We start from the raw sequence: 64,784 nt of genomic DNA, 5'->3' as shown, positions 1-64,784 counted from the left end.
GTGTTGTTCAAGTTAAAGTAATTTGTGTCCACTTCCAATAATGAATAGAATGGAGCAAGATCCGTAATAAGATCTTGGACATAGGTGGTGTCTTGATAATTTATAAAAGAAGAAGAATTGGTGTTTGTTGGCGGATAAAGGAGCTGGTGGTTATCATTATCATTGACTTGTTGGAAAGGAAACATTGAGTGGAAATTATCCCTCTGTACTTCCACTAACTATTTGTCTTTCACTCATTCCTGGGTAACATCATGAAAGTGGCTTGCCCACTTCATTAATTTTTAATTAAAAAAAAAAAAAATCCACTAACTATTTGTCTTTCACTCATTTCGGTAACATCATGGAAGTGGCTTGCCCACTTCATTTATTTCTAATTAACTACATATTGATGCCAACTTTTACGTGAGACCACTAAATAGTGGGTTGTCCATTTACATATCAAATGTCTTCCTACACACATCAATTGCCTTTTCACCGATGTAATATATCATTAGTCCTCGCATTACTTCACTCTATTCATCATCTCATATAAACTATAACATGTATTAAAATTATATAAATAAATACAATATAGTCCCATACCCTTTTCGTAGTTTTAAAGTGCTAAACGACAAAACGGGTCGTTACACAATCCCATCAAACGAATCAATAACCGAGATACTCTCATAAGCGCTTGGCAACTTCATCCCCTTGCTTGCTTGGAAAGTCACCTCTTCATTATTCACTCGGAACTTAATTTCATTCTTTTCAAAGTCCATAAGCGCTCTACCCGTAGCAAGGAACGGTCTTCCCAAGATGATGGGAATATCTCTATCCACCGCACAATCCAAAATTACAAAATCAAGAAAGTAACATGAACTTACCCACTTGCACCAACACATCATCTATAACCCCAACTGGCTTCTTGATAGATCTGTCGCCATCTGTAATCGCATAGAAGTCGGTCTAGAGTCCCCAACCGGATTGTTTGAAAACAGCAAGGGCATCAAGTTGATACTCGCCCATTATCACACGAGCACGGGCGAATGCATGAAGCCCAATATTGTAATTTTAATGGTAAGCGCTCAGATCTCCCTTCTTCTGAACTGTGGTGGAAGCAATAATTGAATTCACACAATGAGTTAAATTCACTGTCTCATGTTGAACAGACCTTTTCTTCGCAAGTAGGGCTTTCACAAACTTAGCAAATCCGGCATCTCTTTGACAAGATCTAAGAATGGAAAATTCGTTAACCTTCTTGTCGATCATAGAACTTCGACACTTAGCATCATCATTCTTCTTTGCCAACCTCTGAGGAAAGGGAGTTTTTTCTTTGTACATCTGAGTTAAACGTGTGTTTCCCTGTATCAGCAGCAACTTCTGGAATATCAGCAACCTTTTCTTCACCACGGACTTCCTTATCAATAATAGGCACATCAGAATACACCTCTTCTTCCTCAATAATCAGATCTAGATCAACCACCTTTTTGTCAGCACCTTGAAGTATTTTACCACTCTTCGTGCTAATAGCAAAAGTACGTTCCACGCCCCCACCATTCTTCGGGTTTGGAATAGTATCACTAGGAAGCCCTCCTTTTCTAGCGCCAGGATGCGTTCGAAAGATCACGCATCCTCGTTCCCGGATTCCGAATAGGTCGAACGAGAAACCGCCATCTCTCGATAGCCCGTATAATGTCTTTTCGTTGTTTGTCGACTTGCCAACACTTTCTCAAGCATTGACTCCAACCTCGAACTACCTTGATCATTAGGACCCTCTTTGGTGGAATGTAAGGGTTGGAACTTCTGTTCCCAAAATTACCATTGTTGTTGTTGTATCTCCCTTGGTTCGGTCCACTATAGTTGTTATTGTTGTTCCCTTGGTTGTTGTTGTAGTTCCCTTGATTGTATGACCCCTACCCTTGTTGGGATCTCCAATATCTCTGAATTGGCCCAGGAATATCCCCCTTCGCTATGTAATCTGCATATTGAACATTCTCAATTGGCGGAGGGGGCCCCTCTTGATACGGACCCTCTGGGACTTGGTACATTCCAAGAGGCATGCCTGAGATATCTTCACAAACGTTCACCTTCTTCGCTTTCTCATCAAGCCTCTTTGTCGGTAAAGAGAGACTAGTGTGCCAATTGTGCCAACGTCTCGCCGCGTTTCGGTTATCTTTCACAATATTTTGAATCAACGGTGTTCCAAGTGATAGCCTATCAGAATTACTTGCATGTCATGCTTGGCTGTGTGTAGTCAATCGATCAAGTATATCAGTAATAGTAGCATAGGACTCATTCATTAAACACCCGCTGGCAGCATTATTGGCTATAGCTTGGGTCATAGGATCCAACCCTCTATAGAACTTCTCCTTCAAATTCTGATTTGGAAAACCATGGTTTGGACTCTTATCCAAATATTCTTTGTACCTCTCCCAAGCTTCAAAAAGTTGTTCCCCATTACATTGTTTGAACTCGTAAATCTGATCACGAATTTCAGCTCTTTTACTCGGAGGATACCACTTCCTGAGAAACATTCTGACTATCTCTTCCCATGTAGCAATAGAGTTTCGGGGCTGACTTTGTGAACCATTTTTCTCGCTTCTCCGCTAACGAATATTTGAAGAGTTTCACCGAACCGCTTCTCGAGTCACATCCCTTGGATATCTTGAGAGAGCACACATCCAGAAAGTTTGTTATGTGTTGGTGAGGGTCATCATCGAATGCATTCCTAAAGTATCCCTCTTGTTTGAGCATATGATAGAGGGAATTATCAAACTTGATAGTAGTAGCATTACCCTCGGATGAATGATTGCGGATGCAAAGTCTTCATCGCTTTTCGGATTCATCGAAAAAACATTCTCGACTCGGAAGTTCGTTGCGGCCATGATCACCTGGTTTACAAGGTAGAAAACAAGGTGTGTTGGAATATGACAAAGACTTTAAGAAGAGTAAACACTATTTAGTAATTTCAAAACCGTATTCCCTGGCAACGGCGCCAAAATTTGATACGCTCAAATTTACACTTTTAATAGCGTAAAGCGGACGATGTCAAATATAGTAACCCAACGAGGTTGGGGTCGAATCCCACAGAGAATATGGTGTGAAAAGTTTACTAAATAAGTATTATACTAATCTTACGGTCCTGGTGTGTTCCTTTTATTGTTTTGATTGGTGGACTAATTTAAAGTGACTGGAAATTTAAAGTTGTAAATATATGGGTAAAAAGAACCAAGGTTGTGTCCCCGTCAGATAAAGTGTATGATCATGAGTATCGATCGTGATATACTTCTAATGGACTGTTTGTATGGATGCACTTAACCTCTATGTGAATCAACTATTTCCCAATAAGAAAAGATTATTTCTTTCTATGCTTTTTCCAAAGATAAGAAAGTATGCATGAAGAACGGTTAATTATGCCAAGTAAATTCCTCTTATTCCTAAGTGAATTTATTAAACAAGGTTTAAAGTCCTGAGTTCTTGTTATTTGTTCTTACCTAACCCTAGCTATTTTCCCAAATAAACTAAAGTTTATGGCGTTAGCTAATGTTTGCAACCACTAACTGTATGATGAAAACGAAGAACAAATAAACCCTAATAATCCATTATGAGTATATCTTTCACGATCCCCAATCACAACACACCCATCCTTGGGTTCACAACCTTAGTAAAGGTGTTTAGCTACTCATGGCAATAAGAAAACAATAAAAGATTGAAGATTGCATAATTGAATTTTGTATTGAACTTACGAATATAACTTGAAAGTAATGAATGTAATTGTCTGGAAAGTCTTCAAAAGCAATAACAACTCAAAAGTAATTACTACAAGTCTAAAATTCCAGATGTCTGAAAAAAACCTAAATAGGTATTTATACAAGTCAAACTCGGAATAATCAATCCCAGTCCTGTTCCAGCTCGGCTTGCACTTTGACGGGTCGTCGTTGCACTTCGATGGTCGTCGATATGTTCGACGACCATAATGACGATCTGAGTATTCTTTTTCACTCTGCAGGAACTCCACCGTCGAAGTGCGATTGTCGATCATGTCGACGGTGCAAGTCGACGATCTGATGATGCTCTGATGATTTGTCACTTTGCAGAAACTTATCGACGAGGCAACTCGACGGACCGTCGAGCATGTTGACGGTCCGTCCTTATGCTTATCAGAACAGATTGCTTACTTTCCTCGTTTTTTCGCTTTCCGAGCATTCTAACTTCGAAATACCTGCACAACACACAAAACACATCAAACTAACACAAACTTGCTCGAAAACAAGTAAAACTTAGAGTTAAAAAGCATTAGATGTGCCATAATTTCACCGCACATCACCACCACCACGCCACCATCTCCACCTTTACTCCCTCTGCCTACATCAACCTTAATTAATTTTCCGGCCATGTTGAATCTACTTCCGCTTCCCATTCTTCTGAACTTGTTTCCGCTGCTACTTCTTTTCGTACCATAAATTCAAAATCTCTTTTCTTGCACTTCTCAAACTCATATTCTTAACTATTTTTAATGTCAATTCCTACGGAACTAGTTCTGTCATATTTAGAGTTATCTCTTTGCCATTCTTTTCAGCCATAGCTCAAATCCATTTGATGAATAGGTCCACCCAACTTCGAAGAAGTAATTTGCTTTTTAGAATTTTCTACGAAGAAATGTTTATGATGGTATAACGTTAACGTAGACTTGTTTTAAAGGCTTTGAACAATTTGTGTGATGAAGTATGATGGTATATATATTTGCTTTTCTTTTTTGGTTGTTGAAGAGAGAGCGAGTTGATTTTCACGGAAACGATTTGCCGATGAAATCGGATGTGGCGTTGTTGAAAACGCCAATTCAAGCAACCCACTTTCTTTTCAAGTAAATTGTTCACATGGTGGAACCACTGGAACTAATTTAACAACATATATAAAATTTAAAAAATGTTTTCTTGTCTGGTCTCTGAAACTCTTCGCCGGAATCATTTTCCAGTTGAGATAGTGGTGTGGTGGTGCTAGTAGTGGTAGTGGTTGTATAGAGGGGTAGAAGATACCCAATTTGGATCATTGGAGACTTTAATCTAATTTTTTTTAAGTAAAATGGAAACTATAAGAGCTTTCAAATGTTTGATTTTTTTAAATCTAATATATAAACTAAGAAAAATGTTTTCTTTTAATATTTAGGTACGTTTTTGCACTTTAATATTTTACAAGTCTGTCAAAGTATCAGATTGATGTTACAAAAACAAAGAAGCAAAAGCAGAAAAATTTAAAAGACATCTATAATTAAAATTTTAACGCCAGTTAGGGTCCGGGCTTAGCACAGGCCAAATGAGACCAGTATATATGAATATGTGTGAGGTACTTTTTTTGTACAAATAGTTCTGTCACCGTCACTCTCTCCCCCACCGCACCCCCTGAATCTTAGAAAAATGGTACTTGGCCACAGAAGTACAATCATACTACCACTTTCTCATCATAAACTGGGAAATGGAAAATTTGGTTCATCCAGTAAGACTCATAATTTTGATCACTACAAGAAGATTTTATGATTCAATTCTTTTGTAACAATGCCCTAATTTCAGTTTTTAATTTTTTTTCTTGTCTCATTGTTTGAAGAACATGCAATTTGCCAGAGACCATGCAGAGTAAGATGCAGCCACAATATTGCTGAATCAATGGTAAGATGGTCGCTTTTGGGGGTTCAATATAGTTAGTGGTTTAAAGTCAAATTAATCTAGATGAAAGTTTAGATAATTTTTTAAGAGAAACTTTGTATATATTTTTATTGGGCAAAGGGTCAAATTTGCTTATGAACTATGCGAAATGAAGCAAATTCTGCTCTTCGTTAATACTTGTGGTCAAATTATATGCTCTCAGTGTTACTAAAATAGGCTAAGTTTTTCCTCATTTGCAAACAGACGAAGCTTAGCGCCCAGTTATATGCCACATATTCTGCAATTAATGATCATTTTCTTAAAACGGGGATGAACTTTTTGCATGGTTCAGGATCAAATTTGATCCTTTTTCCTATTTTGAGTTTTTAAATATTTTTTGTTCCTCCTTTCTCTCTCCCTGCTACTATCTCTATCACCGATCACTCTTTCTTCCTACTGGCATTGCTTCTTTGTTGCAAGATTGTGTCAAAGAGGCAAAGGAAAGAATAAGGGAAACTTTTAGGAAAGTAGAGTTATCTCCTTCTTCTTATGACACAGCATGGGTAGCCATGGTCCCTTCAAGGCATTCTCTAAAACAACCATGTTTTCCTCAGTGTTTGGATTGGATTCTTGAAAATCAAAGAGAAGATGGATCTTGGGGACTAAATCCTAGCCATCCATTGCTTGTCAAGGACTCACTTTCTTCAACTCTAGCATGTTTGCTTGCACTAGGCAAATGGAGAGTTGGAGATAGGCAAGTCCAAAGAGGTAAAAGGCACAAATGCAAAAATATCTTACATCCATTTAACCATTAGTTTATAAAAAGTTAAAAAGATTGTGTCTGGTCGAATCAAGTCATGGGTTGTTTATTGAACTAGGGTTTTTTTATAAGTTCTAAAATAATTTTTTTAAATTTGAAAAGAAACTTTTCAGCCAACTTTCACCAAAAAATGGTCAAAATGACTTTTTATGAGAGTTAGTGAGAGTTGAATAATGTGATTGCTAAAAATATTAGTTAAATAATTTTTCTACAGTAATACTACTTTAAGTTCGATGACCTTTTGCGTAATTAACTCGAAGAAGCTGCCTATTCATTAATTAAGTTCTTAAAGAGTTCATTTTCTTTCAGGTCTTGGCTTTATTGAAACACATAGTTGGGCAGTTGATAACAAGGATCAGATTTCACCTGTAGGATTTGAAATTATATTTTCCAATATGATCAAATATGCAGAAAAACGGAATTTGAATCTGCCTTTGAACCCCGACCTTGTAAATCTAGCAAAAGCACAAAGGTACGCTTTAAATAATGTTTATAGAGATTATTATATGTGTACTAGTACTCCCTTAGTTTCTAAATAAATGGTGTTTTAGGCTTTTCGTTTTATTTCAAAATAAGTGGTGCTTTAAGATTTGAAGAAAAAACTGATCTTATTCTTTCAAAATTACCCTTATTTACTTAGAGGGTGTTTAGATTGACTTATTTTAAGTGCTTATTGGCTTTTAAGCCCTTTTCTACTTTTTGTGGTGTTTAGAAAAGATAAAAAATGCTTTATACACTTATTTTTAGATAAAAAAAGTGCAAAATAAGTCAAAAGTTAAAAGCTGGGTATTCCGACTTATGGCTTCTAGCTTTTGGCTTATAAGTTACTTTTAAAAAGTCAATCCAACCATCCTCATAATCAGGAATCATAAGTAACTTTTTTTTTTTTGATGCATTAAATTAGGGGCAAGCTAGTAAAAACACTCATAATTTTCTAAGAGTGAGCACCTTTTTAAGGAGTGTGCATAAGTTAAAAAATCACTTATTATTAACGGAGAGAGTAATAATATTCATTGAATTATTTTGTGGGTCCGCTTTTTTATATTTTTGCATGTTTGGTTCATCACCTTACAGAAAAGATACTGTTTATAGTATGTGAACATTACAATTTTATCCTTATTGTTAAAGTTAATCCCTGTATAACGGTATTCCTTATTGGATCAGGTACAATTTCGGTATAATATTGCACCGTATTGCTTATACAATTATGCCAAAAACATTCCAACCAAACGTGATATAATATAATATTAATTCAATATCACAATTATTTTCAGATCCCAATAATTGAATGACACTTAAGAGTTCAACTCTCTCTCTCTCGGTCTTCTAACTCTTTCCCTGGTGAAGATTTTGTAGTTTTATCTTATCAAATAAAGAAAAAAAATCAAATTCATTCTAAAACATTTTAGATAAGAAATACAAGTAGTAAAAACACAGTTTGTGACGTGGGTTAGGCACATGTCACGATTTCGAACTCTGTCGTAAGCAAAAGCTCTTAGTTATTAAGCTGGAGAAGAATAGAATTATAAGCTCATTATTCACCGAGCTTTGAACTGTGCTCCACAGACCCTCGAAGATTTTTCGGTTATAAGAAAAAAATCGCCATTTGCAGAAAGTCAAAATTTTATATTTTGGTATAACACTACACTTTTACCTTTATTTTGGACAACATAACAATGTGATGTTTGAAAATATACCCGTTTAATTACTTTTATAGAGTCTATATATCTTGGAAATGGAAAATGTCATTGAAATAATGGCAAAGCGAAGAGCGATCTCTAAATGTATAAAGTGCAAAACTCTACTTATAGTAATGTGACTCAATATGGTTCTTATGTATTCTAAATTTATCTTGATCAATTACGTCATACAAAATATTTTCTTACTTTTCTAATACTGACAATTTCTACAAACTATTAGAGCGTTAAAGAATGATTTCAAGGGGAATATAGCAAATCTTGAATATATGGCTGAAGGAATTGGTGAATTATGTGAGTGGAAGGAAATAATGGTACATCAAAGACACAATAGTTCACTACTGCAGCTGCCTTAATTTACCATCACCATGATGAAAAATGCTTTGAATATTTGAATTCAAGCTTGAAAGTTCACAAAAACAGGGGTAAGAAAATACTTCTTTTTATTTTTCTTCTTGGAATTGGAGGATAAAATTAATTTCAATACTTGCAGCTTTGTATCGTTAGCAGATTGTAAATAGCTGATAAGCTTTTAAATAGTGAATTTATTTGAAATAAAGCTGATAAGCTTTCAAATAGTGAATTTATTTGAAACAAACAATCATGTGTTTGGATAAAATATTAAAACATCTTTAAATTCTTACAAAAAATATTTAAATGTATTCTTGAAAAGAAAAGGAGAAAATTACAAATTGAAGAGGAAATGAGGGATTTTGTTTTGGAAAAGTATTTTGAGAATTAAAAATACAATAGTAAGATATTTCACTAATTTTGGCTTATATCCACTTTGAATATTTACCAAACATGTTGATAAGACAAAAAGTACTTATAGACTAATTAATTTGACGCTCAGCTTACAAACGTAGTCAAGCACAATGATATGATTATGTCATCAATTAGTTGATCGAAACAAGATTGTTGTAAAAAATTAAAACATTCAATCAAATTGAAAAGTGGAGTGTGTAAATAAAAAACTTCTTATGTATGTCAATGGTATAATATAATTGCGAGCTATTACACAGGAGTTGGGTTTACCTTGTGCACATCCGAAGGATAGCAACTGCGGATTCTCATGTCATCAAAAAAAAAAAAAAAATACACACACACACACACACACACACACACACACACACACACACACACATATATATATATATATATATATATATATATATACACTAGCAATACATGCCCTTGCACCGAACATGTCTATTCACTTTAATTAGCCAGTCTTTAAGGGTTTGCATTTTGAAAATAACTTTTAAAAATATTCGAATTGTTATTATATGTAGCAACATATACAAATGTGTTTTATGTACCATCACTTTAGTTATAATTAAAAAAATGGAGTTGATGGAATTAAGTCTTTGAGGTGGAAAAGTCGGACTTTTTTCTCATTATCATGACAATGAAAGTTGTTCATTGATGTAAATGTCTGTTGTTTATCTATTATGCATTCTGGTAATATTCTAAAAGTCATGTTTGATGGTGGAAAGAATACTAGATTATGTTTAGTTCCAAATTGTATTCCTTCTAGGGCATTGCGTTCTAATGAAGATATAGGTCTAAAATGAAGATTACATAATACCGTTTGTCTGTAAGTGTCTGGGGTTGAGGCTTGTATGCCTTTTCCCTTGTCTAATTTGTCGGAACTTGAGGGTCTCATCTTTGTTCAAATAGTAAATCATATTATTAGTTAGCGTAATTTTTAATCTACTTAATTGGTGCGCTAGGTTATTATGTTTTCCTTTTATATGTTCAAACTTTAGGTTATAAATTGAAATAGTATCTATAAAATTTACCAATCTCCGCCTACTACTATTTTTATCATTTATTTTTTGATAGAATTTAAATATAGCTTCACAGTCTGTTCTAACTAATATTTCTGGTTTGTTTAAGATATATAGTCTAAAACTATTTAATCCATATATTACAGCTAAAATTTCGCATCTATACTACTCATATTTCCTTTTTCTCTGTACTTACCACTTTGATAAGCACATATTTTTTCCTCACTTTTATTACTATATTTATTTGGTCTTGTTTTTAATACTGCTCCCCATCCGTCAAAACTACCATCTGTTTCTATAATTAAATAATCTATTTCTAGTGGCATATTTAAGTCAGGAATATTTTTTATTTTTTATTTAATTTTTTGTACTAATTTAATTTCTTCAGTATCAAAATGTTTTTGACCATTAGATCCTGTCTTTGAATACAATGGTCATGCTATTTTTCCTAAGTCTTTTATAAAATTTCTAGCATAATTTACTATTCCTAAGAATTTTTGTAATTCTTTAACATTATCTAGCTTGTCTGGCATTTCTAAAGCTTTTTTAGCTATATGAGGTTGTAATTTTATCTTACCATCTCCTAGTACTACTCCTAAAAAATTTATATAATTTTTACATAATTTCATCTTTTTCTTACTAATTATTATTCCATTTTCTACAAATAGTCTAAATACCGTTTGTAGGTGTCCTAGATGTTCTTTAATATCTCTACTAAATACTAATATGTAGTCTACATATACTAACACAAACCTTTTATATTCTCCAAATATACTATTCATTTTTGGTTGAAAAATCGGTGGAGCTGTCTTTAATTCAAATGGCATTACTAACCATTCAAAATATACTTCAGGACAGGTAAATGCAGTCCATTCTATACTTTCTTCATGCATTCGTACCTGTCAATATCCTGATTTACAATCAAATTTACTAAATATTTTCTTGCCTTGTATTCTATTTATTAATTCTGTCTTATCTGGTAATTTATATCCATCAGTTCTAGTGTTATCATTAAGTCTTTTATAATTTATTACCATTCTGGCTTTTCCTCTTACTATCTCACTATGATTTCTTACCATAAATGCTGCAGATCTATGTTTAGAAGTGGATCTCCTTATTGCTCCTAGACTTAGTAATTCTTTTATTTGTACCTTAAAGTCTTCTACGTCTTGATTAGTTGCTTCTATAGAGGTTGTTTTAATTACATATTCTGGATTTATTATATCTAATTTACATACAATCTTGTTATTCTTCCAATGTTTTAAAGGTTTTTCTCCTATGATTTCTATTTCATCTAGTATTTTTATTATATTATCTAGATCTTTTTGATTTTTTATTACTCCTATTCTTTCTATCCCTGTTTTAAAATTATATAATTCTGTTTCTATATCTATTAAAGTATAATTTTTTTCTATTAGATCTTCGTCTTCTAGTATTTCTTCTTCTAAAATTAAATTCTTTGTTTCTATCTTGCTTTTACAGCATGTATTATTTTCTTGACAGTCTTTACAACAACTATCTTCTTTCTTTTGCAGGTTTATTTGGTCTGTGGTAGGGATCTTCTTATGGCGGATTCTAGTTTCGATCTTAAGAGCTTGCACTGGTGTATGAGTAATATTTTTTAAGAAAATTACTCCATCTCTTGTAATCGTATAACTACCAATATTATGTAGCATAAAGTCTAAACCTATGACAAAATCTACATTTATATTAAGGTCTCTTACCCATATTTTATTCATTTTATAACTAGGCTTGTAAAATTCCGAACATGTATTTATAAAGCTAATGTATGCTTTATGAACATAATGTCTATATATGTTATGAGTTCCATCCATTTGCATGGCTGTATTTGGTTTGTCTAGGGCTTTTATTAAGTTTGGTGGGACTACTCTTTTATTTATTATACACTTTGTGCACCCTGAATCTACTAATGCTAATGTCTCTATTTCATAATCATCTATTTTAATTCTTGCAAGTATCTTTATTGTTCCTAATTTTTTGTCTTCATTACATACTAGTGCTTCATGATCTTCTACACTCATTAGTTCTTGAGAATCTTCTGGTATTGTTCTTAAAGGTCTAATTATTGGTTGTATATTAGATAAACTTATTCCTTCATTTTCACTATCCTCCTCTCTTTGTTTTCCTTTCTCTAATTTATATACTTGTCTCTAATTCATTAATTCACTACTAAAAAAAGGGGAAAAACCGACGACGAAAATCGACGGACCGCGTCGGTTTTTTTAATGAAACCGACGGGAAACCGACCCTTTACGGTCCGTCAGTTTTCATAGCCTCGTGATGAGTCGTGAAATTACGCGATATTCGACGCTAATTCCTTAAGCTTTTGTGACTCCTTAAGCACTTTTGTTGTTACTTTTTGTGTTTTTATGTTGTTTGTAGAAAAAGATGCCGGATATATAACGGAGCAAAACGGATCAAAACGGACCAAACTAGAGCAAAAATAGAACAAATCAACGTTTCTGGCACCACATGCTAATAGCATGTGGTGCAGCATGTTGAACATGCTAGCAGCATCTGCTGTCAGTGAAAATGGCACCATATGCTACTCGCAGAGTGTAGCATATGGCGCAGATGTACACATGCGAAAATGTGGTGCGGCATGTGGTGACAGAGAAATTATCACCAGATGCTACTGTTTTGGCACAACATGCGATTAGCATGTTGAACATGCGAATAGTATGTTGTGCAGCATGTTGTGCAAGAGGGTATTATGGTCCAGATTTTGTTCCCGTTTTTGGAATAATATAAATACTCTTTTAGGGTTTGTAATAGATATCTTTATAAGCTTTTTCATCAAGTTTGGAGACTAGTTTTTACACCACACTTTGGGGTTGAAGATTTGAAGATTTGGTTGAGTATTTCTTAAACCTTTAATTCATTTCTTCAATTCCTTGCTTTGTATTGTATATCTAAGTGTGTAGTTTCTATTCCATAACTTGAATCTCGTTTATGAAAGTATTCTTGATTAAAGTTTGGTTTGAAACTCTTGTTGTGCTTATGTATTGAATGATTCTTATTCTATTGAAGTGGGTCTTTGTTGATTTAATTAATCTCGTTCTTGAATGTTTCCAAAGGGATTAGCTAACCCTAGACTCACCCATTTACTTAGATTGAGCTCGGAAGAGGAAATCTAGGTTGGGAAAGATTAATTAACAAGAATTTGGGTCATTAAACTCATCTAATAACTTGAGCTCGGAAGAGGATAGTTACTTGAGGTTAAATTGATTGTGCCTAATATCACACTCTAAGGCTTGGAAAAGCTTAGAGTGAAATTCATTGATTTGGTTGGAAGACTTTCAATGAGATTTTAGATATCATTATCTATCAACACAAACCCGCTCTTAGTTGTAAAATCGTAAAATACGTTGGATCGTTACTTGAGTGTAATCTCCTATTATCCATGCTTGTGGCCATTGATCATTTTACTCGCTTTCTAGGTTAGTTTACATTTCCGCATTAGTTATAATTTTCTCAAAAACCCAAAATATTTTCTATCGTTTGGCTTTAGCTTAGTTGGTGAAAATTTCATACTTTTCTTAATCGCCTAGCATATTGTTCCCTGTGGGATTCGACCCCGACTCATAGTTGGGTAAATATATTGCATACGACCGTGTACACTTTCTCTTTGAGGAGTGTATTTGGACGTTATCAAAAATGGCGCCGTTGCCGGGGAACAATTTGGCGTATTTAGGTTAGTTTGGGATTTAAGCTTGCTTGCTTTGGTCCAAACTTGTGAATATTAGTGTAGTTGTTTTCTTTGCTTGATTTTATTGTTATAAAAAAAAAAAAAAAAACAATGGCATCTTGGAATGAAAATGGGTTTGATGGTTGCAATCCATATTTTGATGACCCATGTCCATATTGTGAAGGACCCCACTTTTGGCAAGATTGTGAATATGCTCCGGGAGAGAGATGTGTGCACCGTCTCAATCCTATGATGAGAGTATTTGTAATATATGTGGTGGTCAAGGTGGACATTGGGGTGATTGTCCCAATTATTTTGCTTCCCCTCCCCAAGTTGTTCTAACGAAAATGCTAGCTGTGCTTTTGAGAGCTTGACGGGGACAATGACATGGCAAATGAAGGACAAAGTGCCGGATATGAAGGCATCATGGCAATGCTCCAAACATACTTAGATCGAGAAGCTAAAATGGAGGAAGAGCGAAAACTCGTCAACAAACCATTTTAGAAAATGGAGATGCTATGAAAAGAACGAATGATCCATTTGAGGATGCCAATTCCTCAATTGTCATGGAAGTGTCGACTCCTCAAAATGAAATGATTGAAGAAGAGATTTCAAGTTTACAAGATGAATCCGAAAATTCTTATGACCACGACGAAAGTTGTGAAATTGAAGAAATGGTTCAACTTGAAGAAGAAGAAGAGCATAATCTTGAAGAAGAAATCTCTAATTCTCAAAAAGAAGAAGTTGAGGAAATTTTGAAAAGCATAATGGGGAGGAATGAACAATATGGGCAAGTCTTGACCAAATTGTGGGAAGAGAGGTGTGGTTCAACGAGGAGATGATGAAACTATCCAAAAGGTATATGTCACCATGGATGGATTTTTACAAGAGTTGGACGACTCTCACAATGAAGAAAATCTTGACAAAATGAAAATTTTGAGCCAAGATTGGCTAATGAATCAAGCTCAACAACTTGAAGCCTATGGAAATCACCGTGAAGGCATTTCATGGATGATGGAAGAATTTCTAAAAATACATGTTGAGCAAAGTCAAGAAGTGAAGCTACTTGAAATTACTATCCAAAAATTAGAGGCCGAATTGAATGCAAGGATTGAGGCATGTGATGCTCAATATCAAAGGGCCATGGATTGTAGTTTTGAGTTGGTTTCCAATGAAGAAGAGGTCAAGATTGATTTTCATGAGCTAATGGTAAATTGCCAACCTACCAACCCAAAAATAGTGAATGATGCCGAGATTGAAGAAATGATACTAGAGTTGCATAAAAAAGTTCATGAAATGGTTTTTGAAGACTCTAGTTCATTTTTGGGTGAGGATGTCAAAATTCATGCAAATTTGGAATTTGAGCGCGTTGGACCTCATTCCAACCATTTTTCAACATTATGCTTGGTTAGTGAAATGTAAGTTGAACTAACCGAGCCTATGGAGAATTTTGGAGATGAAGATCAAAGCGTTTTCATTTTGAAGTTTGCTATGCCAAGAAGACAAAATGGCATGCCTCACTTACGGGCCAAGAAGTGCAAAATGCGATACCCTATAGTTGGCCTTCTCACTTTTCTACCACCGCCCCATGAGCGTCATCATAATCTTGATTCAAAGTTGGGGCGCAAATTCATATCCTCCAAGTGGAGGGAAAAGTGGTAAAGGTAACCGTCGTGCCGCGACGTTAAATCAAGCACTTGGTGGGAGGTAACCCATCATTTTAAAATTTCTAAATCATTTTTGAAATTTTATTTTTTAGAATAGTTTAGTTTGTGGTTTTTGACTAATCTACAAAGTTTCATAATTTTTGAAAGTGTTTTGAGCATGTCGGATATCCGGACAGCCCCCAAAACCAGTAAAAGCTGCAAATTTTTTTTCCTGGTGTCATAACATGCGATTCGCATGTCATACATGCGAATCGCATGTCTCGTCGCATGTCATGCCAGAGAGAAAAAAAAATATTTCTTCAGGTGACATCACCTGCGACTCGCATGTCATACATGCGAATCGCATGTGGGGACGCAGGTGGTGTCAACACAAAAAAAAAAAAATCCTTTCTATTTTTATGTTTTGTTTTGATTATGTGCAGCGAGGACACTGCAATGTTTATAGTTGGGGGTGGCACGTCGTAGCGCATTATATTTTGAAACTTGCTCAAAATTTTTGAAAATTTTGTTCTTTTGACATGTTGTGGATTAGTCACTCTTATTATTTTATTTTCTTTGAGGAAAAATGTGAAAACTTTTGGCTTGTTTGGTACTAATAGATTTAGTCTCTTGCATGTGAAATTGAAATACGAATACCCCTCTAAATTGTTTTGTGAAAGTAAAAAAAAACAAGGTGCATAGGAAAGAACGATCTTTGTGACAACTTTTTGGCTCATTTGGTGACTCTTTACCTACTAGTTGTGTTTACTTTGGATTATGAGATATTGCACTAGTTGTTCTTGCTTGGAAGTGAAATTGATCCATCTTGACTAGTTCATATGCCATGTGTATGAGTGTTTGTTGAATAATTCTTGTGTTTACTTTTATCATCTAGAACTTGCCCGGTTAGTCGTTCAATGCTAATTTTGATTATGTTGGTTGGAGAGATGACCTTGAGCTATCTTTGTGATTTTTGAAAAAGCCTCTTTAGCCTTTCTAGCCTACCATTGCATAAATAATATCACTAGTAACCCCATTTGAGCTTATGACCTTTTCTTTGATTGCCACATTACAAGCCTTTTGTTTGACGAAATGTCTCTCTTTTGAACCTTTCCTCCTTGAACATGAAATTGTAAATTTGAGGCAAAAACCTAAGTTGGGGGTGTTAGTGTTGCTTGAGAATGGTGAAGGTTGGTGTTGTGGAAAAGTCAAAAGAAAGGAAGAAAATTTGAAAAATACAAAAAGGTTGCAAACTTTTTGTGAAAAAAAAATGTATCTTTGAAAAAAAAAAAAAAAAAAAAAGTTGGAATAATTGGGGAAACTAGTATGCAAAGGAAGGAGTGATGTTTTGAAATGAAGAGGAAAGTGGACAAAAAGTATGTGTAGTGTTCAAGGAGGGCGTAGTCACTTGTATCCCAAATACTTATCCTACCCTTCCCTAAGCCTACATTATGAGCTTAAAAAGTCCCGATGTGATCTCCAACTGAATGATCTTGAGTTAGTGATGATTGAAAATAAGGGCAAGCTTATGGTGTGATATTTGTTAGCACTAGAATTTCTTTGATGAGTGTGAGTGACTTTGTGTATTTGTCCTTGTGTTGTTGTTGTGAATATAGTGATTTGGGGACTTTCTTTCTTGTGAGGGCATATGGATTACGATAGATTGGTGATGTTGAAAATTCAAAGTTGAGTCAACCGAGCATATCTAGTAAGCTAGTAGTTTTGAGTCACTTAGTGAGGCTTGAGTGTTGTTGCTTGATTGTTTTAAATCTCTAATGCATTCTTGAAATTGTATTTTGAAACGAGGGAGTTATTTCGTTGAATCTTCACATGCTTGTAGCCTAATTATTGGTACCAACCAAAGTCATGTTTTTGTGCTTAAAATGGATCCTCATTGAGATTTTTGTTTTAGTTTGCTTGAGGACAAGCAAAGACTTTAAGTTGGGGGTGTTGATGAGTCGTGAAATTACGCGATATTCGACGCTAATTCCTTAAGCTTTTGTGACTCCTTAAGCACTTTTGTTGTTACTTTTTGTGTTTTTATGTTGTTTTGTAGGAAAAGATGCCCGGAGAGCATAACGGAGCAAAACGGATCAAAACGGACCAAACTAGAGCAAAATAGAACAAATCAACGTTTCTGGCACCACATGCTAATAGCATGTGGTGCAGCATGTTGAACATGCTAGCAGCATCTGCTGCAGCATCTGCTGTCAGTGAAAATGGCACCATATGCTACTCGCAGAGTGTAGCATATGGCGCAGCATGTTGCACATGCGAAAGAAGTGGTGCGGCATGTGGTGACGTAGAGAAAATGTCACCACATGCTACGGTTTTGGCACCACATGCGATTAGCATGTTGAACATGCGAATAGCATGTGGTGCGACATGTTGTGCAAGAGGGTATTTTGGTCCGCATTTTGTTCCCGTTTTTTGGAATGATATAAATACTCTTTTAGGGTTTGTAATAGATATCTTTGGCAGTTTTTCATCAAGTTTGGAGACTAGTTTTTACACCACACTTTGGGGTTGAAGATTTGAAGATTTGGTTGAGTATTTCTTAAACCTTTAATTCATTTCTTCAATTCCTTGCTTTGTATTGTATATCTAAGTGTGTAGTTGTCTATTCCATAACTTGAATCTCGTTTATGAAAGTATTCTTGATTAAAGTTTGGTTTGAAACTCTTGTTGTGCTTATGTATTGAATGATTCTTATTGCTATTGAAGTGGTCTTTGTTGATTTAATTAATCTCGTTCTTGAATGTTTCCAAAGGGATTAGCTAACCCTAGGACTCACCCATTTACTTAGATTGAGCTCGGAAGAGAAAATCTAGGTTGGGAAAGATTAATTAACAAGAATTTGGGTCATTAAACTCATCTAATAACTTGAGCTCGGAAGAGGATAGTTACTTGAGGTTAAATTGATTGTGTCTAATATCACGCTCTAAGGCTTGGAAAAGCTTAGAGTGAAATTCATTGATTTGGTTGGAAGACTTTCAATGAGATTTTAGATATCATTATCTATCAACACAAACCCGCTCTTAGTTGTAAAATCGTAAAATACGTTGATCGTTACTTGAGTGTAATCTCCTATTATCCATGCTTGTGGCCATTGATCATTTTATCGCTTTCTAGGTTAGTTTACATTTCCGCATTAGTTATAATATTTTCCAAAAACCAAAATATTTTCTATCGTTTGGCTTTAGCTTAGTTGGTGAAAATTTCATACTTTTCTTAATCGCCTAGCATATTGTTCCCTGTGGGATTCGACCCCGACTCATAGTTGGGTAAATATATTGCATACGACCGTGTACACTTTCTCTTTGAGGAGTGTATTTGGACGTTATCACCTCGCTTTTTGGAAACCGACGGACCACGTCGGTTTTTTCCGACGGACCACGTCGGTTTTTTCCGACGGACTGCGTCGGGTTTTATTCAATAATTTTAAAAATTAAAAAAAATTAAAAAACCGATTTGACCGAGTCGGTTTTTTTAATTCTCGATTTTTTATCTTATATAAAAATAATATATATTTTATGAAAAAACCGACGCGTTTTTATTTAAATTTTTTTATTTTAAATAAAAAACCGACACAGTGCGTCGATTTTTTCATAAAATTTAAGAATTAATTTCCAGAAAACCGACGGACTGAGTCGATTTTCCGGAAAATTTGCAAAATTAATTTCCAGAAAACCGACGGACTGCGTCGGTTTTCCGTCGGTTTCTGGAAAATTTCTTGCATGCAAATCATGCATTTTCTGCAACCACACTCGCACGTAAAACCAAAGACGTAAACTAGTACCAAAAGCTGCTCCATTAAAATGCTCCAAATCAATTCTAAAAGAGCTACAACACATAAAATCACCCTAAGTAATAATAAAACACATCAAACACTATCTAAACACATCAAATACGATCTAAATAGACCTTCAAAGTTCAAAAATATTTAAATGGCCAACCAAAAGTACCATTAACTAGTTTTAACATAAGTCCATTATTAAATCCAAATCACATAACCGATCATCCAAGTGTCCAAGCTACGTAATCACCGTCATCATCATCTTCCGGGCGGGTGGGGGAGAAGGGGCACACTAAATTGCCCACATGCAATGTGGCTTTTAACTTGTGCCATTAGCGATTCAAGGCTCGCTTTCATGGTGTTACTTTCCTCAACTCTTTTTGCCTCAGTCTCAGCTAATTTCTTATCATATTGGACATGACTATATTCTTGCGACACACTACTTTCACCGACAACCATATTGTAAAATATACCATTGACCCCATCAGTCTCTCCATGATCAGTCCAAACATAATATTTCTGCTTAAACCCAAGACTATATAAATGAACCCTAACCGCTTCCGGTTTCAAATACTTCATACACCGGCAATGAGAATAAGGACACCTAATTACCCCTTCATTTTGAAAAGGGTGAAGTGTCATTGCATGTATGATAAACCCATCAACACCTTCAACAAATTCATCATGTACACCCACACGATTACTATTATTCATATTATACATCCACATACGATCCATCTACAAAAATATACCCACAAATTATTGAGGTTATAGAAATATATTATGACTTAAGAATTCTAACTTAAAATATAACTTAAGAAACACAATCCCAACCACTTCTAACTTTGAATTCTCAATAACAATTCTAACTTTAATAATTTATAAATTCTAACTTTAATATAATTTTGAAAAGCACAATCCCAACTAATTCTAACTTTGAATTCTCAATAAAAATTCTAACTTTAATAACTTATGGATTCTAACTTTAATTCTAAAAATTGAAAAGTAAATCTAGTCAAATAAAGTCTACATTTTAGTTTTGAGGTTATAGAAATAGTATAACTTAATAATTCTAACATAACTTAATAATTCTAACTTTGAAAAACACAATTCCAACCAATTCTAAAAATTGAAAAGTAAATCTAGAGAAATAAAATCTACATTTTAGTATTGAGGTTATAGAAATACTATAACTTAACAATTCTAACTTTGAAAAGCAGAATCTCAACTAATTCTAATTTGGAATGATCAATAACAATTCTAATAACTTATGGAATTCTAACAAAAAGCACAATCCAACAACAACAACAACAACAAGAAAAAAAAGTCAAATAATTAAAGTATACATTTTTGCACATATTCAACATCAATAATATTACAAAGAATGATAACTAAGCTAACACAAATACATTGACAAAGAATATGAAATATAGCACAATCTCAAGCCAAAAAAAAAAAAATATATGACAACTAAACTAGTCAAATAAAGTTTACATTTTTTTCACAAATTCAACATTAATAACATTGCAAATGATGTTTAACAAAGCTAAATAGATTAGCATTAGGCCTAAAATCTACAAATAAAACTAAAATTGAAAGAATTTTAAAAGCCCTAATTTAAGAGAAACTAACCTCAATTAATTAACTTCAAAACGGGTCTGGGGTTGGTGGGGAAGGGCTGCGCAGGCGGCGGCGCTGGGCGGCGGGGAAATGGCCGGCGGGGGGCGGAGGGGAGGGGGCGGCGGGTAGCTAGGGTTTGAGGGTAATGGGAGTTTAATTGGGAAGAGAGAGCAACGGGTATGAAAACCCGTCCGGAATGGTTTTAAAGAAAAACCAACGGACAACACCGACCCTGTCCGTCGGTTTTTCCTGCACATTTGACTAGATTTGACCCAAAAATTTTAAAAAAAAAGAAGGAAACCAACCCTGTCCGTCGGTTTCCTAAAAAAAATTATTTATTATTTAAAAAAAATAATTGAATTTCATATTATTTAAAAAAAAATTAAAAATAAAACCGACGTCGTCCGTCGGTTTTATATTAATTTTTTTTTAATAAAACCGACGTGGGACGTCTGTTTTTTTTTGCGGATATATATTTTCAAAAATTAAAAAAAAACCGACGTCGTCCGTCGGTTTTCTAATTAAGATAATTAAAAAAAATTAGAAATGTAAAAAACCGACGCAGGAGCTTCCGTTTTCCGTTTTTTAAACCGACGCATCCATCGATTTTTGCGTTTTTTAGTAGTGATTCTTGTTTCTAATGTTATTATTCTTAAATTAATAATAGGGTCTTCTATTTTCTTATGTTTTTCTTCTTTATTTATGTTATTTCAAATTCTTTTTCTATACACATTATACATCCTTCTATATAATAGTTTTTACATTTAGCTCTTTTTTCTCTACTAGGGTACCATTTACAAAAGAAACATGCATTAGTGTCTAATCCTTTATTTCTTTCGAACTCATGATTACAGTCTTCAGATATATTTGCTAGATTATCTACTTGAATTGATTCTAAATCTAATTTTTCTAGTCCTATTTCATTAATTAATTCTTCTGCTTCTGAATCTAATGAGTCTGTTTTGACTTTTTCCTCAGTATCTACACTTACTATGGAATATATACTTTCTGTGTCTGACATGTATTCATCTACATTTATTAACTTTTCTTGAAAATCTTCAATCAGCTATGAATTTCTTGTCTTATTATTTATTCTTTTTGGACATGTATTTGCTAAGTGTTCTATACTTCCACAAGTAAAACATTCCAGTCTATTTTTATAATTTCTTTCGGTTCTATATTTTCTTACATGTCTATTTCTATCTAAATAAGGCTTTCTAGCTGCTGACTTTCTAAGATAATATTTCTTTCTATTATATTGAGGATAATTTCTATTATATTGAGTTCTATGCTTTCTATACTTTTTCTTTTTATAATTGTCTTTATCATAGCCCTGTGTAGTGTATACCACACTTTTACAAAAATTCATTTCATTTTGTTTTAATTGTTTTTGTATTTGTATATGTGTACATTTTTCTTGTAGTATATCCATTATACGTTGTATTATGTGTCCTATTGACCATTTTAAATTAGGATTTTGTACTACTCCATCTCTTTTATTCCATCTGTGTTCTATTTCTCTTCCTAAGGCTCCCGGTAATTTATTAAATAATTTTTTTACCTAACTCTTGATCAAAAGCATTTCCGCTAATAGTACAATAGTAAAAATAGTCATTCAAATTTTTTTTAATATGAAACCAACTACTTATACTTAATTGTTCTAGTTTTATTACTGCATTTCTTTGTAATACTAGTAATCCACTATTTGGGTCTTCACCTTTAATTAAAGTATGTATTTTATTAGTAAAGTTATGGATTTGCTCCCATGGATACTAAGTGTTGAAATTCCATTGGGAAATTCTCTTTGTATGCTTCCCATAAAGCCTTAGTTGATTCTCCTAAAAATGTCTCTAGATATTTATACATTGTTTGATTAATTTGCTAATATAATTCTTTTTTCTTTCTCTTAGTTCCCACAATCTACCCAACGAAGATATATTCATTGCTTTGCTTGGTTGATACCCTTCAAATTTTCGGAGTATATCGGCATTCCAAAGCAGAAATAAGAAAAGTTCTAGATGAAACATACAAGTATATGTATTTGATCACAATTAGGAGTGTTCATGATTCAATTCGGATTGATTATATATATGTATGTATAATCAATCGGTATATGTATGTATGTATATATATATATATATATATATATATATATATATATATATATATATATATATATATATATATATATATATATATATATATATATATATATTCCCATTGTTTGATTAATTTGCTAATATAGTTCTTTTTTCTTTCTCTTAGTTCCCACAATCTACCCAACGAAGATATATTCATTGCTTTGCTTGGTTGATACCCTTCAAAGTTTCGGAATAGATCGGCATTCCAAAGCAGAAATAAGAAAAGTTCTAGATGAAACATACAGGTATATATATTGGATCACAATTAGGAGTGTTCATGATTCAGTTCGGATTGATTTTGCTCTAAAAGTTAATCAAATCAATTAAATAGATTTTTAAATGTGTGAACCAAATAAAAAAACATAAATCAGTTCTTCATCGCTTCAGTTTATATCACTTTTTCGGTTAATTCACTTTTTGTCTTTTTTTCTTAGATATATGACAATATACTATATTAGATTAACTATATTTCAGTATAACATTACCAAATCAATTATTCTTTAAGAAAAAAGAAGAAGATATATATATATATATATAATCTAGTTTCAAATGATATAAAAATCTTTCAATATTTGAAGGATATTTTGGTCAACCAACATTTATATTTATGCTTTTAAAATAGTATAGATAGATATGTAGCTTCCTCTAAAAAAAATGTATGCATTGTCCAAAAATTTAATCATTTCAAAGAAACATAACAAAATTATTTGTCAGTTTCTAGAAAAGTCAAAACCAAACCAAATAAAAGAAATGTCGATTTTTTTTCTTTGATTTGGTTCGATTTTTCAATTTTCCATAAACACCTCTATGACAATGATATGTATGTACAATTCTTTTTCTTTTTAAACATCTCGTAATAATACATGTCAACTATTTATAGGCTTTGGCAACAAAAGAACGAAGAATTTTTTTCAAACGTTGCCCATTGTGCCATGGCGTTTCGACTTTTACGGACGAGTAACTATGATGTCTCCTCAGGTTTGCTCATTTTATATATCTTAACTTAAACAATGAAAAAAGAGTATGCCCTATATTTCTTTTGATTTATTAAGTTTGAAATTTATGCTCCCCTTAAAAAAACATTAATTAAGTGTTTATTTTATTAAGTTGTCCTTATTAATTATGTTCTGTAAATGTAATTTTGATTACTCCCCACTTGTGGATTATATTGGGTATATTGTTGTAATTCTGACTAGTACTAGTATTTTAATAAATTTGAGAAATAATTACTTAATGATAAAGGTAAAATTAGAAAAACTTAATTTATGCTCTCTTGATTTGCTAATGGCAGGTAAAATAGGAAATCTATAATTAGTATTGGACAAGTAAAAGGGAACAAATGAAGTACTTTATAACCGCGTGGTCTTACGTAAAAATACCATTTGGATTTTATGATTTTAAACATGCCATGTTAGTTCTATAAGGGAGTGTCATTAAGGACAAAATAGAAATGCTGGAACGAAAAATTACTAACAGAGCAATGTCGCGTTCTTTTTTAAGCAAACTTAAAAAATAAGTCAGACATAAATTGAAACAACGAAATTATTAAAAACTTGGCAACAAAGTACGTAGTTCTCCATAATAAATCAATTCGATACTTCTTCATTTTTTTTTTTTTTTTTTTTGCAGAAGTTCCAGTAGAATTTGTCGATGAAGACATTTCTTTTCAACAAATGGGAAATTTACTAGTCATGTTACTATTCTTGAGCTCCACAAAGCTTCACGGGTGGCTTTTCATGAGAAAGATCACATTTTGGATACAATTAGCAATTGGACAGGAACTTTTATGGAGCAAATACTCTTAAAAAATGAATTCATCGATAGGATGTCAAAGGAGGTATTACTTGTAGAATACTCTGCAAATTAATTTGTTATAAGAAAAATTTCAAGAAAATACTTGTTTTACGGTGTTCGGTTATAACCAGAAAATATTATCTTTAAGATTTCTATATAATCTAGACAACACTATAGTAGTAGAGTGGGGTAGGAAGGAATCAGCGTGCAATTCCACATGTATGGAACTTGCTTAATTTTCTCAACTCTCATTAGAGAAGTTATTTTCTGATCTTTCATGAACTCACTTTTCTAGCAACAATATTTTTCAAAACATCTTGACCAACTAAATATGATAAAAAGAAGAAATACTTTCATGCAGACCAAAACACACCCTTAGCGTAATTGTTCCCTCCTTTTAAGCTTTAATTTTATGAAATTCCATTACTAATGTAAGAAATTTTAGGTTGAACTGGCTTTGAGGAAGTTCTATGCCACAAATGATCGAGTGGAAAATCGACGATACATCGAGGCATATGAGATGACCAATTTTAAAATCTTAAAAGCTGCTTACAGGTAATTATTCTAGCACAATATATGACTTACTGTATTTATTTTTATCTATTTTTATTTGTTGATGCATTTAATAACAAATGTCTGAACATTCTTATGTCTAACCACTAGGTAATATAAAAGCCGATCTTCTAAAGTTCTTAATTTTTCTCTATTATTAGGTCACCCAACATTAACAACAGAGATTTCCTTGGGTTCTCAGTGCACGATTTTAACTTGTGCCAAGCCCAACAACAACAAGAACTTCAACAACTCAAGAGGTATCTTCACTTGTTTGCTTCATTAGACCTAGCATAAATTGTACATTAATAACATTCTTTTCTTAATAATATGAATGCAGGTGATTCGACGATAGGAAGAGCAAGTGGGATTGTCACAACATTATTTATATACTACTTATTTCCTGATTGCTGCCTTACTCTTCGAACCTGAATTCTCTGACGCTCGTCTTGCATGTGCAAAGAGTAGCATGCTTGCAACTTTAGTGGATGATTTTTTTGATAGCCACGTTTGCGAAGATGAATTGCTCAAGATCTTTGAATTAGTCGAAAGGTATTGTTTTCTGATTTTCCTTTTTATCATATTTCGACAAACCCATTCTATATCCATGTACTATATCTTTTTCTTTTTTTTTGGTACTAATATCGCGGACTAGTTATTTTTCATTCCTGTAATCTATGTATCTATAAAAGCAGGATATAGGCCCGCTGATGTGGCGTAACACAAAATCAGAATCTACATTTATCTTTTTTCTCCTTTTTTTGAATTTTCCTCCCATTTAAATTATTTATCTCATTAATTATTCATAAAACACAAATGTCTAATTGAAAGGGCACCTCCTCACTTATTAATATTTCCAAAATAACTGTTCCTTCTTTATTAGAGTCCAGGAACCAAAATGACCCCAAAAAAATCTTTTGAACCAAAATACCCCAACAAAAAAAAAAAAAGGTTACATAACTACCTTTAGCGCAAGAAAATATCGCGCTAAAAGCACTTAACCGGAGCCGTTAAGTGCTTTATACCGCGCTAAGCAATATTTTCTCTCTCCTATAGCGCAAGTAAAATGCCGCGCTTATATCATCCAACAAAAAAACCCATCGGGTTCCACCACTGGTCCCTCCAGTAGTGAATTTTTTTTTCAAAAACGCCATTGGAGGCGATTTCAAGGTGGTCCCCACATCAAAATACGTCGTTTTCTATTAATTTTCGTCGGGAAAGTTTAGATTCTTGGTATATTCAAGTCAAGGAGCAAGATCATAAGCTCTAATTGTGGGAAAAAGCGGCGTACAATTCGATTAACACAACTCTACAAAAAATCTTCGATTAAGGTTTTCTACTATGAACTTTTGTTATATACATTATATTGTTCGCATGTTTAACATTTAATCGTCCTTAATTTTCAAATTTTTTTTTTTTTTTGGTTGATCGGACTGGGCAGTGGCTTTTGCCACTGTTCCGATTTTTTTTGTTTTTTGTTTAATTCATTATTTGTTAAATGTTTATGAATTGTTAATTTGTTAAATGTTTATGAATTGTTAATTTGTTATATGTTTATGAGTTGTTAATTTGTTAATTGTTAATTGTTAATGAATTATTATTTTGTTAATTGATTATTTGTTAAATATTGATTACGAATTAATTAGTTGTTAAATATTGGTTATGAATTGAAAGAAGTTGATTGGTAATGAATTATTATTTTGTTAACACTTTGTTTGGATGATTGTTATGTATTGTTTCATAATGTATCGTATTGTGTTGTCTTGTATAGGACCAAATCAGTCGTTACATAAAATAGGACCTTTCGTCGTTACATAACGATGGATTTAACGATACGTTACAATAAAATTAAAGTAACAATCAAAGCAAACATTGTATTTAAACTAACAACACAATATAATACAATAGGTAACAACCATCCAAACAAGTTGTAAATGATTATGAATTGTTAATCTATATTATTTTAAGAGCATGAATATATATGTTAAATGAAAAAAGATTATCTAAAAAAGAAAAGTTAAAGTTCTTCTTTTCATAAATACATAAGTTAACGATAAAAATGTAAAGTTTGTAGGAAAATATGTGGTCGACGAATATACTCTTTTAGTCTAATTTTATCATAGTTGTGTTGGCTATTTGGTCAACTAAGAATATATCACATATTCAATATAGAGTTCTAAACAAATATTATTTGAATTTCGATTCCCAAACTAATTAACTTAAAAGTCTTTGCCATCACATAATTCAAAACTAATTAACTTAAAAGTCTTTGCCATCACATATGTGTCCTTACTATCACATATTAAATTTATTGCACATTTAATATGACGAAAGTTATGTTGAAAATAATTATTTTTATTCTAAGTATATTTATAACGACTAAATTCTTTTTATGTTAATTATGCCGTTAAAAAATAATTTTTAGTTCAATATTAACGAGGGGACAATATCCGGTCCTTAAAAAACATAATATCCGGTCGTTCCCCATTAAAGAAATAAAATAAGGCGCTAATTTTTCCCCCTTTTTTTTTTTCCCAACCCCACCCTCCCCATCATCCGCATTCCCACCATTTTTCCTCAACCCCACTCCCCTTCATACGCAACAATCACCCCTTAAAAGAAAAAAAACTGCTTCTTAATTTATAATGCTTAGATATACATTAATTACTTATTTTTCTGTATGCAAATTTTTTAAAGGAGACTCACACCAACTTAATCAGCTAGAAAGAATGGTGACTATCAGAATCTAAAGAGATAATTGAGTAAAACTCCACCAGAAGGAGTTTGCAACGGCTGCTACACATACGGCTAATTATCAAGTCTTAGCAAGCGGCTCAATTTCAGGAATTCCGCAACAAATTCTTTGGATAAACACCAAATTTTGTAGTGAACAAACTGATTCGAAGATAGGATTGAAAGGTAAAACAAATTTGTTGAGATTTTGGGGAAAGTAAATCCCGTTCTTCGCACTGAAATTTCAATTTGGATAACAACCAAAATTTGTGGTTTGGGTGTTATGCTCCATTTCCCAGCCCAACCCATATAAAAACCTAATTATTTCTCTCTATTTTGATTACACAAACAGTTTGGTACAACTTAGTGAAAAGAACCAGCTTTCGAGAAAGAAGCTTATCTCAACAATTTTACAATTTCCTTCTCCTTCACATCAAGGTAAATATCTGTCAATTTACTAAATATTTTAATTATTGATTATGAAATTGGGTATTCCTTTTCTGTTCGTATGAGTTCTCTGTTCGATTATATTTTTTCGATTGTATTGATTAATTGGTTTAGTGATACATTTTACTGTTAAATTGGACAAACATGGATTGCTGGTATTTTGTGCTTGAAGATTTTTTCCTGGATATCAATAATTTGTCTTGAAAGCCTTTTTCTGATTTATAATGAGCTGAACCCTATATTTGTTTTCTCTCTGCCTTCGGATGATATTCTTTTTATTGGTCGTCATTCTACTAATAATGAAGGAATCGAGTCTTTGCTTTATTTACTGAAGTTTTACCTTATTTTAATCAATTAAAAAAATAGTACAGAACTTTGAAAATTTTCAGAAATACACTAAATGCATGCCTGAGTAATGTTTATACATTGTTTTATATTACATTTCAAATGGTGAAAGATTAACTATTGAAGACGATTTAAAAAATATTCTGTAACCAACAGTTACAACACATAGTTAAAACATATCCACTAGCAATGTGTCTTTGGGCATAAACAAAAAATCGGACCGAACCGAATTAATTCAATTTTTCGGTTTCGGTGTTTCGGTTCGGTTTCAATTTTTTTGTTTATAACAAATCCGATGTTCGGTTCCGGGTCAATGGTTCTTCGGTATTTCGATTTAACCGAAGAATTACCGAATACAATTTTTTTTTATAATTTTTTTTGTCTATGATTCTCATGACATGAGAAATTTTGGAGAACATGTTATGGGCTTATGAACTTGTTTCAGTGTGGATATAAACTGGTGCTTTTATTGAACTATATGGTGCCACGTGATAGATGGTTTTAAACCAAATTGGTTGCCGGTTTATCGAAAAAAGCTTGGTTGGTTTTAAACAAGTGATATGGTGTTTCTAGAATTATTGATAGTTGAAAGTTTGTTTTGGCTAGTTTAGAATAGTAGTTAAAAATAGATGGACTGCCTCTTTGATAATAACAATTGTTGGAAACTTGGAATTATCAATTTTCCATGGTGCTTAACAAACGAAAATGTGTTGATTGATACAACAATGAACATTGAACACACGGTTGAAGTTTCAATCTTGGTTGGTTATATGGAGTAGTAAGTTTTGAAAATGGTCTTCGTGAACCATTGCCACTTCTTCTTGTAGTGCTTCATTAACATAGAAGTCAATATTTTGGTGATAATGTTTACTTATCAATATGAAATGAAACAATTAATAAGCATTCAATTAGCAAACCACCAAATTAAAATTGACTTACTCGATAAAATGATTATTTGGATAAAAATGCCCACCTCTTATTTTACAAGTAGAAATTAGCTCCTTTCAGTGCCCATTGTGGTCATGAATTAGAAAAACCAAACTTTAAAAAACTAAACCGAACCGAACCTTCGGTTCGGTGAGTCCACTTTCTCTTGAAACCGAAAGATGAAACTGAACTTTAAAAAAAACGAACCGAAAAACCGAACGCCCACCCCTACTTTACACTTGCTAAAATTAAGAACTTAGTTGTCCCTATGGTTGAGTCCTAAAGCATTATCCGGAAATAGAGATATCCATCCGTCTTAGAGTTTTGTGTATAAAGTCATTGTCAGTGCTTTGTCTTTGTTGCTCAAATCCCATGCCAAGAAGGTTGGCAAAACAAATATAGTAGAAAGAGTAGGTGAAGGCTGAAAAAAAAAATGCTGAAAATTTTGCTTGAATGTTGTTGAAAGAATGAATAACATATTTGAAATGGCAAATTTCTTTTTTTTTTTTAATCTATTCGATTGGAAATGACAAATGTCAATTTGTTCTTCTTTGAGGGTGAAGTATTTATCTATTCTTCTCGTTGTGTCATCATCCTGAAATTTACCCTCATGTGGATAACTCTTGAAGAGAATCTGGGCTATCTTTCGATTCTAAGTCATATTCCATTTTTTAGAACTTGTGTTTAGTTTATTGTCTTTTGAATCTTGAATTTTGTTGCCTCAAGCAAAAAATCATTTAACTAAAGTTTGAAATTTAAAAAAAAAAAAAAAATTGAAGAGAGATTCGGTGGATTCATCATATTCTAGAATTTTAGTTTTTCTTTAAAGTTCCTAAAGGAATACAAAAATAGCAAACTTAACATTTTGAAGTCTCAAAAGTAGCAAACCAAGGCTGGTTTTCCATCTTCATCCCTCTCAAGGTTCATTCAATGGTTTTCTGAAAGTGTTTGCAGGGTGATCTTGAGCTTGCCACCTTGATTTTAGCAACCTACTTTCCACTAGGATCTTTAATTTTGTGATATGTAGATCTTTCAACATTTTTGTAAGCTTCCTCAGCACATATCTTGCAAAGATTTCTTATTTTCATGTTGCATCAGTGAGATAGTATCATACATAGTCCTAAAGGACCAATATGCTGAAGTTTCTTCATTAGCCCAATGTCATAGCTATTATCTCTACCTCTTTTTTTGAATTTTCCTTCATAAAACACTCTTTAAGTGTCCTTTATTTTTTAAAATTGTCTACCGGAAAAAATTATCATTTTATACCTATAAAAAAGTTCATCGTTTTTCAGTACAACGAAATTTATGTATTTTGTGATGTTGCACGTTTTCGGAGACGAGTATAACTATATGTATCTATTTCTCATTAATCCATAACTCTAGAATAAATGTTTAACTCTTACTCCTTAGTTGTTGTACTAATTTATTTTTATATCTATTTTACATGAACCAAGATTATGGCACCAAATAAGCAATGGATGGAACTTATTAATGATCGACTTGCTGGTGCTTACGTAGATGGGGTGGAAAGTTTTTTAGATTATGCTTTTACAAGATTGGGAGAACCACAATTGATACGTTGTCCCTGCATCAAATGTGGTAATGCAACTTCTAGAACACGTGTTGTGGTCAGGTCACATTTGATAGTACATGGGATAATACCGGGTTATACTCTTTGGTATCACCATGGGGAGAGGTCAGGTGAAGCACAATCAGATTCTGAATTTATATATGATAATGACATTGAAGAGGGTGATGGTGAGGATGAAATACATGGGATTTTGAGAGATTTGTATTATAATGGAGATAATATGAACAATAGTGGTGATGATTTTGTTGAGGAGGAACCAAATCCTGAAGCAAAACGATTTTATAAGCTACTGGAGGATTTTGAGCTACCTTTATATGAAAGTGCAAAAGTTTCTAAACTTTCTACTTTGGTTAAATTTCTTCACATTAAAAGTATTGGTCATTGGAGTAATGAGTCATTTACGATGTTATTAAAGTTTTTGAAAGAAGATTTATTGCTTGATGGAACAAACTTGCCGAATTCATATTACGAGGCAAAGAAGGTTATTCGAGATCTTGGTCTTTCTTATAAGAAGATTGATGCGTGTAAGAATGATTGCATGTTATATTGGAAGGATGATAATTGTCTTGAATCTTGCAAAGTTTGTGGGGCATCCAGATGGAAGGAGGATAAACATAGTGGGGAAACCAAATTTAAAAGTGGAAAAAAGATACCATACAAGATTTTACGTTATTTTCCTCTAAAGCCCAGACTTCAAAGATTATTTATGTGTTCAAAGACATCTCCTCTTATATCATGGCATCATGATAAAAGAGTTGATGATGGGATTATGAGACACCCAGCTGATTCAATGGTATGGAAAAACTTTGATGAACTTCACCCATCTTTTGCTGCTGAGCCTCGTAATGTAAGACTTGGGCTTGCTAGTGATGGATTTCAACCATTTGGAATGTCCAGAACTCCATACAGCATTTGGCCCGTGGTACTTATTCCTTATAATTTACCACCTTGGCTTTGCATGAAGCAAGAGAATTTTATTTTGTCAATGCTTATACCTGGTCCTGAGAGTCCTGGGGATGCAATTGATGTCTATCTTCAACCTTTGATAGAGGAGTTGAATGAATTATGGGAAACTGGAGTGGAGACCTTTGATGCGTCAACTAAAAAGAATTTTACATTACATGCATCTTTGTTATGGACCATCAACGACTTTCCAGCATATGCAAATTTGTCTGGATGGAGTACAAAAGGAAAATTGGCTTGCCCATGTTGCAATAAAGGAACTGTTTCCACAAGGCTAAAAAATTGTAAAAAACAGTGTTATATGGGCCACAGACGCTTTCTTCCTCTTGATCACAAATGGAGGAATGATAAAGCGTCATTTGATGGCACTAAGGAGACGAGACTACCACCAGAAATGTTGTCCAGTGATGATATACTTGATCAAGTTGCTGATTTAGATGGGTTACCACTAACAAAGGATCCAAAGAAGAAGAATAAGATATCACATGAAAGTAGGGGTGATAATTGGAATAAGAAGAGTATATTCTTTGATCTTCCTTATTGGAAAACTTTGTTGTTGCGACATAATCTAGATGTGATGCACATTGAGAAAAATATCTGTGATAATATATTGGGGACAATCTTAAATGTCAAAGGAAAAACCAAAGACACCTTGAATACTCGGTTGGATTTACAAGCAATGAACATACGAAAAGATTTGCATCCAATAAAAAATGGGGATAAATATGAGTTACCACCAGCATGTTACACATTATCTCCTGAAGAGAAGCAAAAGTTTTTCAATTTCTTAAAGAATCTAAAGGTCCCAGATGGATTTTCATCAAATATTTCCCAGTGTGTGAACCTTAAAGATCGCAAAATTTCAGGATTAAAAAGTCACGATTGTCATGTTATTCTACAACATTTACTCCCACTTGCCATACGTGGTATGCTCTGCAAATCTGTGTCTGAACCACTTATTGAGTTGTCTTTATTTTTCAAAGTGCTTGGGGCGAAATGTTTGAGTGTGGATGTGTTGGAACAAATAGAAGCCCAAATACCATTAACTTTGTGCAAGTTAGAAAAGGTCTTTCCTCCTGCATTTTTCGATGTCATGGTGCACTTGGCAATTCATTTACCTAATGAAGCTAAGATTGCTGGACCAATTCAATATCGATGGATGTATCCAATAGAGCGCTACCTACACTTTTTGAAGTCTTTTATTGGTAATATGGCTCGCCCAGAAGGTTCGATTGCAGAGGGATATTTAGCAACTGAATGTATGACTTTATGTTCAAGGTATTTGAATACAATGAAGACAAAATTTAATTGCCTTGAACGAAATTATGATGGTGGTGTTTTTGAATCTGAGGGAGGTTTGACAATTTTTTGTCAACCTGGAAAACCTATAAAGGGTAGGAAAGGTAGCAAGCAAGATAAACTTGATTCAACTGAAATGGAGCAAGCACATTTTTATATATTGAAGAATTGTGATGAAATTCAACCATTTCTCGAGTAAGTAATGACTTAATCTAATAATTTACTGATACGTTGTCCATATTTTTCATTTAAAATGACATGTAGTTACACTTAAATTATTTGTAGAGAGTTTTCACAAATTCATGTTGATACCTCTCAACAAAGTTCAGATGTGGAATGGAATAGGCAATTCATTACTTGGTTGCAAGAAAAGGTGAGTATCATTTAATAAAAAAATTTCCTGAATCAAATATGTAAATAGTATTTGCTAAAATATGTAGTCGATGTTGTTAGGTTGCAAGATTACACAAACACGATGATAGTAAGAGAATGGAAGATTTGCTCTCACTGGCACGTGGTCCTTTGCCATATGTGACAAGATTCAAAGGCCACATTATTAGTGGATATAGGTTTCACGTGCAAGAGTATGATAAAGGTTTGAGAACTCAAAATTCTGGGGTGGTTGTAGTTGGTGAGACTGATGAAGAGCAAAAAGAAATGGATTACTATGGCGAGTTAACCGAGGTTCTTGAATTACAATTTGTTGAGGGAAGAAGAGTTATTTTGTTTCGATGCACGTGGTTTGATGTATATGATCAAGAGAGGGGAGTTAAAATGGATGAATATGGTTTTGTAAGTGTTAACCGCCAGCGATTTTTGAAAACAAATGAGCCTTTTGTATTAGCCAACCAAGCATCACAAGTATTTTATGTTGTCGATCATTCCAATAAAGGTTGGCATATTGTACGAAAGGTTCAACCTCGTGATTCTTTTGACATTTTGCAAAAAGAAGATGATGACTTAGAGGAGTTAGATAACTCTACACAAATGAAAAGGAAAAGAACACATGAAGGTTTGGAGCTTTATTATGATTTCTTTTAATTTGTTAATTTTTTTTTTGGTTAATGATAATTCTTTATTTTTATTTTTTTTGGGAAAGTCCAGGAGGCTTTTTGGGCCTAGGGCTAGTTTTATTAATTTTCTAACACGCAAAAATGCTGTGATGATATTACAAATGATAATACTAAGATAATGAGAAAATAATACAAGAACGAATATAAAGTCAAGGCCCTTGTTCTTTGAACTTGTAAAATCTTCTAAATTGTGGAATTCTATCACCTTGTCTTGATCTTCTAGCCTTTCCAAAATGTCTTGGTACTTCATCAATTTTTCTTGGATCTTGTAGACTTTGTTGAAGTGGTAGGGACAGCCCCTTATTGCTTTGCTTGTCTCATTGGTATATGCCTCGGAACAAATTCCTCATTCATCTTACCATCCCAACTATGCTTCCTTGCATGAGTTTTATTTTTGTTTTTTTCACTTTGCACCTGTCTAGAAGACAAGTCCCCATCCCTTGTAGCATTGAGAAAATTCTGTGCAGCTGACTCTTCATCAAGATCAATTTTCCTTTCATCACCTGCAACTGCTACTTGTAAATTTACAGTGTTCTTTTGCACATTGACAACTTGAGATTGTTTTTTATCCTTTGCATTGGCCTCATATTGCCTATCCTGCTTCTGAGTGTTATGTTCCTTGCCTGAAACTTTTAAGTTTACAGAAGTAGCATGTAAGACCTGAATCTGCTTTTTTGCAGCACTTTGCACAGCCTGGCTATTCTTTCCTTCTGAATTTAAAGTAATTTTTTGCTGCTGAGTTTCTTGCACATTTGTATTACCTTTGCCACCTAATTTGCCATGGGTAGAAACACTACCAGGCTTCTTAGCACCACTCTTATGGTCTGTGCACACCAAGATAAAAGCGGTGCCTTTCTCAACCAACAAACCTTCTTTTACATTTCAATCGTAAACTCGCTTAGGAGTATTAATAGTTGAAGTTAACTCATTTGCAAGTATCATATCTGCTTCCTGGCCTGACTGAAACTCAGCACCCCTCATTGGAGTCACTGAATCACTTACAGAAATATCAACTTGCTGCTGTTTCTCCTTTGCGCACTTCACTTCATTCTTATCTACCTCTTGACTACTTGCAGTGACACTCTCACCAGGTTGAGTGCCAACTATCTCTAGCTCATTAACTCTATAGCTTCACTCTCATCTGTAACTTTATCAAACATGGCATTTATTTCTTGTGATGATGTTATAGACTCAGGAGTCTGCCCATCAGCTGCCTTATCTCTTGAAGCCTCATCATGACCTTGCAAACTACAATCTTTACAATACTTCGGCATGAAATCGTATTGTATTTTTACCCACTTAGTTTTAACTTCTCCAGTAGCACTATCAATAGCTTGAATAGCCACACGCTTATGATGTTCCTTCAACAAATCTACCTCCACTTTGAACGAGCACAGCTAGGTCGTGTCTTATTTTTAGTAGCCAAATCTAATGTTAATGGCTTTCCTACTGCCGAAGCCGTTGAAAATAACTGAGACTTCCCAAAATAATTAGGTGCTAAGGTTGGGAATGAAATCCAAGCAATTGCAATGCTCGTTTCTTTCTCCGGATCAAACCATGGATCCCATTTAAGTGTTCGCATTGGATGGGACCATTGAGATTCTTTAAGCCAAAACGCAGGCTTAGACATGAGAGTTACGTAATCTTCAAACAACTTGCATCTAATCAAAATGTGTCTATTACACAAAAAACCAATAGTATTATCAGTTTTTAGTTCACACTGCCTAGCAAGTGAAGTACGTAGAAATTGCATGTCGGGCACTCCATATGTAAACTTACCAATAACTGCATATTGTAATTCCTCGTGAATGATCATCTGATTAATTTCTTCCATGGAATATTGAATTGTTGGTTCCCCAATATGCACGTATATGATAGGTTTCAATGGAATAGGAGGCACAATATTTGTTTCTCCACTGTTTGAAAACAAACCAGTGGCTTGTGGATCGTTGTTGTTGTTTAAAATTGCTGATTTTAGTAATTTTGTATAGTCTAGGGTGGGTTGGGTGGAGCAACCTCAGAAGGAGGCTGCTCCATGGTTGGATTGGCCATTAATGCCCGGAAAAAGCTAGGGTTTGGCGTGGGGTTTTGAGTCTTGCTGTTGATTCTTTATTATTTGCTCTGAATTTTTTTCCCAATGAATTAATCTTGAATATTACCTCGCTCTTACTATAGTAGTAATGGTTCATGCAAGGAACTTTGTGACATGTACATTGTGTCTTCATTCTGAATGTCGTTCTCAATTTACTTTTCTTCTTATTGAAAACTTGCCGACTTTGCTCTTATATATTTTTTTTGGTATTAGGTTGACATGAATCCCTCAAAAATCCAGAAGTATGAAATGGGATCAGCTTCGAAGATTGCTAAGCATGAATTCATTCAACCTGGTGCCTTAGCAGCAAAGGGACGGGGAGGGAAAAGCTTAAGAGTAATGGGCTCTTTAAGAGTTAATGCCGAACAGAGGACTCTAATTGCCAAAAATAAGAGTTGTAATACAGCAACTTCTAAGTTGAATATGCTAGCTGAGAAAAATTTCAATGTGCACCCTTATTTTGAAGCAATGGAAGACAATTTCCCCCTCTATCAAGAAGCTGAAATGACTCAAGACGCTCAGAGAAGTGACAGAAGCGGTCGAGGACAAAGCATAAGAGTTACTGCTGAAAAGAGGACCCCGATTGGAAAAAATAGAAGTTGTACTCCAGCAACTTCTAATCTAAATAAGCCAACAAAGAGAAGTATCCTTGTGCCTCCTGGTTTTGATCCAATGGAAGACTCCCTTTATCAAGATCTTTGAAGTGACTCTAGATGTTCAGAGAAGTGATACTAGTATTTTATTTTCTTCTGTGTAATATTTCTTGTTGTTAGTGGACTTGAACCTTTTGTTTTGTTTGACTTACACTACAATTGGCAGGTCCATTTGAATCTCATAAGGCAAAAAAAGTGGCTGCAGTGACTCGAGATGTTCAGAGAAGTGAAACTTCTATTTAATTTCTTCTCTGTAATATTTCTTGCTGTTAGTGGGCTTGAACTTTTTGTATTGTTTGACTTACACTAAAATTTGCAGGTCCATTTGAATCTCAAAAGGCAAAAAAAGTGGCTGAAGTGACTCGAGATGTTCAGAGAAGTGAAACTGGTATTTTATTTTCTTCTGTGTAATATCTTTTTGTTTTTAGTGGGCTTGAACTTTTTGTATTGTTTGACTTAAAATTTGCAGGTCCATTTGAATCTCAAAAGGCAAAAAAGGTGGCTGAAGTTACTCGAGATGGTTAGAGAAGCGAAACTAGAATTTTATTTTCTTCTATGTAATATTTTTTTGTTGTTAATAGGCTTGAACTTTTTTGTATTGTTTTACTTAGATTAAAATTTGCAGGTCCATTTGAATCTCAAAAGGCAAAAAAAGTTGCTGAAGTGACTCAAGATGCTCAGACTAGTGAAACTAGTACTTTATTTTCTTTTGTGTAATATTTTCTTGTTGTTAGTGGCTTGGACGTTTTGTTTTGTTTGACGTACTTTAAATTTTGCAGGTCCATGTGAATCTGAAAAGACAAATAAAGTGAGAGGAATGAACATTTGTAAGAAAGTTTTGCGACTGAAACCTGGAGAAAAGTTAAGAGTCACTTTCTACCAAAATCGAGTTGTTGGGCCGAATCACGCCTCGTTTTCTAGACACTTGGGTTTGCTAGTTCGTGATCGTAATATGTGCCCGCTGCGAGTACACTCATGGTTGGACATCGAAGAACATAAGCTTGAGCACATGTGGAAAGCTGTTACTGTAAGTATATACAACATTGCTTTCTTGATTTACTAGAAAGTGAAAATTTGATATGAAAATTAATGTCTAGGTGATATATCACCCTCCCTAGCAGCATTAAAAAATTCTGTGCAGTAGACTCCTCATCCATATCAATTATGCTTCTTTCCTCTCCTGCTACTGCTACTTGCAAGTGTCCTTGAGAATTTTTTACTGCAACCTGATTTTGGCTTTTGACATTGGATGTAGAATGCTGCAAATCCTGTGCATTTACCAGTTGATTCTGCTTATTTCCATCATGGTGTACCACCTGAGATGACTTGCCTCTTGTATTACCATTATTCTTTTGTTGTTGCATCTGCTGATTAGAACCAGTAGCATGTTTGTTCCCACTTCTCTTCATCACTTCATCTGGCTGTTGTTTGTGAGCTGCAAAATTGTTAGCTGTATGCTGCTGCTTATGATTATTAGCCTTGGGAGACACATTAGTTTCAAGTGCCTTGTCTGCTTGTTGCCTTGTTTGCACCACAGCATCCCTCAAGTGAAATGGAGTAACTGAAGCACTCTCAGTAGCATGAACTTGCTGCTGTTTGTGTACTATTTTCTCAGCCAGCTTCTCAGCACTCATATCCACCTCTTGACTGATTTTCTGCATTTGCACATCAGTGCCCACCTGCATTTTAGTGCTAATTTCACCGGCAATATGCACCTTCTTCTGAGTATCTCCAGCTATACCACCAGTATCATTAACACTCTCAACATCCTTTTCCTGGCGTTGAGTATTAATATCCTCTTATTCCCTCTACATAACAGTAACATCATCATCTGTAGCCATTAATATCCTCTTGTTCCCACATAAGCTATCAAATTTGTTAGCAACTTGCACAGCCTTAGAACTTACTGTAGCAAGCTGTTTTCAACATTATTTCCAAAAGTTTACTTTACTGCAGGCACTGCCAGTTGTTGTTTATTCCCATCAACATTCTTTTGTCTCTGATTTTTCCTTTGGTTAGTTTGCCACTTATACACATTCTTAACATTGCCCACAATTTTCCCACTCTGTAACACCATAGTAGCATGATTCTTCACCTTGTTTGGGTAAGAAACTTTATTTTTGCCCTTGTTATTACCTTTAACAGGTTCTTTAGCATTGTTAACAGTTGGGACTTGCTTACCTTTATCTCCATTATTTTCTAACTGGTGTACAGAGCTTTAGCCTTGTTGTTCTTCACTCTCCACATTAACATTGTTTGGTTCTTTAACACCAGTAATATCCACGACTACATTATCACTATTTTCATTGGTTGGAAATAATTCCGGATGAATATTCAAACAAGAACTCTCATCAGGCCCTTGCAAACTACACTCCTTACAATATTTGGGCATGAAATCATATTGGATTTTCACCCAACGTGATTTAACATCAACAACATTAATTTGCACTCTTGTAGGATATTTCTCCAATAAATCAACCACCACCTTGACACGAGCACAACTAGTTCTCGTTTTATTTTTAGTAGCTGGATCAATCATCAATGGCTTCCCCACTGCTGAAGCCAAAGAGAACAACACTTCCTCCACAAAAAAATGAGGTGCAAGTGCAGGGAAGGAAATCCACGCTATAGCAATACTTGTTTCTTCCTCCGGAGTGAACCAAGGATCCCACTTCAACGTTCTCATGGGATAAGATAAATTTCTATCCTTAATCCAGAAGGAAGGCTTGGACATAAGTGTCACATAATCTTCAAAGAAGCTACACCTAATAAGAACATGTCTATTACACAAATATCCAATAATAGGCTCTCCTTTAAGTTGACATTGTTTTGGAATGGCCGTACGTAATGCATTAAGATCATTCCATTATGTTTTGGTAAACAATACTTGTTATTGATTTGAAATATTGATTTTTGATCCTAAAACTTCTAGGTTACTGCTATATTTGGTGATCTGTAAATTGATGCCTTGTTTTCACTTATTCAAGACACTTCTGTTGATATTTTTCTCTATTTCAGGAAAAATTTGACAGTGATGACATGATTGATCATAGAGGTCATGTTCTGCAACATATGAGAAAACTTTGGAATAATTGGAGAGGATCATTGCACAAGAAAATGAAATCAAAGTCGTTGCATGAGGTTCTAAAAGATGAGCGGCGGGGAGTAGAAAAGAGTGATTGGCAATGGTTGGTCAAGGAGCATTTCTTATCTGATAAATTTAAGGTATGATTTCATAGCTATTAACTAATAGCATTTTATTTCAAGTGGCATGTGATTACTTTTCAAGAACAATTTATGGCAGGGCCAAAAAAAAAAATCAGAATATTTTTGATGTCTTCTTTCCACAGGACCCAAAAAATAAAGTTGCAGTGATGTTTTTTATACTCTTTTTTTTTTCTCTATTTACTCTCTGCTACCTAGCTTCAAAGCTGACATTAAAAATAGAATCATTAAACTACCTTGTAATAATTTCACTATTGTGTTGTTAATGCAGGAAGCAAGTACAAGAAACTCAATCAATAGGTCTAAGGTAGTTATGCCTCATCATACGGGTAGCAAACCTTATAGAGAGATTAGTTACGAAATGGTAAGTAAATCGTGTAACCCTATGAGGAAATCTCCTCTTTGTATGAAAGATTTATGTGACTTGTTTTTTAAATTGTAAAGGGAGGCAAAGATGGTAATCCACCAAACATGGCAACTATTTTCTTTGAGACTCATAAGAAGGACGATGAGCTTGTCGAACCTGAAACCATCGAAAAATATGTATGTCTTTTTATAAATTTCATTTAACATCCTTCCTCTTCTTTAGTGTATTGCAATATTTTAAACATTCTTATATTTTATAGGCTGAAATCCAAGAGCTGGTACAATCTGAACCGACTCTTACTAATATTGAGGTAGTGGAAAGGTGCTTTGGACCTCAATGCAAAAGTCATGCAATTGGATTTGGGGGTGGGATAACCGCTAAGGAGTTGAAAGGTGGTACCACCTCAAAGGCTGCATTGGCGGAAGAGCTTAAAACAACTAAAAAAGAAAAGGAATCACTACAAAAGCGCATGGATATTCTGGAGAGTAAATATGAACGGCTTGAACGTATATTGGTTCGTCAGCCTTCATCACCTCCACTAGGTTAGTAAATTTTCTGTCAACTATTACATAATGCGTATTTCTCAATAGATTTAGTGATATGTTTTACAAGTGCTCCTCTTTGATAACGACTTTGCTAATGCAGTAGCCTGTTTTGCTATTATGATTTGATCTAGAGACTAGATTCAAGTGTTTTAATTTTTGAAATAGTTCTACTGTGTACGTCAACAGTTATGCATTCTTTTGGCGTTTGAGATTTGTGGATTTATTTGTTAATTTTTTATGATGATGATGATGGCGTTCGGGTAAAAGAGTAGTTCATCGGATATGTCTATTTGGTTGAACTATTTGTGAACAATTAGAGTTGCTTCGTGGAAAATATGATGGATAATGTTTGGACTATATATTCTTTCCGGATCATATAATGAACAATGGAACGGGTCGAGATCACCTCCGGTGATCAACCCCCTCAAATTATATATATATATATATATATATATATATATATATTATGCGCACCCAAATTTGTGTAAGGTAATTAAAAATAAATGTGTGTTGATTGTCCCATAATGCTGTAATTTATAGTTGTATATTGTTTCGAGATGGAAGAAGCTTATTGTGATAGCTTTATTGATCATTTTTATCTCCACGTTGCCATCTCTCTCATTTTTGAGAAATCAAAATGGTAGAGATTAATTATAAGCCTTTAAGAATAAGTTAGCTACTATATGGTGAACCATTTTTTGTATACTTCAATATACAATTTGTTTGCTCCTTTAGAAATTCCTTTCTTTCAAGTATCAAAATGACAGTCTTCATTACTAATGTGAAGTAGTTTTTGGGGTCAAGTCAAAACCTTAGGGTGATTGATAGTGTTGAAATTTCATTAAGATTAAGAATGAAATGGCTACGAGTGAGAAGGATCTATTGGTTGGGATGATATATTTACTTTTGACATGTATAGAGGTATATTATGATAAATCTATGTTTTTCTACTGTTCTGTAGCTATTTGTTGTTTGCTAGTCATACTATGTTAACATGCTGATAGCTAATGCATGATTTATTTGCTCCAATTGTTTGGCTAACTGGTGATTAAATTATTCCTTTATTTTTTAAACTAGGAAAATAGCTAGCAGGCATTCTGTTACTAAACTGACATGGATTGTTCTTTTAACAGATCAAGAACTTGAAGATTGAAGAAATGTCCTCGAACAAAGTGCAGAGCAAGTTGAAGCGCATTATGTTTATTGTTTTATTAGTATTGGTGTAGAGACGTCATTTGTACATATGCTACAATTTCCTTTTCTCAATTTTTAGGATTTGATGGATTTATTTTGTTGGACATATTTATGTTTTTCAGTAATTAATGTGATGTTTAGGTTTTTGCGCCTAACAATGAAATTTTATATGAATATCAATTATTTGGTATACTTTAGGTTGCATGTGAAAGCATATAAAATAATACTACTTCAGAAGCGCAGGGAAAATTATGAATTATTTAATTATTTTTATTAAAATTTGCAAAAGGAACTTCAGTCGTTAAAAGTATTTTGATCAACGAAAGGAATTTCAGTCGCTAAAAGTACTTAATAACGACTGGAGTTTGTTGTTTTATTTCAAGGTTTAACGACCAGAGAGGTCATCAACGAAGGGAAATTTGGTCGTTGTAAGGAAGTACAACGACTGGATTACTTGTTGTCGTTAAAAGATATTTAACGACCGGGTTTGCAATCCGGTCGTTAAGTTTTAACGACGGAGCTTTTAATGACCGGTGACGACCGACTTTTACCCCGTCGTTATTGACTTATAGCGACCGGATTTGATCTTTTCGCTTATTATATTCGGGGAGCATCTTGTTCTCGAACTCATCAGGTGCCTTTTCGAGCCTTTTATTTACGTTACTTGGTTTTCTTGGAGCATCTGACGGTCGGTTCGCTTGGGAGACTACGGTGGGCGGATGTTGTTTTGGCGTATCTTTACGGATGCTATCACGCCTCGTTTGCCGAGTGTCTATTGGTGCGCCTTTTTCGAGAGATGTGTGTGGATTTTTTGCTCTTCTCCAGGTAATATTTTAAGTGTGCGTTCTTTTAATGTAAACAAACTTTTTGAAACGACGACTAAAAATCGTATTTTCTAATATCGCTTACAGTTATGGGCGTGGGAGAGGATGCTTTCTTTTCAGCCCATACCTAGGCATCACCTCGAGATTGACATGCTTTATGCGAGGAGGTGGATAGCGGGTTTTGACCGGGATGTGGATACGTACCATAGTATTCTTCCATTCCGGGACCAGCTTGATCACATGACGGACGAGCAGTAAAACTATTTAACTTTACATTATTAATTTAATTAAACGTCTTTTCTACTTGGTGATCACTGATTTGTATTTATATGTTATGCAGCTATTTATATGGACGCCGTACGCTGCTATATTAGATGGTTTGCCGGCCTTTTGCAGGGCAGGTCAGGGGGTTTGGAGGTTGCGGTGTCCGTTAATACACCTGGACATCGTAAAGGACCACATGCCCGAGCATGTCTTACAACGATTTGGGCACACGATGTATACCCACGACGTCCGTCATGAGCTCCGACACTACCCGGCGGGGACGATCGGGCTGCCGTTGATGATGATTTTCTGGCTTTCATGGCTGTCCAGCTCCACCGTTAGGAGAACAGGTTGGGCACTTTAGCGATGGTCGGCCATTTAACTCCCATTGAGGATTACATGCGCTGGTATCATCAGATCACACGCCGATTAATCGACAACCCGGCTTTGCGTCCCTGCAGGGATGTAGGATACTCAGCACTAGCGGGGCAGTACGAGGCATTGGTAAGTTTATCGTATTTAGATTTATTTAATTTCATTAATTGTTACGTTTTAAAAAATAACTTCTTTTTTTTTACTGTTGAACACAAATGCAGCTGGTGGCCGTACAACGATTACGCATCTTCGGGCTAGAGCATATGCCTTACCCCGGGCTTGCGGGGCTTACGTCAGAGATGGTACGAATATCGGAGGATGGTATCCGACAGGCAGGAGAGATTAGGCGCATGGAGGAGCTTGTTCCAGGGCCTGAGTATCAGCCAACGCCAGGAGGAGGACCGAGTGCTCCCAGAGGAGGAGGCCGTGCTGCCTGAGGACGCCGTGCTGCTGCTAGAGGACCTGGTGGTGGAGGACACCATTTGCTAGATGAGGAAGATGAGGCCGATCCCATTCCAGAGGACGTTCCCGGTCTAGTCTATACGCGCCGTTCTAGGCGGTGGCGGCTCGGGGGACTCACCTGTGCCGGCGCTCCTACTTGCCGAGATACGGGTCTTCATCACGGCCCGGCAGAGAATGCATACATGGAGGAGCGTGATAACGTCGATTGGGCGGCGTTAAGCGCTTCATTAGCTGATGAGCGGCCTGTGAGAAATTTAGAGGGAGCCAGGATTCTTAACTTCGATGAGTTTTTTAGCCCGGTTAGTATTTAAAATACTTATTTGTTCATTTTAATTACTTATTTTAAATATTTATGTTACTCATTATTTAGTAATATTTTATATTTTAGGATTCGGCGCCAGCGGGTCCACCGAGCCACCCACTCGGGCATTTTCTCATGGGCGCCGCCGGCCGGTGTCTTCCCGTGTATTTGTCGAGCCACGAGGTAAGCTTTTTTTTTTAAAATTAGTTTTATTCAATATAAGGTCAATATTCAATATACATATTTGATTATTTAAAGTACTTATTTTAAATATGTATGTTACTTATTATTTCATTTTTTTTCATATTTTAGGATTCGGCGCCAATGGGTCCACAGGAGCGATCCATTCAAGAGCATTCTCATCAACTTTGCCGGCGAGTAGGTGTCTTCTCATGTGAGACTACCGAGGCGCAGGTAAGAGTTTCACTTCAAATTAATTTTATTCAATATAAGGTAAATATTTATTTAATTTTTATAACCTTTATTTGGACTTCGAACAGCATCTCGTCCAGGAGACTACCTCAAACTCACCACCAGACCCATCTTGAGAGCCTACAGACCCATCTCAGGAACCTACTCAGGCGCCCGTTGACACACAGGTTTGATTATTCAACAAACGTTAATGTATTCAATATAAATAAGAAATGATACTAATTATTATATACTTTTCAGGTTCATCCTTCGGCGCCTGCGGTGGCGACTCCCGACGAGGAAGAGGTCGAGTTTCCAGACCCAGGTCAGCATGAGGTTCTGCCCGTGCTAGCGGGACCAGATCCCAAGAAGAAGCACATTCTAGTCAAGAGCGCACGGACCAAGGGAAAAGGAGCTGATAATGACTTGGAGCGCCCGGTTATTAAGAGGAAAAAGGGCGATGGAGACGATGGCGAGGGCGGTGGGGATGGTATGAGCCTTAGGCCTAAGGATAGTCTCAGGCATACCACATGTGGGACCCATCCACGATAGTGTATATATATTAGTGTTGTCTGATTTATCGTAAATATTATATATTTTTTGCATATTTATAAATATTATCTTAGTCTTTATTATTGTTTATAGTTTCACATCCTAAATTGATAATAAAAAAAATGTGACACATTCGAAATAAAGTTAAGCATTAATTTAAAAATAACATGAAACCCTAAAAGATAAATAATGTTAAGCTAATGACTACAAGTCTTCAAACAAAAAAGGACTTCGAGCACTTTTCAACCACTAAAACGACAATCCAAACTTTTGCGTATCCTTGATGTATTGAGCCTACCTTATTAATTGTACAAATATAAGTAGGGTTCTATATAAAATATTGAAGTTCCGGAGTCTCAAAGCATGATTAATATACGGCTAAACTACGTAAAAAAGAGTGAAAATATAATAAGAGGCTGTTTTTGGAAAATGGTGGACTCCTATAGCGCGTATTTACTTGCGCTATAGTGAGAGAAACTTTGGTTTAGCGCAGTAAAATACTGCGCTAAAGCACTTAACGGCTCCGTCACGGTCGCAGTATTTTACTACGCTAAAGGTAGTTATGTAACCTTTTTTTTTTTTGGGGGGTATTTTGGTTCAAAATATTTTTTTTGGGGTCACTTTGGTTCCGGACTCTCTTTATTAGACCTCCTTCTGCCATAAAACGTTCACTACTGCAAAACGTCTCCATTAGGGACAAACTTCCTTTTCTACAGTAAAAAATACTACTATTACTTATTAGAAGTCTTTCAGAATTCACTTTCTATTAGGAAAAAAGAAGTCCCCAACGGCCTTCAAATTTTGCATTCTACTTCAGAGTCCAATTGAATGTTTCACAACTGGTCGCAATTACTCATGAGGTGTGTTATTTTTTAATCCTCCTATTTTACTTGATTTTCATAAATTTTTTAATTGTTTTTTCTATAATATTTTCTTCTTTCACGATGAAATACGATGTTATCATATATAGAGTCCATGCCCTTAACTTTTTTGTAATGAAGTGCTATTTCGATATGATTTTGGTACATATCTTCTCCCTTCAATCTTCCACCTTATTAAACTTCACCCTCTTTTCAATGTGTAATCTTTTTTTATAATGCACATACAGGTCAATAATCTTGGTTGTCAAATGGCAGTATTTGCATTACACATGAGGTATGCTAATTTTTATCCTCCTATTTTAATCGATTTTCATTTAAATTTTAAGTATCCCTACTATAATACCATCTTCTTTCACGATGAGATATGATGTTGTCATATATCGACTGCGTGTCCTAATTTTTTTTTGAGATACTCTGTTATCTTTTGCTTTTTGGGCTATTTGCTTTTTTGGAACTTGGATATATTTCTTTTTTTGAAAGAGTTACTTTTCTTTATTTATAAGACGAGTGCTAAAAGCATTAATTTTTTATTTTTTTTTGGTATATTTTATGGTGAATTAGGGGAAGAAAGTAGAGATTTGTAACTGTAGGTATGGTCAAGGGAACACAGTCTCTTTGTCAGACGACACCGTAGGAAAAGGGAGGAAAATATTAAAAGGAAAAAGAGGAAACTAATAAAGGAAGTGGCAGATTAACGAAGGATAGGGAGGAAGTCAATTGAGTGGGAGAATAATGAAAGGAAAAACATAAAAGGGAATTGAAAGTTTGCTTTTCTCTTTTCCTTCCTTTTTTTTGGTTCCATTACTTTTTTTTCCCGCATTCTCTATTACTTGAATGGAAGAAATTTTCAAAGAATAAAAGTTATACAATCTAATTAAAGCAGGAAAAAGTAATCGAGTCCTTAGATACATGAATGATTATATTAGATGAAGTGTATTGACCACCACCACACAAAGTATATGAGAAAAAATTCCTACAAATGATCTTTTTATTTTTAAAGAATATTTGACAATAAAAAATGTGATTTATTTATGCTCTAATTATCCTAAATATTTATATTGTGATTTTATTAATATATATAATTAACTTTCTTCTTCATATAGTTGAATTTGTTTTAACTAAATTCATTAATAATTATTTTGTATTTTATTGGTGTCTCTCACAATCGCGTGAAGCGCGACAAATTTCCTGGTTACGTAATAGTTGTCGTTCAGAAATTTCAACTTCTACAACTGAAACTTCATGATAGTATTTTGAAAGCTCATTTGTTGAAATTAAAGCTCCCGTGCAGTGACTATTATATAATTACATGAATTAGAAAAATGACTACTTGTGAATTTTCCCCCATTTTTCATAAGCGGCAGTTGGGCTTGGAGGATTTGCACAAATCATTTTTTTGCGCGGATTGTCCTTCTTTTGGGTTGGTCTTTAATTTTTTCCTTTCAAATTGGTGGTCTTTGATTTTTTGTCTTGCACAATACGGTGGGTTACGGTTTCGAAGCCACCTTGACTCAAAAAAAAAAAAAAAAAAAAAAAGGAATTTCGCAAGGCGGTGGTTTGGATTCGGAAGTCGAATTTTGCTTTTAAACTCTGTCTTAAAGCAGAATTTTGAAGGCCTAATTTTGCAACAAAACTATGCCTTGCAGTTTTTTTTTTTTTTTGACTGAGCCAAGGTTTGAACCTTAAACCTCGTGGTATTAGGCGAAGGGAAAAATTAAAGACCACCCCAAAATAAGGGCATTCCTGTGAATTGCCTGCACAAATTGACTTTCTTAGGCTCACTATTTAAATTCTTTTGGGCAATTCGCAGGATTTTCCTTCGCTAGGAGTGGTCTTTAATTTTTGTACCTCAAAATGATGGTCTTTAACTTTCACCCTTAAGGTATAATTTGGGCCTTACGGCGGAATTTGCACGTAGGCGGGGTACAAATTTCTGCATGCAAGTCCTAGTTAAGCAATTTGTATGGACAAATTTGCAAAATTGCGCCTTAAGGCAAAATGCAACTTCTGCCTTGCGAACTCTTTTTTTTTTTTTTTTTTTTGTCGAGTTGGTGTTCAAACGACAACCTTGGGAGTATTAGGTGAAGGGCAAAACTTAAAGACCACCGATTGGACAAAAATTAAAGACCACCCCAAATGAAGGGAAATCGCGCAAAAAAAAAAAAGATTTCTTTCCCAATTAATTTGGTGGGCTAAATTTGTTTGAGAAAAAAGAAAAATTCATCAAACCACATTTAAATGGGCAATTTGCAGGATTTCCCTTCGTTCGTTGGGGGTGGTCTTTAATTTTTGCCTCTCAAATCAGTGGTCTTTAAAATTTGTCCTTCGCTATATGCCTCTTGGTTCCAGGTTCGAACCCCCGTTCAGTCAAAAATTAAAAGAAAAATTCGCAAGGCATAAGCTGGGATTCGCAGAGCATAAGTTGGGTTTCAAATCTGGCAAAAAAAAATATATATTATTTTGCTGGAATTTCGCAAACCTCTGCCTTAATGCCTAATTTTGGGCAAAAGTTTGCCTTACTTAAGGCATAAGTTGGGGTCCAACTTCTGCCGTCCAACTTATGCCTTACGAATCCCAACTTCTGCCCTGTGAATCCCAACTTATGACTTGCAAATTATTATTATTATTATTATTATTTTACTGAGCCTGAGTTAGAACCCAAGACCTCTGAGTGTTAAACGAAGGGAAAATATTAAAGACCACCAATTTGAGGGGCACAAATTAAAGACCGCTCCAAAATAAGGGCAATCCGCGCAAAAAATTGCATTTAAATTTAAGGCGGAATTTAGCTCATTGGGCTAACGAGGTTTAACGAGTAGCCTCAAAAGAGGCCATATTGTGCAATTTTTTAACATTTACAGGTTGGACGGTAATTACTTAACTGTGCGTTACCATTCAGAGAGGGTAAAGATTTTCTTCTCAACACTCTACAAAACTATAGAGGAGCTTGCAGCAAAAGCAAATATTACGGGAGGTCAATGCATCAAAGATCACCTTATAAACTTGGTATGGAAAAAATATGGCTGTTAGGGTGTGTTTGGTATGACAAAAGCCTTCTGGATAATGCTTTTCCTTACATGATTTATGGCCTATTTGGCCAACAGGTCAAGCTTCTGAGGAAGTTAAAAGTGTTTTCTTTAAAAAAGAAAATATTTATTTTAACAAGTTGAGATGTTTGGCCAAGCTTTTAGGTAAAAAGATAAGCTTGTGAGCTAGAGTAGAAGCCGTTTTTCATAAGATGAAAAAGTGAATTTTTTCCATACGCACTTTTGGAACCTTGATCAAGCATAAATTACTGGACTAACATTTGCAAAAGTGATTTTCATATTGATTAACCAAACACAATTTGTTACTCTCCAAAAGTATTTTTGCGGAAAATACTTTTGAGAAAAACACTTTTCAAAATAAGCAGACTTTGGAAGTTTTACCAAACAAGTTTTTATTTTGGGGAAAATATTTTTTGGTATGTATTCGGTCGGAAATTGGAAAATATTTTCCTCACAACAAATACACCCTTATACTTTCATTACCCCATGATACACTTTTTCCCCTATTTTTAAATTGATTAGAACCATATGTCTTTGGTATAGAGTCTTGATTTGTTAAAGAATATGCTGGTAGAATTAGAGTGGTGGAGAAGTTAGACAACATCAAGCATTGAAGAGTACTTGTCTGTGGCCAGTGTAACTATTAGTGTCAGATGCGTTGTTCTCACAACACAATATTTTGTTGGACCAAAATTATTAAAGAATGTGTTAGAGAGTTGTGAAATGAGTGCATTGTACCATGATGGTGGGACGATTCCTTAATGATCTACAATCCTACAAGGTAATGTTCCTTTCTAAAACTACTTATTCTTTGCTTTTGCCACCAAACATTACTCATGTGATGGTAGATAATAGGGATGTCAAATGGCCGGATTTGAATTTAGGTGGGTCAAAATAGATTGTGTTAATAAATGGATGGGTCATTTATTTGGATTGAAATGGGATAAGAATTGGCCATAACTCAATCCAATTATTACTAATTTTTTATTTCTTGCTTTGTTTTGTTATAATTTGTTTACCTAGCTAATAAAAAGAAAATATTTATTATGGCTATATGATACATCTCAAAAAAAAAAAAAAAAAAAAAAAAAAAAAAATTAAGAATATTTTGATAAGGTATCTCATGAGCTAATTTGTACTACGTACATATCAGCCCAAATTTTTAAAGGGTGATCATTGCTTTCTCTAGTAATGACTTAGCTTCGATAAATGAGCTTAAGAGAAGATTAAGAACCCAGTTTGGCGGGGTTAAATGGGCTTAGCTAATAAATGAGAGGGTCAAAAATTAAACTGATTAGGACGATCATAATTTCATGGGCAAATTTTACCACTCCTAGTAGATAATCATTGTCCTGTAATCGAGATCTGTTGGAGGGTTTGGCTTAGCATTAATGAAGTATAGGTGAAAATCTTGGAGATTAGGATTCCAATTTTGATAGACATAAAATATTAGGTGATTAATTTCTTTCCATCCTATATGAGACGCGCAGAGTCCTAGTACATTTACTGGTGGGAGGTAGGCTGAGCCAAAATTTTCACTAATGAGAATTAAAATGTAATGAAGAAAACACGGAAGAAACCAAGAAGAAATGGGAGGGTCAAAACTTAAACTGATTAGAACGATCATCTTTTCATGGGCTAATTTTACCACTCCTAGTAGATAATCATTGTCCTGTAATCGAGATCTGTCGGAGGGTTTGGCTTAGCATCAATGAAGTATAGGTGAAAATCTTGGAGATTAGGATTCCAATTTTGATAGAAATAAAGTATTAGGTGATTAATTTCTTTCCATCTGCCTAAAGAGACGCGCAGAGTAATGGTAAATTTATTGGTGGGAGGTAGGTAGAGCCAGAATTTTCACTAATGAGAATTAAATATAACAAATAAAACACCCAAAGAAGCTTAGAAGAAAGGTATAACGCTTGAAAATTGGAATGGGATTAAGCCTTAGCTTTAAGCATGTAGATGAGTGTTTGTTGTTGGCCCCTATCCTTCGAAATGTATCTTACTATTACATAGTTAGAAGGAATATTTTCCTAAAGATACAATACTATTTGATTAATTTACCATACTAATACTTGATCCTCTCTAACGTTCTCTTGGAGAGAGAAGAAACAGAGAGGTTACCAAAAAATATAGTGTCGATATTATTAATATGGAGTGAAGGAACAATCTCTAAAGAAGAAGCAATAAAAGAAATAGAGGAATTGTTGGAAAGTAAGAGAAGAGAGTTGCTAGGGATTGTTCTAACTCAAACAAAAAGGAAGCCAATTGCCGCAAGTATGCAAGGATGTCTTCTGGAAGACAAGCAAATTGTCTTATTTGGCATATTCAGAGCGTGTTGAGTTTCGTCCAAGGGGGGGGGGGGGGGGGATACTAAAGAATCATATAAAGGATGTACTTTACAACCACTCAGTCTGTCACATTGTGACCTTCATCCGATATCTTAACTTGACCGAGTGAACCTTCTAGACTATTGTTTATGTTTTAATTCTGCTTTGTTATGTATACCAAACTCTTTAAAAATATATCTTTCTGTATTGTCTCATCTGATATCTGTCACGACTCTTGGTTGTTTTACTTTCTTAAATTTCGTGTCCATTTAAACTAAACACATAAATTGAAAAGAAGGGAGAATGATTTTAGAGAATTGAAAAGCTAAGAACTAGTAAAAGTGATATTGATGAAAAGGAAAGAAATTCTTTTATATATCAATTGAAAAGGTAACTTCGTTGAGTGGATTATCGCACCTTATACTTTTATTCTGCCATATATTCATTTACTTAAAGAATAGGTTGCGATAATTTACTTTTTCAATTGATATAATTAAGAATGTATTTCTTGCCTTTTCATCAATATCGTTTTTGTTAGTTCTTAGCTTTTCAATTCTCTAAAATCTTACTCTCTCCTTTTGAATTTATGTGTCTTAGTTTGAACGGACACGAAATTTAAGAAAGTAAATAAGAATTTTGGATTTTATGATCTTAAACTAAAGCTATATGCAATGTACTAAAATCCTCTTTGAAATCTTGCGATTTAAAATATGCCCGTGAAAAATGCTAGATTTAACGAGTTACTCTAACTATAAAATGTGACATTCTTTTTAAACAGACTAAAAGGAAAATAAAACACATAAGTTGAAACGAATGAAGTATATACATAAGTCACAAGTGTTCGCAAGACCAATTTGATCATCTTCACTAGATTATAGATAACGGAATCTTGAAAGAGGCACCTACTTCCACTACTCATATGAGATTCACACTAGATTTGATCAACTATCTATTTATCTTGATCGTTCTTGACAACCCATAATCGTCTTAATTAAGGAAAAGATGGGAGAGAAAGACCAACTTAATTATTAAATTCTTTTAAGTGTGTTTCCATGTATACCATGCAAAAGAAGGAATTGTTACGAGTTAGGAACTTATTTAGGGGTGTTAAATGAGCAGGTTGGATTGAATTTGAATGGGTCAAAATGGGTTTGAGTCGGTCAATGACCCACCCTAGAATTACTTGGGTTGTACTGAGTTGGACTAAAATGGATAATAACCCAACCCTCCCAATTCTAACTAAGTTTTTTTTTAAAATATTATTTTATAATTTATTTAAGTACCTAATAAATATATTTTCTCTTTATTATTCATATAATATATAATATATCAAATAAAAAAATAATTTAAAAATATTTTGACAAAATGAGTCAATTTGGGCTACATATCAACCAGTTTTTAAATGGACTGAATTGGGCAGGTCAAAATAAATTGAGTTAAAATTGGGCGAGCTATTGACCTGCCCAAACCAATGCCTGTTGGATGGGTCATACTTTTATGGCTAATTTTACCACCTCTAACTTTAATTAAATTCTAAATTAAGGGCTAGCAGTGTCCAATCTAATCTTGAAGATCAACATCATATATAGATTGATGTGCTTCTCTAATTTTGAAGCTAGATTTCTCTTTTTTTTTTTCTAAAGTAGAAAGAACATTACTTTCATAAAATTTGAAATAACAATGGCTTTAAATAATTGCAGTTTTTTAAAGCAACAACCATTCATTTTTGGGATACATGAATTTGTCCTGTACTTTTTGAAGGCGTTACTAAAATTACCCAAACATGAGTAATTGATATGACTAAACCAACGAGTTATTTCACTATCAATTGCTTTCTTTATCTGTGCTTTACTTTCCCAATTGGGACAGAGAATCCAAATTGAAGAAGCTTTTGGGAAGAAGCTAAAAAAATAGAAGAGTTTGTAAACGAGGAAATGAAAGAAATGGTCCCTCAAGATTGGGATAAATATAAAAATACGTCTTAAATATTATCTTTGGATAATTTTGTTAAATTTGTCAAAAGTCGGCACTTTTTCCATCCATCAAATTTTGATAAACTATGATTGTTAAAATTTGAAGACACTTGGGAATAACTCACCTTTGGAAGTGCATTTTTAGTAGTTGATGTTATTTTTTATTTATTTCTTGTATTTGTTGTTGTTTTTGGAGATACACTTTCTACTAGAATTTCTATGTTTGGTGTTTAATGCAGGTTTAAGTGTTGCTGTCTATGAGATTTGACGGTGATTTTATATTTCTGGTTAAATCTCTATTTTTCTAAAAAAAAATCCGTTAAATATAACCGCTAAAGGTTGTTAATATTCAACAAAAGAATACTCACTTTTGAAAAGAAAAAAAAAATTAAAGAACCAAAGCTGCTCGAGGAATTATTTAACCCCATCCCAAACATAAGCATTCATTCATTTTTTTATTTTTTATTCGTTTTCTCGTTTGTAGACTATCATAGACCCACCCTTTTCTTTTGGACTAAATAAAATGTCACATAAGTTTTTGTTTGTTGGATACTAAGATAAGGGTCAAAACCTCAAGTATCATTTTTTTTTTGTTTCCAGGTATGAGAGTTTTCTAACTAAACTTTCATCAACTAGTTAGCAAAATACACCTCAACTATTAGTTGTTCAATTTTCCTACCTGATAGTTGAGGTAGGAAAAGTGAACAATTGATAGTTGAGGCTTGTTTTGCTAAATAGTTGGTGATAGTTTGGGTAGAAACTCTCGCACATAATAGTTCAGGTAAGAAACTAAAAAACGAAAGTAATACTTGAGGTATGTTTTTGACCCTTACTCTTGGATATTATACAAGTTCCTGATAGAGTGATTTTTAAAGTGATATAAATAAAAATAAGTATTTTTTTGTCACATGAAAAAAAAGACATTTTAAATAATTTTCAATATTTTAGTGACTTTCTGAGTAATTCACTCAATGAGTGGATAATGTGTTTACACGGACTTTCTATCACTTAATCATGATATTAATATATAAATCCTCACACCTTTTTAAATTACTTAATCATAATAAGTTTGATATGGTTTAGTGTAATAAATATTCATTGTTTGATATGGTTTAGTGTAATAAATATTCATCTAGATACAAACCATGAAAAATAGTGTAACTATTGGTGTGAATCCTCTCTTCCAACAAAAAAAAAGAAAAGAAAAGAAAAAAAAATAAGTTATACCATGAAAAAATAGTGTAATTTCGCTACCATAATTGGAGTTGTTCTCAGGTTAATAAGGTAGTACTAGAGTTTTATTAAGATTTATTTACAGAATACTCCCTGTATCTCATTTTTTGTGTAACACTTCTTTCTTCATTTGCATTGTTTATTTAGCTACTTACCTGTCGTTATTTTACTTTTAATCCTGTTTGATTTCTTTTGAGCCAAAAGTCTATTGAAAACAACTTCTCTACCCCACAAAAGTAGAGATAAGACCTCTATACATACAACCCTCCCTAAACCCCATTTTGTGAGATTTTATATATATAAATAATATATAATTATGTCATTTTTAAAATTACATGCGTTAATAGTTTATTTTAAATCACACATCTCAATTTTTTTTTAAAGAATTCATTGTTGTATAAACACCGTCATTCAAAGCGAAGAAGGAGGATAGGATAGAAAATAGGGGCAAAAAACACAAATGTGCCATCGAACTATCCAAAATGGCTCATTCATACAACTCATTAATAGTTTTGCCTATTTATGCCATTGTCGTGACCGAAATGGCTAATTCATGTCATGACTATGGCATAAATAGACTCAACTATTAACGAGTAACATAAATAGGCCATTTCGAATAGTTCGATGACATATTTGAACTTTCCCTATAAAATATTCCCTCCGTCCCATAATAAGTGTCACCTTAGCAAAAAAAATTGTATCATAATAAGTGTCATCCTAGGAAACCAAGACATAAATTGACTAGTTTTTCCAACTCTACCCTTACAAAAAAACTACAAGTTAAAGTAACTTCTAAATGATGATTGAAAAAGTCACATAGTAACTTGTTATTGTTGGATTCTCAATGTCAAAAGGTTTACTACTTGTGCATGCTCTAATCAAGAGAAAAAAGTAATTTATTTTCGTTATATAGGGGTAATTTAGTAAATTCCACATTGCATTATTTATTTCTTAATATGCATATTTTTGGCTAAGGTGACACTAATTATGGGACGGAGGGAGTATTTTTTTTGAATTTAGGATAGGAAAAAGGGTCAAATATACCCCTCTACTTTAGTCTATTGGCTAACTTTGCCCTCCGTTAGCTAAAATAGTCAAATATACCCCTCTCGTTTCAAGCTGGGGCCAAATATACGCCTACGGTTAGCAAAGTTTTAAAAATACCCCTCATTTCTAATATATTCCCACATAAGCAAGTCTAGTCATTGGAATTGGGTGACATGGACGCCACATGGCATTTAACTTATTCTATGTGGTGCCTACGTGACAATATTTTAAAAAACAATCTAAAAAATTAATTTTTTTTTTAAAACAAAACTTTTATTAAAACCCGGATTCTTAAACATATTCTTGAAAATTGGATATTTTAGTTAAAAAACCTAGAAAATTGTAAAATATATATATATATATATTTTTAACAAAAGAAAGTGTCCCAATTTTTTTTAAAATCTAGATTAATTTTTTTTTTAAATTGAAAAATAGATTTTTAAAAAAAATCATTTTCATTTTTTAACTAAAATATCCAATTTTCAAGAATATATTTTAAGAATAGGGTTTTAATAAAAGTTTTGTTTTAAAAAAAATTAACTTTCCAGATTGTTTTTTTAAAAAATTGCCACGTAGGCACCACATAGACACCACATAGAATAACTAAAATATCCAATTTTCGAGAATATATTTTTAAAAAAACGGGTTTTATAAAAATAAAAAGTTTCAGATTTTTAGTAATATCCATGTATAGCTCTAACTTTTGTACTATAAATACAGAGGTGGCTCCTCTCATTAGGGGATCAGATTCTCGTTTTACATACATATTTCACACTTTCAGACCTGTAATCACTAAAGCTATTCATAGTCTCTTAAAATTGGCTCGGGTTCGGACAGAAAGGCTCCAAACCGGACCAACTGGCCGTATTCCTCAATTATCAATCAAGGCTATCTCTTTTATTGCTCTTTACGAATCTTTGCTTGTTATTGCTTATTTCATTGCTTTATCAACCGATCACATCACGTATCCTTTAACCGCGTATAAATTCAATTGTTACTTTTTTAAGGGGTAAACAATAATATAAATATAATATTCCTTTAGTTTATTATACTATACTTTTTCGCGAGTTTCCTACCTGAATCAATTGGGTAGGAAAAGTGAACAATGCGATAGTTGAGGTGTGTTTTGATAAATAATTGATAATATTTCAGGTAGGAAACTTGCACACATAATAGTTCAGGTAAGAAACTCACGAAAAATTGATAGTTCAGGTGTTCTTTTGACCACTATGTCTCTTCTTTTTTTGGTTAAAAGAAAGCTTTATTGATCACCAACAAGACTTTACGTCATTTCTATCCTACTATTGAGACTAAGACATCCCCTCAGTCTCCAAACCAAGAGACCAGTATCTCTTAATAAGATTAAAGGTAGTTAATACGTTTTCTCACTTAATAAAGTAGCCCAAACTTTTCAGCTGTTAACAAGACAACACGTTCCGTCTAACTATTGTCAAGTAAGGTCCCATGCCATACAATCGGATGGCGGCAAGGACATTTTTAAATAAAAAAATTTGAAAGAGGCACGAATGATTGAGCTTGGGAAATTCGAAAGAGGCACGAAAGAGGACATAGTCGTATACTCATATGTGATAAAAAATTCCTAATTGTGTCACGACCGAAAATCCTATTTGTGTCGTGAGGGCACTTACCCTTACCCTTACTCTTAGGCGAACCCCAAACCGAATCAATGCAAAACATAAGTAAATGCGAAAATTAAAGGAACACCCAAAGTACTGAAATAGTCTTAATAACTTTTCAGTGGTCTCCTTCTCTCCCTATACTTCGAACCAAGACTCTTCTTTAGACTTAGGTTCTCTAGCTTCTATCCTCGGGGTACGTCCTTCTAGCATCAGCTAGAAAACGCCCACAGGCAAGAGCTAGAACAGCACTGAAAGATCTAACAATTCGCTCAAGGATTATAGCATTTTTCATAATAGTATTGGCATATCTCGTTGAATCAGTCTTTTTCGCCACATCGCGTATAAATCGAACCCCCTCCGCTGCTGGCGGGCAGATGTATAATGGGATATGCACTTGCAATGGATGTCCGAGTGTTGATATATATCATGAGCGATACGGAAATAGATTGAGTGATCTCTTTCTTTAGCCAAGAAAAAGCATTTCTAGTTTGCATGGTCCAATCATTGATTGATGAAAGTAAGTCTAAGACAACACTCCCCAAAACCTGAAGTCACAAGTACAAGAGCTTTCTAAAATACAATTACAAGTCTGAAATACTACTACAACACCATCCGAAATAAGAAAGACAAAAAGTAAGGATAGAGAGGAATATGGTGCTAGGAAGGCCTCAGTAGCTCAGTCTGGACTCCAAGATAGTGCTCTACGACAATCATTAAACCAGGATGCTGAACTCATGCCCAGATCTGTAATTGCACATAAAAGGTGTAGCAAGTGTAAAGTGAGTACGAGAAGCACGTGTACCCAGCATCATCCTTGACCGACCCTAAACTATAGCGATGGCGAGGGTTGGTACTTCTGATACATCTGTTCTTGCTTATTTAGTTAAAGTCTATAGTTTATATGAAATTCAATTATTAAAGTAAATGTTCTACAACCAAACCAAGTCATAAAGCTCATTACTTTTCAAGGATTATCTTAAAGTTTCTAACTTTACTTCAATTAGGACAAATATAGCCATAAAGTTCCAACCTTACCCAAATTGGGCATCTAAACCCACAAAGATTTCACCTTTCCATCAAATTAAGCCAATTTACTTATAAAGATCCAACCTTTACACTTTTTAAGGCCTTGTATTAGCAATGATTCAGTCTTTCTATCCTTTAGAACGAATAAACCATAAAGATTACATCTTTATATCATCCAAAACACATATGGCATGAAATCACATCAATAAGTGTAAATAGTATGCAATGCAAATGAAATGTATGCTATGAAATGATCATATGCACCCGGTATACACACGCTCCTGTAGTAGGTTTCACGTGACCCATGGGGGACTCATGAGGTCCATATACCCACCCAGAATCATTACCCATCGGGTCCCAGCTCTTGGTTGTAATATCATCATCATCACTCTTTCCATGTACCATATCCAGTATCCGGCCCTTGAGGCCCCTTTTCCGTTTCTCATCAAACTGCTGGTAATAATATCATGAATGTATGAAATGGATATGCGTACACCATGCAAATGCATCATAACAAGTACGTTAGGTTTCACGACCTACTTCCTATCATATGAGTAACCAATTTTCGCCTGAGGATGGAATACGTTACTGTACCTGCTCTATGCTAGCGTTTGTGCAGAATAATAAACTGCAGGCAAGTAAAGGACACACAATATTTATGTGGAAACCACTCGGCTCAAAAGGTGATAAAAATCTCGACCTACAGATCTGTAGGATTTCCTCAACAACTTCACTACAGGCGGGAGCCAGCTTGCATTTAGTTACACACTACTTGCACCTAATCCTACAACGGCCTTGCTACCCAAACTCGACTAGCAAGCTATCTCCAAGTAGTAAACTTCCTACTTGGAGTTACAATTGTTTGTATCTATTTTAATGTTTCTATAATGAGCTGATGAAGATACACTTGATAACACAAATCTAATACACAAATCTAGACTTTAGTATTGGGAAACATTATTAGGTAAAACAGCTCCATCGGTCATTCTCTGTGTAATAGGGACGCAACCCTGGATTTTTGAATATCTTTTGAATATATCTTTTGATAGCACCATTATCTGAACTCTCTCTTTATGGGCACACAAACTTCTTCTTGGAAAGACCTAGATATATATATAGCTCTTGATGCTCGTGCTCGGTTACCACAAAACCTGTCCTAGTCGGTCAATGACATGTAATAGGGTTTGTGTAGTATTTGGATTCTTGCCTTGGTGATTCTACTTCTAATACATGTAGAATGCTTACCAATCCCTACAAATATGGCAAGGAGTCTTTCATACTTGACCGCTAAGTTCTTTCCATAATTCTGCAAATCCTAGTTATTGTAGGACTTGTCCGGAACATGTTTACAAACCTGTTCATTCACCTAGTTCATCTGCCTCTGAATCTCTGCAGTGTTTGAGATAGAATATGTTCATAAACCTGTTTCATCATCTCTTTCTCGTTCATACTTCTGACTTCTTCTTGAGTCTACTTTTAGTATAGATGATGGAACATGTTGACATACCTGTTTCATTGATCTGTGCTGCTCTGTGTCTGTCTTCTTCACACGAATTTATTCATTGTTGGAATAAATCATGTTTTCAACCTTGACTCACTCTTTGACTTCTGATTTTGTTCTTGCTCTGTGATGGAACATGTTTGCAAACCTGGTTGTTCTATTAACCTGATACACATGTTTTATCTATAAACTTTTTAGCTGAACAATTTCTTCCTTCTGAACATTGTCTTCTGAGTCACTTCACCTCTCCTCACTGCTGGGTCATTCAACCAATGCACCTGATGACCTGTGATCATTCATCCCCTGTACATGATGACTCATTTGTATAGAATATCTTACTCTTTTGTATAGAACAACTTGCATACTTTTTCTATTTCTTCAATGAACTGCTTCTTCCACTAAGTCATCTTCTCTCCCTTTGCTGGCTTGTTCAGTTTTCTTATTCATATATCACTTCTGCTATATCTTAAACATTTCTGTGCCCGGCAAGGACATCTTCTTCACCTCTGTGCTTGCTTGTACCTAATGGAACATATCTGTGAACCTGATTCGTGTGCATTACTTGCAACTGTCTCTGAACTATTTCTGTGATCAGTTTTTTGGACTTGATCAATGTGCACTACATTCTAACTCATTTAGACAACTAGTCTCTTGTGTTTGGAACTTGTCACGACCCAATTCGTGAATCGTGATGACACCTACACTGTTCCGCCCAGGTAGGCGAATAGTCATTTATAAGAATTATGCGGAAATAAACAATGATTTAGCTAAAAGGTTCAATTTATATAAATGATAAGTGCAGAAGTAATAATAACCCCAAAATTTGTTCTAGACTAGTACAAAACCCATTATTACATAGATACAAGTCTGATAGGAAGTACAAATCTCAAATATCAATACTGTCTCAAAAATACAAAGTAGACAATTAAATACAAAGAAGAGTTTTCGGGTTGCGGATCTAGCCCAAAAGCTTACCCTGGAATCTCTGTCAAGTAGACTCGGATCACTCTCGAGGACGAAAACCAGAACTAGTAACAGACTCTGCACTCAAAGAAGAGTACATCAAGAGTAGCATCAGTACAAACAATAAGTACTGGTAGGTATCATAGGCCGACAATAATTAGTTCACACATATGAAGAAAGAAATCAACAAGTAGGCAGATAAGCAATCAAGCATACTCACAAATCACATTATCATAATAATCAAGGACTTCCACCCACACATACGTCATATAGAAACTTGCTTTCCAAGTCATAAGCCTAGGTAAAGCTTCTAAATCACAAGTCTGTCGAGTCTCAATAATGTCAAAACTATAATCACAAGTCCAAGTTCTGAACCTAGGCAAAGTCACTAATCTACAATTGGTCCAGTCCATAATCAGATCTATGCCTCAACAATGGTACAAACAAACCATACCAAATCAGAAATAAAGAGTCATATGATGATGCAGGATAAAATTTAATGATGTGCAATGCAATACAATGCAATGCACTAGCCAAATACCTCAAATCTGTACACACATGCTAAAGGCATGGATCACACAATAGTCATAACCCGCGGGGGACCCATGGCGTCCATGTACCACTCACTTCGGAATAGACCTCGTATCACGAGTTCACATAATAGGTCACATTCTCACCCCCTGTCAAATGTGCCTTATACATATCCTGAAGATAGGCCATATCCTCACCCCCTGTTAGATGTGCGTTATATACATGTGTGTGTGTGTGTGTATATATATATTGTACACAAAATGAGTATTCAAATATGGTTCAAGTATAGAAACCCCAATTTGGAACATCAACACAGATGTAAGCATGAGGAATGAGAATGAATGCATAATACTCAACCATGGAATTAATCGACGAACCAGTTCAATCAACATAGAAAGTCTATGACACCCTTTACTTCCAAATATAGCAAGTACACCTCACAACTAAGTCTTGTGTCACCAAAGTGCTCCATTTTCTCACTAGTCATCATCAGTACCAAGTCATAATTCGATATCAATATACATGTGAAATGAGAATGTATGCCATGCATGATATCATCATCAACAGTAAATCATAATCAAGATTTCAACCGTGTATTATCATAATTATACAACACGATTCAGGCCTAATCTCATTATCCTTTCTTTCTCATAATAAATGACACAACAAGAGAGAAATGAGTGCAACACGTATCACAACACAACAATTAAAATAACAAGCCTAATCACAATAACATGGCAACAAGCCACAATCAACAACAACAACCTAATAGAATTCCATCCCAACTTGATACCCGAAGGCCTAGCATGCTTTCCCTGTCAATTTATAACTCCCACATATGTTTCACTAATTGGAGTCTAACCAAAAGGTAAGTCGTAACCTACCTCGATGCCGAGCTGGTGCCACGAACTGCCAAATCTGAGCCTTGCCCTTTCGAAGTCCCTCGGATCGCTCGTAGTCTAACAATTAGCAATGCTAAGTAAGAAAATGACTACAATAAACCAACTAATCGGAAGAAGAATCGATTCGGGAAAAGTTAATCAAAATACCCAAATACCCCTAACGAGTCACGAGGGCAAAACGAAAAATTAAGGGTGAAGTTACCTTTCCCAAAGTCTCATTAGTCAATATCCTTAATCACATGAAGTTCTAATCCCAAATGGTACCTCAATTTCAACAAATCAACCAAAACCCCCAAACTAAGTATGGAACCTTATTTCTAGGATGTGATTTAAGAACTCAAAAGAAGATTCAAGCCTAGAAACTAACAATCCTTTGATTAAGTATTAGAAATCAGAATTTACCCTACTCAAATTTATTAAAAGGGGTTTAAAATCAAACTTAGGGTTTATAGACACCCTTCTTCCCAAAATTCATACAAGAACTACCATGGACGACTTAAGTAGAAAAGGAATACAAGATTAGGGAGACAAGAACTTACCCCAAGAAGTTCTTCAAGAATCTCCCTCATTGCTCTTATATAAGGTTCTTAGGTGTAGGGAACTAATTATTCGGACTTAGGGATTTAAAATAAGAACTGATCCCGTCATCTCGCCACGGCAATGGAAAGGTTCACCATGGTCCATACAGCGATAAGACTTCCCGCCATGGCGAACTCATAAAAAGGAAGACACTCGCCATAGCGAAGGACTCGTGGTTGGGCCGCTATGGAGCTACTGGGCTCTCCATGGCAAGAACACCAGACACCAGATTTTTTGTTTTGTCACAAAGTCCATCCCAAAATCCCGACATCAACCCTAGGCCTCTCGGACACAAAACAGATATGCAAACACACTTAAAACACGCTACGAACTCAGTCGTGGCCTCAAAATTTCCAACAGAGGTCTAATTGACCAAATCAACCCCCAAACGGCTAGAATCAAGTTTCCAACCAAGTACCCGAAATGCCTCGGGAACCGAACCAACCACCCCACCAAGCCATAATCGACTCTCTGGGACCTTACGAATTCCAAAAAAGGTCCATTTACCCAAAAGTCAACTATTGGTCTACCGCTTTTCACTTTAAGGTTTCATTTCACATAAGTCATCATAAAACTCGCCCGACTATCTCGGGAACCATACCACTCATTCCCGCGGGTCAAAATCATACTAACAGGGCTCGAGGAAGGGTTAACAAAGTAAATCAGTCAAAAATGCAATAACAACCAAACGGTCGTTCTGAGAACTACCTTTTATTCATCGGATGTCTAGCTTTATTCAATCATTCTTGTGCATTCTCATATGTATCTAGACCTAGTTTGTCTTCTTCACGGTACCAATCAATGTGATCTTTTGTCAATTATCAAAACTCATATATTCATCAATCTAGTTGATGCCAACAAATTCCCCCTTTGTGATGATGACAAACTCTGTGACTATCTGTGCTCATGTACCATGTTTCAACCTGCTCCAAACACTTACATCTTCGACTTGTGCTTGACAATTATCATGTTGGAATATAAGTCATAAAACTAGAGCTGGTTAGCACGTTTTTTAATATTCTCCCTTTTGGCATCATTAAAAAGTTAATCCTAGGTTATGGACAAAAATTCTTAACAATATTCAACTCATGGCCACTGGGGCTATCGTATACACACAAGTAAGGAAATTTACCTGTTTCTGTCAAGAAAAAATTCATGTTAAACAAATTTAGGCACAAATTAGTAAGATATGCAAATAGATTTTTATTGATGTCAACAAGTACAATTCTAGTCCCGGTTTTCAACCCACAAAAGATTCCCCACCCTTTGGACTGTGTGGGGGCCCTTTCCTTTTCCTTA

General features: G+C 34.5%; 1 protein-coding gene and 1 long non-coding RNA gene across 2 annotated transcripts; both read left to right on the top strand.

Annotated features, from left to right (window-relative positions):
- Positions 1 to 36,875: 36,875 nt before the first annotated feature.
- LOC132060445 (uncharacterized) lies at positions 36,876 to 42,830 on the top strand. Its single transcript, XM_059453487.1, has 11 exons — positions 36,876 to 37,317; positions 37,476 to 37,535; positions 37,629 to 37,688; positions 37,779 to 37,829; positions 37,935 to 38,003; positions 38,089 to 38,336; positions 40,328 to 40,534; positions 40,806 to 40,898; positions 40,979 to 41,077; positions 41,161 to 41,443; positions 42,580 to 42,830. The coding sequence occupies exons 1-11, from the start codon at positions 36,876 to 36,878 to the stop codon at positions 42,597 to 42,599; spliced, it is 1,632 nt and encodes a 543-aa protein (XP_059309470.1). The 3' UTR covers positions 42,600 to 42,830.
- Positions 42,831 to 46,696: 3,866 nt separating this feature from the next.
- On the top strand, positions 46,697 to 47,394 carry LOC132060855 (uncharacterized). Its single transcript, XR_009416043.1, has 2 exons — positions 46,697 to 46,851; positions 46,938 to 47,394. It is a non-coding gene; the product is annotated as an uncharacterized LOC132060855 (long non-coding RNA).
- The last annotated feature ends 17,390 nt before the right edge of the window (positions 47,395 to 64,784 follow it).

The sequence above is a fragment of the Lycium ferocissimum genome, chromosome 6 (genome assembly GCF_029784015.1).
Source record: "Lycium ferocissimum isolate CSIRO_LF1 chromosome 6, AGI_CSIRO_Lferr_CH_V1, whole genome shotgun sequence".
Lineage (NCBI taxonomy): Eukaryota > Viridiplantae > Streptophyta > Magnoliopsida > Solanales > Solanaceae > Lycium > Lycium ferocissimum.
The sequence above is the reverse complement of the archived record's forward strand: the minus strand, read 5'-3'. Positions and strand labels throughout refer to the sequence as shown.

Excerpts from the sequence above, each read along its gene's own strand:
- LOC132060445 (XM_059453487.1), top strand. The coding sequence starts at position 36,876 with ATGAATCCCTCAAAAATCCAGAAGTATGAAATGGGATCAGCTTCGAAG. Across the intron at positions 37,689-37,778 it reads GACTCGAGATGTTCAGAGAA|GTCCATTTGAATCTCAAAAG; the intron begins GTGAAACTGGTA and ends TAAAATTTGCAG. Across the intron at positions 38,337-40,327 it reads ACATGTGGAAAGCTGTTACT|GAAAAATTTGACAGTGATGA; the intron begins GTAAGTATATAC and ends TCTCTATTTCAG.